The 72,089-nt window shown below is 42.7% G+C and overlaps 1 protein-coding gene across 1 annotated transcript; it reads left to right on the top strand.

Moving 5' to 3' along the window:
• Window positions 1-32,015: 32,015 nt before the first annotated feature.
• Window positions 32,016-68,052, top strand: fndc7b (fibronectin type III domain containing 7b). The gene is made up of 31 exons (XM_072438049.1): window positions 32,016-32,262; window positions 33,161-33,427; window positions 34,898-35,167; window positions 35,987-36,244; window positions 37,728-37,988; window positions 39,440-39,703; window positions 40,505-40,768; window positions 41,344-41,604; window positions 41,823-42,083; window positions 42,695-42,961; window positions 44,069-44,329; window positions 45,674-45,931; window positions 47,036-47,296; window positions 47,379-47,428; window positions 48,534-48,744; window positions 49,539-49,799; window positions 50,440-50,703; window positions 51,451-51,711; window positions 53,444-53,698; window positions 54,143-54,403; window positions 55,158-55,415; window positions 56,273-56,536; window positions 57,644-57,904; window positions 58,795-59,058; window positions 59,756-60,016; window positions 61,232-61,486; window positions 62,054-62,314; window positions 63,401-63,688; window positions 65,426-65,653; window positions 66,586-66,636; window positions 67,535-68,052. Exons 1-31 carry the CDS (start codon window positions 32,016-32,018, stop codon window positions 67,810-67,812), a joined length of 7,632 nt encoding a protein of 2,543 aa, XP_072294150.1. The 3' UTR covers window positions 67,813-68,052.
• The last annotated feature ends 4,037 nt before the right edge of the window (window positions 68,053-72,089 follow it).

Here is a 72,089-nt window from a genome sequence, read left to right as displayed (position 1 = left end):
AACTTGGCGATTAAAATCTAGGTCAGCCATTCTCTCTCGGGTGTTGCTTTCAGACATTTACAATATGATCCTCGGGGAAAGAAGGCGCGATGCCCTCACAACCTACTTAATGTTGTCACGAAAGCACTTTGTATGAACCGGAGAGGAAAAACACGGCTTTTGTGGTTCAGACCATGGGAATTATTGCTGCGTTTGAGGAGACATTACAGTAAATCTCATGTCGCTGTTGTTGTCTTGCTGTCTCAATAGATCTCACACAATCTGCACGTACACACATCAAACTAATACTTCTGACGGGTGTGTACAGAAGGAAGGGTGGATTTATGAAGACTGATTTATTCAAGTTTTAGTATCGATACAGTGATGTGTATCGTGGTACTAATTCAACAGTAATTCTCATGTCAATCTCCAAGTATCGGGACACGTATCGTATCAAGCACGGAGTATCGGTACACGTATCGTATCAATCTCCGGGTATCGGGACGTGTATCGTATCAAGCTCTGAGTATCAGAACGTATAGCGTGTCAAGCTCTGAGTATCGGAACGCGTATCGCTTCAAGCTCTGAGTATTGGGATGCGTATCGTATCAACTTACGAATATTGTGGCGCGTATCGTGACAAGCTCCCAGTATCGGGACGTGTATCAAGTTAAATTACGAGTATCGGGCGCGTATCGTGTCAAGCTCTGAGTATTGGGACACGTACTGTATCAAGCTCCGAGTATTCGAGCCAAATAAAGGTTTAAATGGTAACTTTAATGTTTCTAGATAGATAAGTAGTATTTAGAATGTATAGAAATAGGAAATAGTTTATTATTTTTGTGAGAGTTTGATTTAATAATGTGTTTTAGAGTTTGTATAGTCCAGAAAACGATGATAAAATATGACTTTGATTACTTTTTAGAATCGATTGCTCTTTCAAACCAGCATCTAGTTTCAATCATAGTTTATTTATTGTTAGTTTTTTGTTAAGTTTAATTGCTTCTTGTTTTTTGCTGACCTTTGCGTGTCGCGCAGCGCTAAACCCGGTCAGCCAAGTGAACGTGAACTACGCCTGCGCCACCAACTCGGCCATCGTGATGTGGATGCCGGTGAACGGAGCCGACATGTACAAGGCCAAGGCCGTGACAGAAGGGGGCGCTCCGCTGAGCTGCAACGGGACGGCTCTCAGCTGCAACATCAACGGCGTGCTCTGCGGCAAGTCCTACGAAGTGCATGTCACGCCCATCTCGGAAAACTGCGAGAACCAGGTCAACTCCACCTTCACCACGTTCCAGTCGGGTAAGAAGAACGTTATTCTATCGAACGTTTGAGAGATAAACCCCGGAACAAACACCGCGACAAACACCACGACAAACACCACAACAAACACCACGACAAACACCGCGACAAACACTGCAACAAAGACCGCGACAAACACCACAACAAACACCGCGACAAACACAGCGACAAACACCGTGATAAACACAGCTATAAACACCGCGACAAACACCTCGACAAACACCACAACAAACACCACGACAAACACCACGACAAACACCACAACAAACACCACAACAAACACCACGACAAACACCACGACAAACACCACAACAAACACCATGACAAACACCGCGACAAACACTGCAACAAAGACCGCGACAAACACCACAACAAACACCGCGACAAACACCACAACAAACACCGCAACAAACACCGCGACAAACACCGTGATAAACACAGCGATAAACACAGCGACAAACACAGCGACAAACACCGCAACAAACACCTTGACAAACACCGCAACAAACCCCACGACAAACACCGCAACAAACACCGTGACAAACACCACAACAAACACCGCAACAAACACCGCGACAAACACCGTGATAAACACAGCGATAAACACAGCGACAAACACCGCGACAAACACCGCAACAAACACCTCGACAAACACCGCAACAAACACCACGACAAACACAGCAACAAACTCCAGGACAAACATCGCGACAAATACCGGGACAAACAGCAACAAACACCACGACAAACACCACGACAAACACAGCGACAAACACCGCAACAAACACCTCGACAAACACCGCAACAAACACCACGACAAACACCGCAACAAACACCTCGACAAACACCGCAACAAACACCACGACAAACACCCTGACAAACACAGCGACAAACTCCAGGATAAACATCGCGACAAATACCGGGACAAACAGCAACAAACACCACGACAAACACAGCGACAAACACAGCGACAAACACCGCAACAAACACCACGACAGACACCGCGACAAACACCGCAACAAACACCGCAGCAAACACCACGACAGACACCACGACAAACACCACGACAAACACCGCAACAAACACCACGACAGACACCGCGACAAACACCGCGACAAACACCGCAACAAACACCGCAGAAAACACCACGACAGACACCGCGACAAACACCGCAACAAACACCGCAGCAAACACCACGACAGACACCACGACAGACACCACGACAAACACCGCAACAAACACCACGACAGACACCGCGACAAACACCGCAACAAACACCACGACAGACACCGCGACAAACACCGCAACAAACACCGCAAAAAACACCACGACAAACACCGCAACAAACATCGCGACAAACACCTCAACAAACACCACAACAAACACCACGACAGACACCACGACAGACACCACGACAAACACCGCAACAAACACCACGACAGACACCGCGACAAACACCGCAACAAACACCGCAAAAAACACCACGACAAACACCGCAACAAACATCGCGACAAACACCTCAACAAACACCACAACAAACACCACAACAAACAGCGACAAACACCACGTCAAACACCGCGACAAACACCACAACAAACTCCACGACAAACACCGCAACAAACACAGCGACAAACACCTCGACAAACACCGCAACAAACACCGCAACAAACACCTCGACAAACACCGCAACAAACACCTCGACAAACACCACAACAAACACCACGACAAACACAGCCACAAACTCCACGACAAACACCACGACAAACACCGCGACAAACACCACAACAAACAGCGACAAACACCTCGACAAACACCGCAACAAACACCTCGACAAACACCACAACAAACACCACGACAAACACAGCCACAAACTCCACGACAAACACCACGACAAACACCGCGACAAACACCACAACAAACAGCGACAAACACCTCGACAAACACCGCAACAAACACCACAACAAACACCACGTTAAACACAGCCACAAACTCCACGACAAACACCGCGACAAACATTGCGACAAACACCGCAACAAACACCGCGACAAACACCACAACAAACAGCGACAAACACCGCAACAAACACTGCAACAAACACCACAACAAATGCCATAACAAACTCCATGACAAACACCACAACAAACACCGCAACAAATACCACGACAAACACCACGACAAACACCACAACAAACACCACGACAAACACCACAACAAACACCACAATAAACACCGCAACAAATACCATGACAAAACCATAACAAACACCACAACAAACACCGCAAAAAACACCACGACAAACACCACAACAAACTCCATGATAAACACCACAAACACCGCAACAAATACCATGACAAAAACCATAACAAACACCGCAACAAACACCACAAAAAAAACATAACAAACACCACAACAAACACCGCAACAAACACCACGACAAACACCACAAGAAACACCACGACAAACACCGCAACAAATACCACGACAAACAACATAACAAATACCACAACAAACACCGCGACAAACACCACAAATGTCTTATGTGTTTTTTGGACTTGCTCTTGTGTTGAATAGTCGCTCAATTGTGGGCTCTGGTTCAATAGCGAGTAGTGCTTCTAATGAGAGTCCAGGAAGTTTGACCCGGACGTGTGTGGCACACACCGGGCGAAACGAAACACAGGCATAACAATCGAGGGGAAAATGCCTCCTACGTTTGCGTACATTCGATTGTAGTGACTTTGTGTGACTGTCACTGGGGAATATGCTGCGCTCCATGTTGACACACATTCCCCTAGCAGGACACGTATGACACACGTTTAAAGAGCTGTCCATAAAATGATGGTGCTTAATGTTATGAAATGTAGCTTAAATTTTGCCGAAATGTGCAATCCGCTTTAATTGTTTGCTTGTTATAGACCAAAACATCTATTAATCCGAGTGTCAAAGTCAGAAATGCACCGCTTACATTGTCTGTAAAGTGTTTTTATTGAACAAATTAGCATGTAAACGTGAAGAATTGCGCCCTCGTGTCAAAGGTTGGGCCCGTTGTTTCTCAGTTGGAACATCAGGCACCTTTAAACACGGGAGGCGCTCGTGTTTTTTGTTCGTTTACCTCTCGAACGTGTGAAGGTTAGAGCTATGGGTTTAGACACAGCGTCAGGCCCAAGAAAAGAGTGGGCGCATGAGCCAACTCAAGAAACGTACAATCTGCTTTAGTTTTCTGAACAAATTATGATGTAAAATGTCTCAAACTCATTTCACCCACAGGACACACAGTTTTTATTCAGGTCATTAATGCAGCTTTATATTTACAATTATGAAGCTTAACATTCCAGTTTAACGTTTTAAAGAAAAACAGTACAACAAGGAAATTATCAAGATTTGTTTTCCCACTTGAATGTATGGGTTTATAAAGAGGCTCAAAGCGCACGGCATGATGGGTATTTCCCCCCGAACCAAAACAACCAAACTTTGGTTGTTCCCGTTTATATTACAGTGCGTTCATAATCTCGTGGTAAAGCAGAGATCTTCCTTCCGCTTGATACTTTTGGTGAACCAAATTCCACATGGATCGGATTTTCCATCTGATAATGCGAACCAAGCAAAATCGACGCATCGGAACGCGTTTGGTTTAATATTCGCCGTCTGAATGCCAGAGAAAAACACCAAACCCATTAAAATAGCGACAGACGAGGCCCCACCCTGAGATGGACAGGTAATCCTTTCATCTCACGTGTCGCTCCTTTCTCCGGCGACGGGGATCTGTGCCACCGAACTCCACCCTCGGGAACACAATGTGCAGAAAAGGTGACGCCGCTCGTGATTTAATGTCGGGCGTTCGTTACGTGTCAGGGTTACAGTCACATAACACAGAATACAGGAAAGTGGTGGAATAAGGTTTTTGTAGTTAAAGTGGATAAACGGGCTGCAGGATTTGGGCCGCAGTTATTTGGGTGGGTTCTTTTGCAAACTACAAATGCCCTGCCGTATTCTGTAAAAGAGCTGCCAACCCTGTACTTTAGACCTCTACAAACACGCCCCGAAATGTATATGATTCTTCATATTTCAGTCTTCTCTCAAATGTTAATAACGTGTTTAAACTGTTAACTTTGGTAAGAATCCGTCTATTAAAACATCAATCTAATTACAATCAAAATACTTGTCTTTTCTCCACGTTTTCCTCAATTTTAGCATTACAAATTACAGCGGAGAGATTCGTTTGTGGTTAAGTTTAGTCATTAATTCATTCATTCATTTTCTACCGCTTTTTCCCGTTAGGGGTCGCGGGTGACTGGAGCCTATCCCAGTGCCTTTGGGCCTTAAGCGGGGTACACACTGGACAGTGGCCAACTCGTCACAAAATAATAAAAACTACTTGAATCATCAAATGAAAAAAAAGGGACGTCACGATATCACATTTTATTGTTACGATTGACGTGAAAAGCGACATGTTCTGAATTTATTCACGGTTATCAACACCTGGATTAAAACGACCGTGAAATCCTTATTTTTCTTTCATTCACGTCGTTTAACAAAACAACATTCCTCTTGTGTATGAAACTAAACCTTCTGAATGATAAAATAAATCCTAAACACGTTCCATTTAGCTTTCCTTTTTAAAAATCTAGAAAAATCCTGATTATGAGTTGTTTTTGTCGGTTCTTATGATTATTTTCTGACCTAACTGACCCCATTTATTTATGAACCAAATAATCTTGACATACCTAAACTCAACCCATTTTCTTGTTTTGTTCCGTGGGTTTCTTCTCAGTCGGTGGTCTTCTGGGAACAGCTGTTTTTCGCCGTTTCCCGTTAGTTTAGTTCACACGTCCTTTGAAAACTGGGTCTCCTTTTGAGCGTTTGCATTGTGCCGTGTCCTTTCAGCCGGGAGAAAAAGTGCTGAAACTGAAACCCTTTTTACAGTGAAAAGTAATCTCACCATCAGGGCGTTTTAACCTCATAAGGGATTTGAGATGCTCTTGATCTTTGAAGTTCACGGCCTGTTTGCAGCACGTTGAGTTTCTGCCCGTGCGATCCGCTTGACTTTACACTTACTCGCCGCGTCACTGTTCTTACTTTTGTGTATGTGTGTTTTTTTTCCCCAGCTCCTTGTCCACCACAGAACCTGAGCTTGTGGCGGGACTGTAGCAGTGAAGTCATCCTGTTTTCCTGGGGCAAAACAAACAATGCACAAACCTATAAGGCCAAATCAATCGACTCCAAGGTAAAAAGAACAACATGCTGTGTTTTTTTTGGTCAATTTTTTTGGTTTCCCACAGTAGCAATTAAGATAAGATAAGATAAGAAGAGCTTTATTTGTCCCACAATGGGGAAATTCCAGTGTTAGAGATAACTTAGAAATAACTCTTATAATCTTACACTCTTATAATAATACACTCTTATTTACAGCTGTTAAATGAACAGGAAATATTGCACCAGGGATGACTTGACATTACGTCACAGTATTGCACATGAGTATAACAGTATTGCACATGATTATGAGCTGAATAAGGAGGTGGTTCAGTCCATAAAGTCCTGCTCTAGTCCTCTGTTCTGTGCATTGTTGTCCGTGATGAGTCTGATGATGGCAGAGTCGTCAGAGCACTTCTGCTGGAGAGAGCGGTGCAGGAGATGACGGCGTCCTCCACTCCAACGCCAGGCTGTTATAGGCTGGTACAAACTGCAGCGGGTCCATGGCTGAGCTCACGGTGGAGCGGAGGTGGTCCAGGACCAGCCGCTCCAGTGTCTTCATCAGGTGGGACGTGAGAGCCACTGGCCTGAAGCTGTTGAGGTCTTTGGGGCGCGGTGTCTTGGGCACAGGTACCAGACAGGAGGTCTTCTAGACCTGTGGTACCACCCTCAGCTTCAGGCTCATGTTGAAGACATGCTCCATAACTCCACACAGTTCATCTGCAGGACTTAAGGAGCCTGGGGCTGATGCCGTCAGGTCCTGCTGCCTTCCTCACTTTAATCCTCTTCATCTCCTTCATCTCCTCACCTGTGCTGCTGTGACAGTCAGTGGTTGTCAGGGGGACTGTGTGCTGGGGGGACGGATGAGAACAGGTGGAGTGGTGAGCTGATGGGCCGGAGCAGAGGTGAACAACGACTATTCTAATACGAGGTGTACAAACTGAAATGATAAACATTTTAGTGTAAGACAGACTCAAAAGTAAATGTTAAAGTTTCAGTATGATGAAAAAGGACACTCGTAATACCAGAGACATAATACAAAATGCTGCGCTGTTGTTGCAAGAAAAAATTGAATAAAGTAGACCTAACCTCAAATCTACAAGGGAACATTTATAATCAAAGTTCAGTTTTGGTCTGGTGACTCGGCCCAGTTTGGCATGTGTCCATTTTATTGAGAGGATAAAATGTTTTTAATTCTTTTTTTGTGTTTTTTTTTTTGCAGGGAGTTGTCAAAGAGTGTTTAACTCAAAATAACTCCTGTTATTTCACACACGCGCGATGTGGCCGCGACTATACCTTCTCTGTCTTCTCCACGAGTGGGACCTGCGACAGTGCGCCGAGCCACACGGTGGAAATCAGCACAGGTACAGCACGAGCATGGACCTGAGCACCACACATCCCGCACGCCCCTCGTCTCCGCATACACGTCCCACATGTCCCACACGCCCCTCGTCTCCGCATACACGTCCCACACGTCCCACACATCCCACACGCCCCTCTTCTCAGCCTGTCCAGAGCAGAGACTCGCCTGTACTTTCCTCAAGCAATAAGAAAACACACTTGTGCATTGGCTACAGAACTAATACCCACACAAACTCCTTGTTATAAACACCTTTAATCTTATTGAGTTGAATCGGGAAGTGAAACTGCAGGGCACATCAGAATTTTGTGGTAGAATATGCCTTTCAACGGTCAAAAACACAGACATTTGACCTTGTTTATGGTAAATACCTCTAATCTAGCTCATTTCTGAACCCATTCACAAGCAGTCAAGGCAAGTTTATTTGTTGAACACATTTTGCACACAAGGCACTTCAAAATACTTCACACAACAGGAAGACATCAAGACATGACAGAAATCACAAAACCTTCATTTCTATTCATTCAATTTAACAGTTTTGCTGACATGAATCATACATTTTGTCCGTGCTTAGTGATCTAAAGGAAAGGAAAACTAGATCTATTGGCCCACACTGGCCCACACTCCAGACACTCTTTCCCATATTTATTTGACGTTAACAGCGTGACATGCGTCTCCGAGATGGGCACATCGCTTTTAGATTGATTCTTTCCCATGTTTGAGCATCCCTAGACGTCAACGCACTATCTGCCTCTGCACACGTCTGTGCTGAGCGTATGTATCTTTTATCACAACTCTCTCCTCAACGCCTCCACCTTATGTGTGGTGCTTTTGTCTCTTTAACGACGGACCCTCGGACTTGGATTTTCTGTGCAGATATTTATTTTCAAACAAAGGACTGTCTTGTCCCCGCCCTCCGCCGTAAACCCAGCCTACTATTTAAAGCTAATTCCCTGTTTCGTTTGTCACGTTTGCAGCTCCTTGTATTCCCCATAACGTGAAGACCATTGCCAACTGCAACTCGAACGCTCTGGTGAGCAAGTGGGACTCGGCGGATGGAGCTCTGAACTACACTGTGGAGGCGTACGGGAACCAGGAGAACAGCTACTACAACTGCACCTCCAGCTCCAACAGCTGCTCCTTCGGGAACATGAACTGCGGAGAGGCGCTCACCATCTACATCACCTCCCACAACGAACACTGCTCCAGTCCCAGGAGGCTGGCCCCGGTGGCACAGATGGGTATGGCAGGGGTCGCCATTGTGTCCCCCCCCTCAATTTACACAGTTTGTAGCATTATTCAAGCGGTTGAATAATAATTAAAGTGCCTGGTTGTCATGTTTGGTGGTAAATATTTGTCATCGTTTTACCACAAGTCAAGTTCTGAATCTGTGTCACCAATAAGCTTAAGACAGTTTAGACAAAACAAAGGTGTTATCAGGTATTATTAATCGTCACATCATAACTAATGTGTAATTTATACGGATTTTGGCCCTTGTTTACATTATGGTTGCTAGGTAACACTATCATTGTCACAAAAATGGTTAAAATTGGAAAAAAATAGTAACATCTCAAATGGAATCATATATATGGTGATCACATGCAATGGTATTTATGTATTTATTTATTTATTTATTTATTTGTCTATGGGAGTTTTATTTTATTTATTTATAGGAGATCTACTACTGAAAGTGTTTTTCAAACTTCCTATAAGTGATCTGTTCTTCTGTATCTACCTCTGTATCTACCTGCGTTGCACCAATGAAATTTCCCCATGTGGGACAATAAAGGAATATCTTATCTTATCTTATAGTTCACCCTGGAGAGACTCAGACACAAAAGCAGAAAAGATGTTTTAGTGAACTTTATTGCAAAGTTTATTTGGCGCTCAGACCCCGGTGGAAGGCGTAGCGATCATGGGCACTCCATGATCTGATTGAATTAGATACCTTCCCCCCGGAGCCTGGAGACTGGTGGTGGTAGATGTGGAGAGAAGGTAGAGAGAATAATAGATGCAGAGGAGGAGCAGGGGAGGTGGTGGGTCGCAGTACGGTTTGAAGCGACTGAGCCATCAGCCTGAGCACTTAAATGCCACCGCCTGGGCGCTGATTGGAGCGGGGAGGAGTGACTGAGAGCGTTGATTGGGGATGAGGAGCAGGTGTAGGGGCCATGACGCGGACGTCCCCCGTCCTTTTACCATCCTTCTTGGCCGGGAAAAACTGCATAACCTCTTTGGGATAAGCGCAGAAACCTGGGAGAGTCCATGGTGAAGTGAGGGATCTGACTATCTCAGACGGACAGGCGGGCGCCCGCTTGAGTGCGATGATGGCGCTGGGGAGAGGGGTCTTTCCGTGGAGGCCGACGCAGATTTAGGTTAGGTCTTCCAGGTGAACTTACGCAGGCTTCATTTGTCTACATTTTCGTGAAATTAAAATAGTTACATTAAAAATAGTCAAGATTCATATCCCGACTTCAAGTCACTGTAGCTCATGTAGAAATGATTGTATTTTTCGCTGAATGCTTCACCCCTCTCGTTCCCCGCTCCTCCGTAGTGCCGTGTGCTCCTGAGAACGTCAGCGCTTCCACGGACTGCGAGGCCAACTCCATCAACGTGACCTGGGGCATGTCCGGAGGCGCCGTCTTTTACATGGCGAAGGCCGTGGACGACGCCGGGAGCGAGTTCCTCTGCAACACTCTGGATCCGACCTGCATCTTCGAGGGCCTGTCCTGCAGCACCAACTACACCATCCACGTCATAGCCTCCAACATAGTGTGCAACAGCTCCTCGAGCGACACCGTCCTCCTCGAAACGGGTACGGCATTTAGTCATTATTAAGGTTGAAATACATACATCATAATGACTCAGAAAGAATGGACATTTAAATACACTGGAAAACAACTATCTTCAATACAATGTGCAAATAAGTGCTTAAATCCAGTAATATTCATCTTAATTTGGGTGTGGCTTTACCATATTATATTTGCCAATGGAACAAGCAAGTTTTTTTCTTAGTTTATATATGTTTTTGCTCATTTCAAGTGAGAAAATGCTTGTATTTTTCTCATTTTAACAAAAAAAAAGACAGGTGATGCTTGTTCCATTGGCAAATATTACTTTCAGTCAAACTATCCTCAAATCAAGATAAATATGGCTTAATTTATGCACTTCTTCACTTATTATGGTATTTAAGCTTGTTCTTTCAGTCAGCATTTTGTTTTACCTTAATCTGGCCATATATTTAATTAAAAAGATTGAAACACAATTTGTTGTTTTTTTGTTACTTTTTCTTATGACTAATATTAGTTCAGATTCAGTCTCCTCTCCTGCACTTTGAACACAAATCACAACGTTTGATAGGCCTGTAACCACAAATTGGAATAATCAATAATCATTAATATCTATACGACCTCAAAAGCACTCTTAATGTGCAGGAAAAAAGCTTAATATTACTGAAAAAAGTGCTGTTCATGCATCATTTATAGGTCTCCAGTCAGTATTTTGCTAATATACTGATAATAAATTGATTAAAAAAATAAAAATGTATATATATATATATATATTATGATTTACTTATTGAAACAGTCCACAGCTGAAAGAACTTGTTATGAATTTACAAATATATAATTTAAAGCCAATCCAATCCACTTTATTTATATAGCACGATTTATACAACCAGAGGTTCCAAAGTGCTTCACAGCAAGGTAAAAGACAGGCAAAAATAAGATATAAAAACAAGCCCATAGTATTTTCTGAGCTCCAAAATCAATGGCCATTTCAAGACGTATTTATTTGAGTTAAAGGTTCACCTAAAAGTATTCTGACACAACAGTTTAATCATAATAATGTCAGCGTTTTGAAGTAGTGTTGTTGATATGAAAAATTTGAATATCAAACTTATTGTTTACAGTAAAATAAAAAAATTATATATGTTTCTGTATTCGAATAAGTGTGAACAGGTGATATTTCTTGATTAATTTGACAAACATTTGACATTTTTCTGACATTTAAACTAATAGGTTTAAAGACACGTTTGAGCACATCTCTGCCGGACTGACATAATATTGCTCCAAATTCGACCCTAAATCGCCACAAACTTTCTCCAAACTTGGCACAAACTCGCTTCAAACTCAAGCGATTTTTCCATAACGCTTGAATTCTCTCATGCCCTGTGATGTGTTTGCCCCCCGCAGTGGCGTGCCCGCCCCGCGACATCGCCTGGAGCCTGGACTGCGCCAACAACGAGGCTCTGGTGTCCTGGGTCGCCGAGCCGAGGATCCGCTCCTTCACCGTCACGGCTCTGGACGAGCTCAACGGGCTGGTCAGCTGCAGCTCCACCTCCAGCAGCTGCAAACTCTCCAACCTGGAGTGTGACCAGGTCTACACCGTCACCGTGGGCAACCATGACAGCATCTGCCCCGTCATCAACTCCGAGCCGGTCTACAAGGAGTCGGGTACGCCGCCGGATAATCGTATTATGTGTTGAGCTCTTCAGGGGCGCAAAAGAACAATAAAATAACAACGTTGAGTACGTTTAAATTAAAATGATCGACTGGTTAAATGCTAATTTGTTCTTGCACGGTATACTAGAGGTCGCAGGTTGCAATATCTTACCCATTTAAAAGTTTTAAATATTGCTAAAGAAATTATTTTAATCAAATACAGTAACTCTTTTCTAAATGAACTTAACACATCTTTTTTTTCCCCAACACAATTTTGATAAACAATACAATAAACAATCTTTAAAGTAGGGTTCTTCACTTAATCTCTTTATAAAGTGTTAATAAGCACCAGTTATTTGTTTACAAGCACTTTATTATCACTTGTTTTTTAAAAGTAGTTTATTAAGTGGCTCATTAATGTTTAGTAAATGCCCTAGAAGAGAATAACTAGTGCTTATTATTGACTTATAAATAGTTTGTAAAGGAACCTTACTTAAAAACAAAAAAGCAAGTGTCAAAGAATAGACACAACAGAACCGAAAGCAGGTCATGAAAAATCAAACATATAGGGATAGATTTCCAAAGCTCCAAAGTCAAAATTACAAATAAAAATATAATTCACGTGTGCTGCAGTTGATCAGTCGAGATGTAAAAATGAGCGCACCAGGGTTCACTTCTGCCTTTGCCTGGATGAAAGTGTGAACCTAAAGCACAAGACCTTTTATTACACAATCAAAATGTCAAAAAAGACTAAACTATTGCAAGAAAACGCTTTTTGCAAATATTATAATCAAATATTATCTTTTATTTTGTCGACGATGTATTTAAAAGTCTCATTTCCAGTGGGAATCGCTGGCTTGTCGACTACTAAACTAATCATTCACAGCTAATTGTTATTGTATCATTTATTGAACAATTAGTCAATTTAGTAATTAACGCAACAGTAGTAATAGGTGTAAGACACAATATTGATAATAATCGTCAAAAACTTCAATAATTCTGCATTTTCGTGTTTCATTTTACTCCCCAACAGCTTTTGTGTGATATTTTTAAAACATTTACATACTTTTAGCACATTTCTGATGTAGTACAAACCATGAATATCATTACAGAAGAATAAAAAAGCTAATTGCTAATAAGTTAAATGATTTAAAGACTTTTGACCATTGAAAACGTTTAATAATCTGTCTTAATCATGGATATCCACTAAACGATCCCAAGCGCTGACCTGTTGCCGTGCGTTTCCGTCGTCCAGTCCCCTGCGGGCCGAACGTGACCGCGGCGGTGGACTGCGAGACCCGTGAGCTGACCGCCGCGTGGGACGCCGTCGTCAACGCCAGCAGCTACAACGTGCAGCTGTCCAACGGCACCGCCACGTGGGATCTGGACGTCACGAGCCCCGCCTACACCTCCGGCGACCTCAAGTGCGGGCAGACGTACACCCTGGACGTCTGCTCGGTCATCGGCAGCTGCGTCAGTCGCCCCACGCAGGTCACGGTCACGCAAGGTAAAAAAAGACCCCAAAAATGAAACGTAAAATCACACGTATGCGGTCACTTTTGGTCGTTTTGAATTGGAATCGTTGAGATTTAAAATTGCGTACATTTATTCTTCTCTTTCTGCTTTTAGTTTGCCGGATTAGACCCAAATTTGAAGACTAGAAAGATAAATATGTACCAGTACTAATAGATGTAAAACAAAATAATATTGATAATAATCGTAATAATTCTGCATTTTACTTCCCAACAGCTTTTGAGTGACATTTGAAATATTTACATACACATTTTAGCACATTTCTGATGGAGTACGAACCATAAATATCATTACAGAAGAATAAAAAAGCCAGTTGCTGATCAGTTTAATGTTCAGGAGCCATTTGGGAAGCATTATATTTCGTTTTTAATTGTTAATCGACAAGAAAATAAAAATGTGTGAAGTTGTTGGCGATCAAATCGTTTCAAATATTCCCAAACTAGCTAAACTAAATGATAAAGAAATATCAATACGCCTCTGTTTTCGTTCATTTCATTCATTCATTTCTCGGCTCCTCGGTTCCAGCTCCGTGTCCCCCGACAAACATAGCCGTCGTGCCGCAGGATCTTTGTCCGCGGACTCAAGTCGACGTCACATGGCAGTCGAGTCTCGGTGCCGTTTCGTACGAGGTCGCAGCCGTGTCAAGCGCGGCGTCGCAGCAGCGGTGCAACACGACCGAGACCACGTGCTTCCTGAACGGACTCGTATGCGGTCAGACCTACAACATCACTGCAACCGCGCGGGGCCAGCAATGCAGCAGCGAAACCAGCGCTCAAACGCAACTGGTGACAGGTAATGGTACTACACCTAGACCTGTCAGAGGGAGGCCAGAGTGTGGGCAGCGAGCGGTCACTTTCTGTTCTGGACCAGTGTGGGCGCCGAGTGGCCACTTTCTCTTCTGGACCAGTGTGGGCAGCGAGTGGCCACTTTCTGTTCTGGACCAGTGTGGGCAACGAGTAATCACATTCTGTTCTGGACAGTGTGGGCAGCGAGCGGTCACTTTCTGTTCTGGACAGTGTGGGCAGCGAGCGGCAACTTTCTGTTCTGGACAGTGTGGGCAACGAGCAATCACATTCTGTTCTGGACAGTGTGGGCAGCGAACGGTCACTCTCTGTTCTGGACAAGTGTGGGCAACGAGCGGTCACATTCTGTTCCGTGGAATTGGATTGTTTTGGAATCGATACGTGCTCAAATGAGTATTGATACTACTCCACGGCGCTCTGAACTTAAAGTTAAAGTTAAAAAGTCTATATTCTTCTTTTATAAATGATAATGTTGACGTTCTTCGCGCTCGCTTTTAGTACCTATTTAGTTCTATCTCCTTGATGAAGGCTTGGCAGAGCTGAAATGTTTTTTTAATTGTTTTAATTTAATTAGCTTGAGACTTTTTAACTTGGTCTTGATCTTAGACAAACAGTAACCTCTATTTGAGCATTTAGCTTACCTTTGATGACACATTTTAAATCAATCTTTATTAAAACAACAAAACATCTGCTTAGTTTTAGTGTTTCTTATGCTTTTAAATGTTTCTATTTGTTCTTAAATGTCTTGTTTTATGATTTTGTTCGGCTTACCCCATCACCTGCTTAAACAAAGGTTAATAAAACACATAAAATAACATGTATATTTCCCTTTTGCAGAGCCGTGCCCTCCCACTGACCTGGAGGTGACGCTGGACTGTGCGTCGAGCTCTGCCGTCCTGTCGTGGAGCAGAAGCTCCAACGCGGCGTCTTACACGGGCAAAGCCGTGAGCTGGTCCGGTGAGTCGGCCTCGGTGACCTGTGACGCCGGCGCCGCCCTCAGCTGCAACCTGACCGCTTTAGAGTGCGGCCAGACGTACAACTTCAGCGTCACGGCCTCAGACGGCGACTGCGAGAGCGCCGAGAGCGAAGCCGTCACGCTTTCCACCGGTGAGACCTTTAAGTCATAATCATGTGTCAACAGTTGAGAAAGAAGTGATAACTTGTAAACTAAAGACAAAGATTAAAGATGAAATGTAAAAGATTGAAAGAAATGAAATGATTTTTAATAGAATCACGTTTTATTCAAAATCTCAATGTTTAGCTTTGGCCTTTTCGTTTTTTAATGAGCAATAGCTTCTGAATACCACTGTTACACTAAAAATCCATTAATTAACATGACTTTTGGTTGCCAATAGTCCGATTTTATTACTTGTTTATCTTTTAACTTGTAAATGTAGCCACTGAATTTAAGATATTTATCTCAATCTTTGTATTTATTATTCACTTGAGTTATTTTTGACTTGTTTCAATACGTTTCTTCTTATTAAAAGCCTTGGCATAAGAACATTTAATTGACAAATTAAATGCCGTATTTTCCGGACTATGTCGAGTATAAGCCAAAGCGCCAGCCAAAAATGCATTATAGAGAAGAAAAAAACATATTTAAGTCGCACGGGAGAATGAAATGCGGTTGCAAGTTTGAAAATAACAAATAATATCACATAAGTCGCTCCAGAGTATAAGTATAAGTATATAAGTAAAAATATAAGTATAAGTCGCACCCCGGCCAAAACCAAATGAAAAAAGGTGCGAATTATAGTCCGGAAAATACGTTATATTTTCTTAACTCAAACTAAATGATCAGTTCCAGGTAATTTAGCCAAAACTCCAATAATCATCCAGATTAAAGTTGAAAGTTACAAAATGCTGATATTACATTTGCAGTTGTGTTTGTGGCTCATTTGTGTCAAACGGTCCACATTTTTGCCTCTGCTCACAGCTCCCTGCACCGTCACCTCTGTCGCCAACGACGTGGACTGCGTCACCAACTCCCTGATCACGTCCTGGGCACCGAGCGACGACGAGCTGACCTACACCGTAAAAGCGCAGCAGGCCGACGGGTCAGCGCTGCTCTGCTCCACCAACGCATCCAGCTGCGTCCTCGCCGACCTACCGTGCGGCACGCAGTACAACGTGAGCGTCGTCGCCATCAGCCCCACGTGCACCGGTCAGAGCAGCGAGCCGCAGCTGGTCAACACAGGTGCGGACGGCGTTTTTTTTTTCTTCATCCACCCTCTATTGCCACGGCGACGCCGCAGTGTCAAACGTTAGCGATCGCTGTGAGAAGAAACGTCGTAGTATTACGTGTAAAGTTAATTATGACATAAGAGCGTATATGGAAAAGCCTTAATTTTGCTTCTCACAATTCATATTTCTTGTTACGATTGTATTAATGCAACATTTAATTTACTTAATCATTCAGAACGTTTGATTTTGTGATCTCAAGTCAATTTGAGTGAAAATGAACTACAGATTCCCATGGTTTTTGTCCATAATTGTATCCGTAATCCTCTCAAGTACTTTAACACTGCTTAATAACTTTCATTTGTACCTGTAAATGACCTCACAAAGCAACAACTACTGCAGATATTACAAATACAGTAGTACTCGGAATCTTACAGCGAAGCTCAGGCTGAATCTGTCGAGCTGGTAATGTAACTGATTCATAACTTCATAGTCTTCTGACCTTAATGCCATTGTGAACATAACATTCCAATGCATTTAATTATTTAACTTAAGGAAAACGTCAATTTAGTGAACTTTTAGGACTCTTCTTTAGAGCTAGAGCTGCTTTATCGTGAGCTTCTTGGTAACAGCCAGTTGTAGTATTATATTCAGTGTGTAATGTTCATATTGTTTTTCCAACTTTCTAAATATTTCTCCTCAACAATGTCTGTAAACGGACACATATTACGCTAAATTAATGTTTTTGAGCCCTTAACCATGTCAGAGTCACACCCAGAGTCGTTTTTAGCTTCATTCACGCTCGTTTCATTCATCCTCTTTGGAAAGCATTCTCCCTCTGATCCTCACAAGTCCGTTCCGAATAGTTTAGTTTTGTGACGTCAAATGCATCATTCTGAGCATTTCCGCCCGTCAGATCGTCGTCATTGCAACTGCGAGCTCGCATTAGCACGGGGGAGAAAGCTAGGTTTTTTCATCTCCCTGCGGCAATTCCCCCCGTCGCCAGTAGATGGAGAGCTAACGCAATTCTGACGAGGGAACGCCTTGCAGATATGAAGTAATAAAGTGATAATTTTAAGTTCTGAAACGTAGCAGAGGTTCTCAAAGGCAGGTTTGGAAGCCAACAACGACACAAGCAATACGTGAAATGCATGAAACGTGTCCTTTAAGTGGCCACGCCTCTGTTTTTTCAGCTCCCTGCGTCCCGACCAACATCGCGGCACAAATCCAGTGCGCCGACAACAGCCTGCACTCGTCCTGGGACCTGGCAGCCGGGGCCAGCTCTTACGTGGCTCAGCTGACCGGGCCTGGAGGGTTCTCGGACGACTGCCGCTCCAGCACCATCGGGTTCTGCTCCTTCCACGGCCTGACGTGCGCCCAGACGTACACTCTGACCGTGCTCGCAGGAAACGACCAGTGCAACAGCTCGTCCACGCTCTCCGTCAAGTCAGGTGGGTTTAACGTCGAGTTTTATGTTTTTTTATCCCTGGTTCGTTGTTTTATTGCAGCTTACGGTTGGCTGTGTGAATACCGTATTTTCCGGATCGCACCAGCCAAAAATGCATAATAGAGAAGAAAAAAATACGTATAAGTCGCACTGAAGTATAAGTTGCATTTTTTGGGGAAATGTATTTGCTAAAATCCAAGACCAAGAGCAGACATTTCATCTGGAAATGCAATTTAAAATAATAACAGATGAGAGAACATGGTGAATAGGTGTACGTATGCTAATGCTAACACCTTTAGCTACATGACGCACAGACAGAACTGTGGTAAGTGTCTGGTATGTTAACGTAACATATTAACAGTTATTCAGATAACTATAGCATAAAGAACATGCTAACAAGTTTACCAAAGCATCAGTATTACCCCAAATCACTAAATCCACTGAATTCTTCTTCCTCTGTGTCACTTCTAAACAACTCCACAAACTCCAGAGGTAGAGGAAGTGCTGATTCTTCTTCTGTGTCGCTTAGAGCCTAGAGCGCCCTCTTGTGGTTGTCAGTGTGAAAATAACAATATCACATATAAGTCGTTCTGGAGTATAAGTCTCAGCCCGGCCAAAACCACGACTTATAGTCCGGATAATACGGTATACTATATATTCGGTAGACAAATATATTAGAGGAATAGTAAACACTTTTGAACTGCATTGTAAAATAAAGTGTTCCTGCAATAATAAAACACATTAGTAGTTCATTAATGTCAATAAATTGTCATAAACATATCATTATTCTACCCACTGCAGTCTTCATTTTAGGATAATAAAGAAAAAATGCAAAGAAATGTGTGCATAAAACACGATGATTATGTTCTAACTTTCTAATTTCCCGTTGGCCCTTTCCTCAGCTCCTTGTCTCCCGACCAACGTGGCCTCTTCCCTGGACTGCGAGTCGGGCGTGGCCACCGTGGACTGGACCGCGAGCGCAGGGGTGAACACTTACACCGTGTTGGCGCAGGCGAACGACCACCAGGACCAGTGTGTCGCCACCAGCCCGTCTTGCCAGCTCCACAACCTGCGCTGTGGGAACGAGTACGCCGTGATCATCCTGGCCGGGGACGACGCTTGCAACAGCTCCATACTCACCGCGGTCACCATAACAACAGGTGTGGATATGAATATGTTGCTTCATTTTGTTGACACATTTGATACAAAAAAAATATTTTTACTCTATAGTTATTTAACAATTGTTTCAATAAACTAGATCTTACTGACAATGTCCATACAAATGAAAATCTTGCTGAAATTTTTGGGCTTAGAATGAATAAATCATTTTATAAAGCTGATCCACAAGGATAATTTACAATTTATTAAAGTGAAAGTTTGTTAAAGATTTCTGTTGTTTGGTCATTTATTTACAGCAGCTCATATCCTGTTGTTGTGTCAGTGGCATAACGTGCTCTTTAATATTATTCATAATATAAACATCAGCGTAATATATTGAACTAAATCAGAAACATTTTAATGTACAAAATGTCATGAAACTATGACCACCCTGTTGTGTTCCAGCTCCGTGCGCCCCGGTGATGCTGGACGCCTCCTTGAGCTGTGCCACAAACGTGGCGTTGGTGCCGTGGGTGATGGACACGGATGCCACGTCGGTCACAGTCCACGCCACGTCCCGGCTGGGACACGCCACGTCCTGCAACTCCACAGACGACAGCAGCTGCGCGCTCAGCGACCTGCAGTGCGGCAACACCTACAACGTCACGGCGGTGGCTCAGGGAGTGCAGTGCGCCAGTGAAGCCAGCGCGCCCTTCGACATCATCACAGGTGGACCACTGCACTACTGACCTGTACAAAGAGCGATACTGGAGATACTACTACTACTACTCGGGGTGGGACGAGACGAGACACGAGATTGGCTCCACAAAAACGAGACGAGACAAGATTCTTTACATTAGAATGACTCGGTTGTGCGGTTCCCAATCTAACATAGATGTCCTGGATGCCATGCTCTCATTCGCTGCGGATCATGCGCCGTGTCAGTACACTTAAACGCCAAAGTACTCAGCAGTCAACCAAAAGTCAGGTTTCTTATTATTACACATATTTTAGATTTGGTATAAACAACCACTATCTTTGGCTTGTGTTCAATAGACTTGGTTTGTTTTTAATGTGAAATAGTACGATTTTTAAAGTTTCACCATATCATACACATACAACAGTTGCCCTCATGTGGCCGCTAACGTGTACTGCACTTAGACGTTTGCGGCCTGAAGTCAATGGGAACAATATTTTCTATCACTTTGTTTTATTTTGTTATTGTAGACACATTAGTACTTATGTAAGTGTTTGTTTTGTGGACTTAAGTGGGTTTTCACTTTTATTCTCTGCTATCTAAGCCAAACCAATCTCTGACACAGCGGCCATTTTGTATTTTGCTCTTGTTGCTCCCGACGACCCTTTATTCTATTTCAAAATAAGGCCTTACAGTTTTCGATTTATTTTCTATAATATTTTTGCTCTCATTCCAGAACTAGAGCTTTTTTGAACAGCGTTTTCTCCAAACGTTAACCAACTTTCTCCAGTCTAAATGTGTACACTAAATGTATACACTTATGTATGCACATTCATGTATACACATTCATGTATACACATTCATGTATACACATTTATGTATACACATTTATGTATGCACATTCATGTATACACATTTATGTATACACATTTATGTATGCACATTCATGTATACACGTTCATGTATACACATTTATGTATGCACATTTATGTATGCACATTTATGTATACACATTTATGTATACACATTCATGTGTACACATTTATGTATGCACATTTATGTATACACTTATGTATGCACATTTATGTATACACTTATGTATGCACATTTATGTGTACACATTTATGTGTACACATTTATGTATACACATTTATGTATGCACATTTATGTATACACATTTATGTATGCACATTTATGTATGCACATTAATGTATGCACATAAAGAACATTGTCCACATGTCTGCACTGATCTCGTCTCTTCCCTGAGACATACTACGCCTAAAGTGCCATTTAAATCTGACGCTTCCTTTTCTCCTCTAGCGCCTTGTACCCCACAAAATGTGGACATCACAAACTCCTGTGACACTGGCATTGCCATCGTGAGCTGGGATGAGACCCTGGGCAGGAAGTCTTTCCACGTCACGGCAACATCGCCAACAGACGTGAAAACCTGCAGCACCAGCACCACCATACATTGCGACATCAGCTCCATGGTCTGTGGACAGACGTATAACTTTAGTGTGTTTGCCGTCGCTGACCACTGCAACAGCAGCGTGCCCGCATTCCTGCAGATGCAGACCGGTATGAAGCCTTAATCTCATGTTTTACAGTGGATTATATTCTGTACACCGTCTTAGCCTTGTATTCCTTCATATAACACAGAGCAATACTATTAACTTATGTTTGTTCCCCTCAGCTCCATGTGCTCCACAGAATGTGACTGCCTCTCTGCTGTGTGACAACAACACTGCCTCAGTCAGTTGGGCCGCCAGCACCGGGGCAGTGTCCTACACAGTTACGGCTTTGGGTCGAAGCAACCAAGTCAAAGAGTGCTCCAGCAACGGCACCACCTGTGACATACCCCACATGGAGTGTGGCGAGACCTACAGGATCACAGTCACGCCCTTTTCAGAGGACTGCCAAGGCTATGAGAGTCAGGCCATCAGCTACCTGGCAGGTAAATAGACCCTGAGAGTGAGCCTAAAGGTCAAACAATACAAAATGACAGGGTCAAACAATGGAGAGAAACATAGAGCTTTTGCACAGTCTGACATGGGACCTGCAGTTCCACGTTTTACAAAGGATCTGGGGACTTGAGCTGCAGTTTTGGTAACCTTTTTATATATATTGGCCGATATTTACCCTCTTTGGCGTTTCATTTCATTTTTGTACGTGGAAAATTATGAAAATTGGCCCTACATATTAATAACTTCAGATCTTATTGGCCATCTGCCCCTCTGGCCTCTAAAATATTGGTACGGGCCATGAAAAACCCACATCGGTCAATCTCAAACTTAAGATTCTGTGAAAATGTTCCTACAACTTGTTCTGAACGCAGTTATATTATTATTGGACTTATTATTGGACTTATGAACCTGCTGTTGTCCCCTCCAGGCCCCTGTCCTCCCACTCAGTTTTCAGTGACCCGACAGTGCAATGGAAACGTGGTCGTGTTGAACTGGACGGCGGTGCCAAACGCAGAATACTACGAGGCCACCGGCGTGGACCTGGTGACTCTACACACCCACAACTGCAGCTCCAGCAGCACCACCTGCTCCATCCAAGACCTCCACTGCGGGGAGACCGTCGCCATCTCTGTGCTCACCAGGGAACGAGGCTGCTTCAGCGAACCCAACCAGCCGTTCATGTTCGAAGCAGGTTTGTACTTCTACAGTCCACTCTTTGACGATACAAATGTACGTACAGTATGTTTTGAGTATAATAGAAAGTCTTTATATATATATGCAGTGTTTTAATCCACTTTGTATTAAACTGTAGACCAGTGGTTCTCAATCTGTGGTACACGGATCTCTCTGCAGTTCGAATATTTGCTGAAGATAAAGTCGATTTAATCTGCATTTTTGTCTTCTTTTGAGTTTGGCCTGGTTTAAAACTGGTAAAGCAATTCTGTAGTCCTTTTAGACCTCTCTTTTAGCCATAGTTGAGACCTAGAATAGTCCTGTTTTAGACCCGGTTTAGTACTTTTCTTAGGTGGTACTTGGTGCGAAAGGTTTGAGAGCCACCGCTGCAGACCCTTGAAAAGTTTGTGAAAAAACGAGGCTCCTGATCGAGGCAAAAGTGACGTTGAATTTAAATGGAGGAACTGGGATTAACCTCAGAATATAACAAAATATGAAACATTGAGGTGGTTTTGGCAAATGAAGACCACTCGGCACTGATGTCCTAACCTTGTTTAGATACATATTTTTGTCAATATTCTGTAATAGGAGACACTGAGCAGTTTTGACCCTTGATCCTTTATAACAGAAAAGCAATTTAACTGACATTTCTACCCAAGAAATTAAAAGTGATGTTGTTTTTAAGATTGAAAACCACTAATACTCAGATCTGATGCTAGCTGACCGTTGAAAATGTGTTATGATTTACTTGACCGTTGCATTTTAAAGCGTTCAATCGTTCTATTCATTAATACAACTTCCATCTGGTCCGTAACCCTTAGAAACCGCTCTGTTGACCACGTGTTCTCATCTCCCCGTTTTCAGTCATTTGCCCTCCGGCGAACCTGCAAGCGGTGACCACCTGCAGCAACAACGACATCACGGTCAGCTGGGACACGAGCCCGAAGACCGGCGTGACCTACTACGTCGACGCCACCCAGTTCGGAAGCGGGTCGTCCCAGCGCTACACCACCGCCACGACGTCGAGCGTGATCACGGGGCTGCAGTGCGGAGAGCTCTACACCCTGCAGGCGTCCGCCCAGTACCAGGAGTGCACCAGCACGCCCAGCTGGACCATCAATGCGCAAACAGGTTCGCGCCCGCTTCTCTCTGTTGGTCGGCAGATTTTGACCCGCTCCAAGTCAGCCTTTGGAACATTTTACGGACCCGTGCTTGAGCTGTGGTTTGCATTTTCAGTCAAATGTGAATCACATTTATTTCTGTAGAGAACTAGGGGAAAAGTCTTTCTGCTAAAATGACACATGAAGCTTCTTAGATGAGTGTTAACAAGATGAATCCTGTTTTGAAACCCGACACAAATCTTCTGCTTTTGCTTCTTCTTCTGTTTTTTAAGTCGTTTTGAGCATTCTGCTGTCAAATCACAATCATTGCAACTGTGCGGCTACATTAGCGTGTCGGAGGAAAGCTAGCATTTGTTTCTGTCTCCTTGTAATACCCTGTGCAGCCAGTAGATGGAGCCCAAAAGTCAGTTCCTAGTGTGGGGAAAAGCTAGACTGACATGTAAATAATTATTTTCAAACACATTTTTTGTTCTAAAAGATGAGACACCAAAGTAAAGGTACAAGCGCATGTTTAATGGCCAATAACAACACAAATAATGCATCATATTTGTCCTTTAAACCAGACTCACATGATCTGTTTGTGTCCGTCCTAACAAGTGTCCTTTTCCCTGACCAGCCCCCTGTCCTCCCACCGATCTGGCCGCCACCACGGACTGCGGCACCGGCACCGGGACGCTGACCTGGACGCAGAGTGTCCGCGCGACTCACTACACGGCCACGTTCAGCGGGAGCCACGGCAACGTGAGCAGCTGCACCACCAACTCCACCACCTGCACGGTGGAGCTGGACTGTGGGACGACGTACACGGTCTCGCTCGTCGCCTCCAGTGCCATGTGCGACAGCAGCGCCGCCGCCAGTCTGCAGTTCAACTCAGGTAAACGCACCGGACGACATCGCCAGCGTTAACGCGGAAAATGTACCGTATTTTCCGAAGTATAAGTCGCACCGGAAGTATGCAATGCAGTTGCAAGTGCGAAAATAACAAGTGATATCACATATAAGTCGCTCCGGAGTATAAGTATATAGTCGCACCCCGGCCAAAACTATGAAAAAAGGTGCAACTTCCGGAAAATACGGTATTTAGAAAACCTAAAACCTGCACATAAATGTATTTTGTTACGTATTTCTTTACATGGTCTATTCAGAGTACTTTACTGTGAATAATTTCATCATGTTGTATCATATTACAGTGCAAAAAAAATGTAGGTTTTGTATTTTCAAAAGAAGTAAAAAGCACAAATTCTGTGCAGTTTGAGGCTTAAATTACATGGTCAAGTACAAAAATGTATTCCTTTTGATTTTAGGAAATGAACTATATTGCAAGATTAATAGTACCAGAGAAAAGTTACTCAGTATTAGCATTCTGAATACTTAAAAAATAACAGATACAAAACAACAATAAAAAAAAACAACGATGGGGTCGTGGCGTTTGCTTTTCTCTGGGCCTAAGTGTCGTGAGAAGGTCTAATATAATAAATGACAAATGTAGTAATTATTCATTGTCATCTCTATTAAACGTATCACAGAGGCAGTGTATTGTTCATTCAAAACGACATGAAAGTGCATGAACTGTACAGCGAGACGGAGCGGCGCCATGGTAACGCATCATGCAATCGTCTGACAGAATCGTCTTCTGTCTTATCACTCGCCTTTCACACATAAAGCACCAGATTACTAATTGTTTTGAATATTTATGCATGACATAAATCTTAACTGTTTTATCAAATCAAAAAGCGGTCACAGTTGTTTAACAGGTATGGACAGAAATTAAGTGTAAGAGAGATTTATATTCACTGCAGAATAAAGTTATTGTCTATCAAAGTCAATGATGAACATTCATTTTAATCTATGGTTAATAAACTATGAGTGACAGATGTGAAATAATAATAAAAAATCAATCCAAAGATGCAAAAATAATCTGGTCAGAAATAATAATCATTAGACTTTTCACACCCCTTTTACGCTATAATGTCATGCCAAATAAAGCTCACGAGTTTGAATGAAAAACAAAAAGTACAGTAGATTGGAATATTTCAGTTATTGATATGCACAAAGATAATATAAAAGTATGAAAAACACAACATTTGTCCTGAACATCTCATTCACGTCGTCCTTTCTCCTGCTCTCCGCTCTTCTTTAGCTCCTTGTCTTCCTAAAAACGTGTCGGCGACGTTGGACTGCGAGGCCAACTCCTTCGCCGTGACGTGGAGCGGCGAGCCCCAGGACGGGCCCTTCACCGCCCTGGCCATCGGCAGCGACGGCTCGCGGGTGTCGTGCAACAGCCCGTCCGCCCAGTGCGCCATCGTCGGCCTGAAGTGCGGCGTCCTGTATGGCATCGTCGTGACAACGTCCAACGTGGACTGCGGGGTTATAAATGAATCCAACTACAAAGTGCAGTCGGGTGAGTGCGAGCGCCTTCACGCTGCTTTTACATCTTTAATAAAGGTTTATGAATAAATAAATGGTGAAGAAGAAGGTTTTTTTGGCAGATTTACATGAACTGTGCGGCTACATTAGTGTGTCGGAGCAGAGCTAGCGTTTCTGTCAACTTGTTATTCCCTCTGCAGCCAGTAGATGGAACCCAAAAGTCAGTTCTTAGCATGGGAAAAGCTAAACTGACATGTAAATAATTGTTTATTTTCAACACATTTTTTGTTCTAAAATATGAGAAGTAAAGGTACAAGATTATGTTTAACGGCTCATAACAATACAAACAACGCCTCATAGATTTGTTTCAGCCGATTCATTAGCCAATATTTGTCCTGCCATTTTGTTAATTGTCTGATTTTCTAACTTTCTGTTGGTTATTTTGTGAAGACTTTGTGACTTTTTGGATTCTACAAACATAAGTTGAATTGAATTGTGATTAACAACAGATATTTGCTCATGTCAATGTCAATATTTTAAAAATATATGGCGAGACCCACAAATTAACTGTTCTCATTTGTGGGGGAAAAGGGTTTTATCTGGGACATTTTTGCCTTTATTATTTTTTGACAACAATTGCAAAAGACCCAGGGCGAGGGGAACTGTAGGGAAAACGTAACCTGAATTTATCAAAACGGATCCACACCTGTGACTACACCCTTTTTTATGATCATTTTATAATCATGCAGCCACCTATTTGCTTAAATGCTGTTTATTTTACTAGCACTAATAAAATGTTATTTTGTATTTATAATGTTACCATGCAGTCTTTTCAAAAGCACGGTGATCACGCAAATCGCTAAATGACAATGTGGTTAGCCACATTGTCATTTAGCATGTTTTAATATTCATGTTCTCTTTAAATCCTGTTGTTATAAAATATTTGACGTATGTGTTATTGTTTTATGGTTAAACCCGATCTGACCGCCGTCTTTCCCCCTCCAGCTCCTTGTAAACCAACAGCCGTGTCGGTGGACTTGGACTGCAACACCAACAACGCCGTGGTGGGCTGGGCAGGAACCGGCCCCGACCAGGAGCAGAAAGTGATCGCTCGGGACGTCCGCGGCAACACCATCAGCTGCATCTCCAACACGTCCCACTGCTCGTTCACCGGCCTCAGCTGCGGCCTCAGCTACAACATCAGCGTGGTGGGAACGTCCAGCACCTGCACCAGCGCGCCGTCGTATGGCCCCATGCTCCACACAGGTAACGCCCCGCTTCACAGGGGTAACGTCCCGCTTCACAGGGGTAACGTCCCGCTTCACACGGGTAACGCCCCGCTTCACACGGGTAACGCCCCGCTTCACACGGGTAACGCCCCGCTTCACAAGGGTAACGCCCCGCTTCACACGGGTAACGCCCCGCTTCACAAGGGTAATGCCCCGCTTCACACGGGTAACGCCCCGCTTCACACGGGTAACGCCCCGCTTCACACGGGTAACGCCCCGCTTCACACGGGTAAAGCCCCGCTTCACACGGGTAACCCCCTGTTGCACACGGGTAACGCCCTGCATAACCCCCTGCTAAGGCTGTGTGGTACTCAGAGCACATGTGCAGAGCTCTAAAAGAAGCTGCTGTCCGCTCTGGTTCTTAAAGCTCATGTTAGCTTTGAACGGGCCTCTGAACACGCCCACAGACTGAGCAGCAGCAGGAGAAGAAGAACCAAGCTTCCTGCAGTACTGCTCAGCGCCCTGTAGAGGTCACTAAAGGACACCAGACTTCAGTCAAGCTTCAGCAGCAGAAGTGAGGGGAATACAGTCTTATTTGGATATATTTTAGAACAAATTATATATGGTGACACACGGTAATTTTCATTGGCCAATCACTGATTGCCCTGATTGCCCTGACCACTGCCTCTCATGTATCTAGCAGTGTTTAGAGCTTTTTAAAATCCATAACTTTTTAATTTCAGGGTCTTTTGACTCAGATTAAAGACTGGATTAGAGTTTACAGCCTGTCCTGTTAGAATAAAGAATCTATCCATTACACAATATCTGCGGAGGGGTATCGGAGCTATTGGCCAATACCAATATTACACGTCACATGAATATTGGCCGATACCGATACTGGCACCACTTATTATGAATAAAATGTGAAATAACAATCTACGTCTTTAATAGTTTGTCATTATAAACTTTGGGGCAAAAAGCGCAGTACAAAACGACAATGGCTTTTATTCCTCGTCTTTCTCTCCTACAGCTCCATGCTTGCCCACCCAGGTAAAGACCGCATACGACTGTCAAGCCGATATCACCATAGTGACGTGGGACACGGCCAGCGGAGCCACGTCGTACACGGTCAACGCCAACGGGAGTCTGGGCTACGACGCCACCTGTCAAAACACCGACAACAACTGTGACTTTGCCAGCTTGGCGTGTGGACAGGAGTACAACATCACGGTGCAGGCGGCGAACAGCGAATGCATCAGCGCCGTGAGCGAGGCCGTCGTCAGCACCTCAGGTAACCACACCACTCTGCGTCACGTTATGTACACTATAGGGCAGAGGTGGGCACTTTCTGAATGGTTTTTGCTTTGACCTGGTGATGAAATTCAGACATTTTATGGAAATCTGTCAGAAATTTGCTCAAACGTGTCTGTTAATGTCTTGGTTGAGGTTGAAATATCGTACAAAAAGTGAATTGACAGTAAAAGTACCGACAAAAGTGCAGAAATGTGACTATATCTGCTTGTTTGAGAGATTGTATTAGTTAATCAGCTCTTTTCCAGCCTTTTAAACAGATTCCTATGTTATTTTCTATATGATTCAAAAAGAGCTACTTCAAAATCATTTTTTCCCAAGTAGAGTGCAAAGTAGTAAAAGATAGGAAAGTAAAAATATTAAATAAATAAAAAGTATGTAAATGCACATAATCTGTAAAAGCTCTGGTATACTACCCACTTCTGGATATATCTCCAGCATCTATTACATATATAAATCCTAATTCAGCCTGTTCTGGTTACGTTAAGTTCTATTACGCTCTTATTTTGACACAGTTTGACTAGAAAATGAAGGTATGTATATTTTAGTTTGAGTATAACTGAACTTTATGTGTCAAAAACAATAATACAGTATATTACGCCTGCTATTGCACTATCAGTAATAATAATAATACATAAGACTTGTGTAATAAAGTTGACAGTAACGGTCTCTAATTTGAGTAAAAGTTGTAGTTTCTCTTAAATCGACAAGAGACAGAAGCTTTATGTTGACAATATTAAAGGAGTTGAACATTTGTGTTTCTTTAGCTTCTCTAAAGTTTGCGTCCATCCTTTTCAAATATCCGATTTTGTGCATTATTTTAACGTTTTTGCCCTTCCAATTAAACCCTGAGATACTAAACAAAGTCTTATTCTCATATTGCGGCGTCCTAATCCGTCTGTGCTTTTTGCCAGGTCCTTGTCCTCACAGCGACGTGGGCACAAGCCTGGACTGTGCCGCGAACATCGTGGCCGTGTCGTGGACGCCGGGCAGAGGGATCTTCTATTACAACGCCACGGCCTCCGCCCTGGACACGGTCGGCACGCAGTCATGCTCCACAAACGCCTCGTCCTGTAACATCAGCACTCTGCTCTGCGGCGAGCGCTACAGCGTCAGCGTGACCGGGCAGGGACTCACCTGCCCCAGCCCCGCCCAGCAGTTCCAAATCGTCCAAGCAGGTCAGGAAAAACACACTGATTACGGGCACGTTTGGAGGTGGACGGGTTAGCAGCACGCACACAAATTAAAACAAACCGTATTTTATAGGTCGTATATACAGGTATAGTATAGGTCGTATGATAGAGAAGAAAAAAACATTTTTTAGTTGCACTGGAGTATGAAATGCGGTTGCAAGTGTGAAAATAACAAATAATATCACATATAAGTCGCTCCAGAGTATAAGTAACAAACACACACACACACACACACAAATAAAAACATCATTCATGGAAGAGACTGCAACTGACAATTTAAGCAAATTTAAAGATTTTTTTTAAATTTAATATTTTTTTCAGACAATTTCAACCAGTTAATAATACGTGTTGTTGTGAAGAAATATTGTGATTATTGACACTTCAACCAAACAACAGGGAAATCCTTAACCTTCCAATATCATCAAAATAAATGAAATGCATCTCCTTAAGTTTTTTTTATTTATTGTCACATTTTCTTCTTTCTTCGTCACGATGAGAGACATTCAATCACAGACAAAAACATTTAACGTTGCCAAATATAAAGAAAGAGCCAGGGTTTCTCAGGAGAGTTGTCCTGAAACGTCGCAAGGCTGGTTTTCCGCTCTGAGACATCAGGGGGCGACGACGGGCACTTTGAACGCCCCGATAAGACATATTTAAACTTCGCTCAAAAAGATGAAAATGTTACTTAGTTCTGCTTTAACAGGAGAGGTGGTTTGTACCGGGTCGTAGCTCATGTGCCACTTTCCACCTGTCGTCCCAGGGCAGGCTGATGCTATAGTTCATTATAGCAAATTCCAGGAATGGTACTATAACTTTGACTGAAAAAAGGTTATAGCTATATATATTCCGTATATTCAGCTCGCTTCCTTCAGCTGTTCAAACGCCCCTCTGTTCCCCAGCCCCCTGCCCGCCGACCCTCCTGAGCGTGGACTCGTCCTGCGACTCGAACGACATCGCGGTGAACTGGGCGACGTCGAAGGGCGCCGTGACGTACAGGGCGGCGGCCGAGAACAGCGAGGGCACGATCTGGACCTGCGAGTCCGGCGACGCCAGATGCGAAATCCTCGGCCTGCCGTGTGGTCAGACGTTCAGCGTGTATGTGGCCGGAGTCGATGGGAAGTGTGTGGGAGCCAGAAGCAACATGCAGGTCCACCAAACGGGTAAAAGGGCTTTTTCTGCCATTGTTTATATCGCACTGTATCGACTTAAACGAATAAGTAATTAATTAATGATTGAGCTATAACTTTGGGCGCTCAACATTTATCGCATGCACGTCTTTTATTTGGGTTATTTGATTGTAAAATGACAAGATTTTAGCTGTAGAAAGTTCAATTAGAAACATCTATGATTAATTATTTACAATCTAAGCGCTACAGTGTTTCACTCTGCCTTTTATTTGTTGTAAAGGGTTTATTAGAATTATCGGGCTGTACGATTTTGAGTCAATGGCCTAAAGTACTTGCAATATTATTTTCTATTGTGACATTTTTCTGTAGTTATGTCGCGCCTCAAAATGTGTTATCGTGACATGCAGTAAATGTTAGATGGACCTGTATTTTTAGAGGCTCAATATTTAATTGCTATTTCTTTGCACATGTGAGGCCGTTTTTGTTACTTTTTTGTGCCGTTCAGAGTCGAATTAATAACTTTGACGACTCATTAAGTGTTTCATTCTGCCGTGTTTTTATTGCAAATCTTGTTTTTACTGATTGATTTATTCTTAATTTAGCGTTAAACTGAAATCTTATCAAAGCAAAATTTGTGCAATCTAATCTAAGTCTAATATAACTATAATTTGGTACCATACTGTACAGCCTTAATTAGTCACAATTATCACTATATCGACAATTAGGAATCAGTATTTATCATATGTACTTTTTGTTGTTGTTTGTTTTTTAGCGGTCAAATAATTAACCAACAAACGCTTGAAATAGATAAATATCCACACATTTTTACTCTTTATACATTACCGGTATGTTCCGTTCCGTACTCTTGCGCCTCATTCTTTTAAGAGTTTTAAAGAGTTTAACCGTTACCGTCGTCGCTATCGTCACGTGTCGTTTTAACCTTTGTCTTTTCTCGTTTTCGCCGCAGCTCCGTGCGTGCCTCAGAACATCACGGCCAACATGGACTGTCCCGCCAAATCGCTCAACGTCAGCTGGGCCATTGAGGGTTACATGTCGAGAGCGATTGAGTTTTATTTATTTGATGATAATGGGACCTTAATCTTTTGCATTGACATTGGATGTGCCGCGCGTGACGGTAAATGCATGGTGCCAGAGGAAACGTGTGGCATGAACTACAACATGAAACTCAAAGCCGTCGGGGACAAATGCAACAGTTCCCGCAGCGCCGCTCATCCATTCAGTACAGGTGAGTTTTTGACTGCTCTAAGTCCAGGATAATGGCCCGTTTGTGGAGAGAATGAGGCTGAACGTGGCCAACACTGATTTACAAGGCGTTTTGTCGGATAAGAAGTGCAAGGAAGCGACTGCCGGGGAGAAAACACTTTATCCGTTCATAAACATAGTTGCAAACTATCCCAGACAGTTGTTTATCCGTCATAGTTCGACGTCAGTGTTTGCAAACAACAAAATGGATCATAAAATTAAACAAATAAGTGAAATAAATCCGCTTATAACCTCTTTTTGCCACCTTTTTTGATTTTTGCCATGAACTTACTTGACTCTTTTATTTTATTTTTTTACTTTTAAATGAATACAAAGACGTGCAGAACTATCAATTTATAAAAACAATTTTTAATATTTTTTTTTAATTAGTGCATAATCGCTGAAGCCTAACTTTATTTCCCTCCGTCAAAAATGTAAAAAAAAAAGTATCAGCTCATTTTTTAGCCTCTTTATTAGTGGTCAAATGTATTATTATTAGTGGTCAATTATATTATTATTATTATTATTAGTGGTCAAATGTATTATTATTAGTGTCTAAATGTATTATTATTAGTGTTTAAATGTGTTTTTAGTGGTCAAATGTATTATTAGTGTTTAAATGTATTATTATTAGTGTTTAAATGTATTATTAGTGTTTACATGTATTATTATTAGTGTTCAAATGTATTATTAGTGTTTACATGTATTATTATTAGTGTTTAAATGTATTATTATTAGTGTTCAAATGTATTATTAGTGTTTACATGTATTATTATTAGTGTTTAAATGTATTATTATTTGTGTTTAAATGTATTTTTAGTGTTCAAATGTATTATTATTAGTGGTATTATAATAAAAATCCTCCGTGCGCCCTTGTCCAGCTCCTTGCTCACTGTCGACCTCTGACCTGGCCGTGGATGTGGCCTGCGACTCGGGGCGGGCGTCGGTGTCGTGGGCCAACGGAGCGCCGGGCGTCTTGTACTCGGTGTCCGCGGTCGGCGACGACGGAGCGATGCACGAATGCAACGGCTCGAGCGGCGACTGTGACCTGGGCCTTCTGCCGTGCGGGTCGGAGTACAACGCCACCGTCACGCCGTCCCGGGACGGGTGTGTGGGCATCAGCACCGCTCCAATAGCATTCAGAACAGGCAAGGAACCGTTCCATCGTCAAAAACGTTCACGCTCGTTTGACGAATCGTGGTTTGTAAGATTCCCCAATTTGAGTCGAAATGAAGTGTGCGAATGCTCAGATGTCTTTTACTTTAGCAACCGGTATGTGGACAAACTACATCTAACTACTACAAACTACATCCATACTATATTTATTTATCTTTTATATATCGACTGGTTTTAATGTATTAGATAGTTTGCTTAGTGACTAGTCCAGGTGTGAGATGTTACATGTTTTTATAAAAGATTAATGCCATGAAACTCTCTTAACAAACGCTATTTAACTCAAATATTTAGCAAACTAAAGCTACGACTTAACAGATTTTAGGTTATTTTTGGGTTTTCAATATCAACAAGCTAACGGCTAGCATGATTGACGCAAAATTCTGCAAACTATTCAAATTTCGGAGCCTCACAACAACAAAAATCAACCCGACTTATTTTATTTCTGACGTCAAATCGCGTTCATTTTGACTGAGGTATAAATATTTCTGCTATTGATTGAACTTTGTTTTTCGGACGTTCAATCCTTTTACAAACTTGCACAAACACCACACACAAACTAACTGAACTAAACAGGGACTAAATCAGGAAATGGACCAGAAAAAACCCGGTCTAGAAAAGGACCGGACCAGGGACGTGATCATGCTTATGTCCTTATGTTACTGTATGTTTGGTTGCAGTAGATCCAAATTTAGACTTCTGGTAAACCGGGACTTAAAGGCAAGGCAAGTTTATTTGTAGAGCACAATTCATACGCAAGGCAATTCAAAGTGCTTCACATGACCGAAAAAAAATGCATTAGAATCACAAAACCTTCATTTCTATTCATTCAATTTAACAAGTTTTGCTGACATGAATCATAAATGTTGTCCGTGCCTAGTGATCCGCCACTCCAGACACTCTTTCCCATATTTATTTGACATTATCAGCGTAATGGGCGTCTCAGGGACGGACACATCGCTTTTAGATTGATTCTTTCCCATGTTTGACCGTCCCTAGACGTCAGCGCGCTATCTGCCTCTACCTTTATACCCATAACTAAAGCTGTGCTCAGACCAGGACTAAACAAGGACTAGAACAAGGGCAAATACAATCCACATTGGGCTAAAACAGGCTAAATTTAAGATCAAATAAGGACATGTTTGAATCTTCACACTTGTACTTGTTTGGTCTTCGTTTGAGCCCAGTTTTGATCCTTTTTTAGTCCTGGATTAGCGCAGATCAAGTCCCAGTTTAGTTTTGATCCTTTTTTACTTCTGGATTAGCGTAGATCTAGTCCCGGTTTAGTTTTGATACTTTTTTACTTCTGGATTAGCGCAGATCTAGTCCCGGTTTAGTCCCAATTCTTTTGTTTCTTCTTCTCTAGATCTTATATATTGTGCTTTAGTAGATGTTTTATGCACATGGAACAAACTGTCGATGCTCATCTCGCATCTCTCCTTCAGTCCCGTGCGTGCCTCAGCTGAAGGCCGTGGAAATCGACTGCCTGACGAACTCGGTCTGGGTCATGGGCTCGGAGTCGGCTGGGGCGGAGGACTACGTCATCACGGCCACGGACGACGCCGGCGGGGTCCAGACCTTCGAGTGCAACTCCACGTCGGAAGACCTGTGCTTCCTGCCCACGCTGGCCTGCAGCAAGAACTTCACCTTCACCATCCAGGCCCGGAATGGCGACTGCTCCAGCGCGCCCAGTAACGCCCGGACGATTGAAACAGGTACGGCACCCGGAGGCTTTGGTCACTCGCTGCGGACCGATAATCAATAATCGAGATCTCACGAGCTCAAACTTAACGCTCACGAATCCTCCTTGTAAGTCAGTGTGTAGGTAATGTGTTATTAAGGGTGGGCAATGCTGACAAAAACTGCATACCTGGCATTTTTTTAGTATCTCGATCGCAATAATCTATGTTTTTCACTCACAAAAAACTTCTAAAACGTGTCTTTAAATGTGTGCGTATCAGACAGATTGTAAAATGATTCACAAACGTGCAGAAATATCACTTTTAAGGCTTGTATGAAAGATTACAACACATGTTTTATTGTGTGTTTTTAATTTATTGTTGTTGGTTTTTATTTGCTGCAGAGTTTTTATTATTATAAACATTGTGCTTGATCTTCAGATTTGGCACATGTTCAGAACAATGTAGTGTTGTCATATGACTCTAATTTACAATTTGATTTTGATACTTAGGATAAAACGTGACACTTGATACTGATTTTCATATAATTTGTGGTAGAACTGAATCATACAATACAAGAGAATGTAATTTCCACCACAAAATAACAGCCGTTTCCCAAATATTACCATTATCGTCTCAAACTAGTTCTGATAAACATTCAGATCGCACTAAAACAATTCATAAAAGATTAAATTATGTCATATTCATGTGATTTTTAATAGCAATACCTGGTCAAATTAGTATTTAGTTTTGATTCCAGTTATAGCATTGAGTTAGTGTCTGGGTGTCGGTCGGTTTGATGGTGATGTTTGTTCATTTGTCGGACCCTCACCCCCCTCCGCTCTGCTCCCATAGGCCCGTGCTCCCCGCAGGGCGTCATCAGTCATGTCGACTGCGAGGCCAACCTGGTCTCCATCTCGTGGGACACCGTTCCTGGAGCCGTGTCCTACACCGCCACGCTGGAGGACTTTAACGGGGGGACGGACTGCTGCACCTCGGCCAACAACAGCTGCGACATCAGCGACCTGCCGTGCGGTCAGATGTACTTCCTGCTGGTGACCGCGGAGGGACGGACCTGCAACAGCTCTGAAACCAGAGGGATGGCCCGGACAGGTGCTAGTTCTTAGTTCTTAGCCTTTAGTATTATTTATGATTACAGACTGAATGAGCTACGAAGCGTTGTCCAACTTTTTACTTCTTCAGTCCCATAGATGTGATCGCTGTCCATTAAAAGGACATAATATCATGGAAAGTTTCCCTTATAAAGTATGATAAGAATTGACATTTGTGGATCCTAAGTTTGCATTGTAGCGTCTCTCCGAGAGTAATAAGCAGAGTGCATTTTGCACTGAATACTTTTTTACGTTTACTTCATTTGAGAGCAGGTTCTGTATTTTCTACTCCACCACATTTTGAAAAGGACAGAAAAATTAAAAGACTTTTTCCCCTCCTTTTTTGTGGTGTTGTGTTTTAGCACATTTGCGGTCCCATCCTGCCTAAAGGTTTTGAGTTTAAGTCCTGGCCTTAAGCCTCCCACCTTATTTCGTTCTACCTTTATTCTTTACCTATCCTGAATTCTCTTTGGTCCTGCCCAGCTCTGTATTTAAAAAAATAAATAATTTAAAATTTATTTTATTTTATATTCCTTCTGTCTTTCTTTCCATAGGTCTGTTTTTGTTGTTTTATGGTAAAAATAAAAAAAATAAATAGTAAAAAAAGACACTTTACACTTTAATGCTGATCAAAAATGTGCGTGACGTACTTAAAGGTGCCATAACATGCTTTTTTCACATTTCGTAGTCTATCCTAAGTGTATAATTGATAATAATAAGGGTTGTACAACACCCTTAACATAATAGTTAAGAAATATCACCCAGACCTTGGACCCCCTCATCAACCCGGAAATGCAGACGGCTTGGTTTGATATTCGCCCCCACCCTTGCGAAGAGCGATCTGGCTCTCCCGCCCACCCGTGACGTAGCCCCACAGCTGTCTGCGCCGCCCCGCCCCGCCCCGTGCGAGTGAGAAACGATAGAACTTCAGATCAACACTACTTTGAGACTACATAAATCTGGTGTTTATTCTACAGCGTGCGCAGAACACATATATCTATATCTATATATATCTATATCTATATCTATATCTATATCTATATCTATATCTATATCTATATCTATATCTATATCTATATATATATATATATATATATATATATATATATATATATATATATATATCTGTGGGGGTGAGGGGGGATGGTGACGCGTGCCTGTGGGTATGACGCGGTATTGCCCCACCGCCCGTCAGTTTGGAGATTCGAGGAAAGGAGATAGTCTGTAATATAGCTAAATACTGCGGGAATCAATCAAAAAAACACTCTGGGTACATATATGAAGCACAAATAGCAATGTAAGAAGGTTAAAAGATCTGAAAAGTCGATTTTGCATGTTATGGGACCTTCAAGTGTATTTTTACATGCGCTACTTTTATTTGAGTCAGTCGTTGTTTCTGTACTTTTTCTGACGCAACAAACCGCAGTACTTCTTTCACCATTTCAAATATAAGCGCATTCTCACCGTCTCTTCGTTCTTTTTAGTGCCCTGCGTCCCGGAAAACCTGGACTACACTCTGAGCTGCACCAGCAACTTGGCGTCGATGTCGTGGAACCACAGCCTGGGCGGTCAGCTGTACAGAGTGACCGCGGTGAGCCAGGATGACCACGTGGACCGGTGCTCCAGCCACGAGAACCACTGCGAGCTGGCCAACCTGGAGTGCGGCAAAACCTACAGCGTCGCCGTCACCGCGGAGGACATGGACTGCAACAGCAAAGCCAGCAACAACGTTTCCATCAAGACCGGTACGTGAGCGTCAGGGTTGTCTTTGCACTTCACTGGCCTCTGTTGTTATTCCTATTTTACTTTTATGACCAAATAAAGGCTGAAATATGTGGACTTGAGGCTTCAAAATAGAGCGTTTTTGTAAAGATATTGAATTATTGTAGAGTTGTTTATCCATTTTTCAACATTAAGAATGTATGACTGTTTCACTGTTTTTGTTTTAAAAGTTCTTTTGTCACATGTTTTACAGTTTGCATCCAGATAATGATGACATTTAACATTTAAGAACGATTATTACGTTTACCGTATTTTCTGGACTATAAGTCGCACCTTTTTTCATAGTTTGGGCCGGGCTGCGACTTATATTTATATTTATACTTATACTCCGGAGCGACTTATATGTGATATTATTTGTTATTTTCACACTTGCAACAGCATTTCATACTCCAGTGCAACACATATATGTTTTTTTCTTCTCTATTATGCATTTTTTGGCTGGTGCGATTTATAGTCCAGAAAATACGATAATTGTTGGAGCCCTGGAACGCAACTTACAACATGATTAAGTTAAACTGTCCAGGGAAATTACAGCAAGAATAAAATATGACCTTTTGAAGTATAAAGATCAACCGTTTGAAAGGATCTCACAAAATCTCCTTTTTGTGTTGAAATTATTGTGAGAAGAAACATCTTATTTCATGAGAGTGAGATTTGTCTGACGGACCAGCATTCCTCCAGCCTGTGACCAGCTTTATGAAATCAGACTTTCTTACTGATAAAGTAAAGTACTGTATTTTCCGGACTATAAGCCAAAAAATGCATAATAGTGAAGAAAAAAAGTATGAAATGCGGTTGCAAGTGTGAAAATAACAAATAATATCACATATAAGTCGCTCCGGAGTATAAGTATATAAGTATGAATATAATACAAGTTGCACTCTGGCCAAAACTCTGAAAAAAGGTGTGACTTATAGTCCGGAAAATACGGTAAGTGTGACATAAGAGCCAGATGAATTTAGGTTTACTTGTTTGGATTGAAATAAAAAAAGTTGCTGATAAAATGGGGTGAATAGAGAATAATTTTAACATTACTCTTCCCCTCACATGCTTAAAGGAGACATTCTGTGCATAATTTACTTTAAAAAGCTTTACAAACCCTGTTATAATTGCTTTTCCTTCTTATTTACAGACTCAAAGTTGTATTTAGAGTGATTGGTGCCTGTTTGAGCCATCTTATTTATGCTTTTCACCAACCTCCAATACTTTGTTCACCATTTTCTCTCTTAATCTGTGACACTCGCAGGATTCAACAGTGTCCAAAATACAGAACAATGATCCCGAGTTGTCATAGATTATAACTATACAGCAGACAAAAGCAGAATATGTCTTGGGCGTCCTCACAGTCGTTCCTGCTCGTCTTGTAAACCAGCAGCAAACACACTTTTAACACCAGTTCTTTCCTGTCCCGCAGCGCCGTGCACGCCGCAGGACCTCTCCTCGGTGGTCAGCTGCGGCAACAGTACGATGCTGGTGTCCTGGGCCGACAGCGAGGGCGCCGACTCGTACCTGGCCACGGTGGAGGACAGTTACGGCCAGGTCACCAGCTGCCAGGCCACGACGGAGGGCCAGTGCAGCGTCGGGACCCTGGGCTGCGGCCTCATCTACCACGTGTCCCTGGTGGCCTCGGACGGGCACTGCGACAGCCTGTCCACCGCCGTCGTCGACACGCCATCGGGTACGAAACGCGCGGCCAGCTTTTCGCTTTGGTTTTGACGTTGGCGGTGCTGTGCCTGAACGTAACTCTGTCGCGTCCTGAACGTTCACCGCGGCGGGTTTTCTCAGCGCTTTCCACAACTTTCAGAGGCCGGGGCGAGTTTTGCCGTCGCGGTGCAGCTCACATCAACAATAAAACGCTGTATAATTAGATGCAGACAGCACACAGCAGCCTCCTTTTGACCCGAATCGACGCTTTTACAATAATATCTGTGCCCGGGCAAAACTGATTTTACTACAGAATTTACAAAAAATAACTTCTTAAACGTTTTGGAGAGGGTAGGGTTTCCCAGCAATAGCAAGATCACGGGAACAGCTATTTGTACAGGAAACTAGTGATGAACAACATTTTAGTACATTTTGTGAGTAGAAACATCACAATTAAAAAAAAACAAAAAATTGTTTAATTTGCATCCAATTATCTTTACTTTATTATTTAAGCAGTTGAATTGATTAAAGCTTTCTGAAGGAAACATAAATGTGACAAAAACAGCCTGTATGTTGTTTTTTTCCATTATAGAGACTTATTTTTGCCTTTGTTTTTTATTTTCTAGACCTGTATAATCACACGTACTTTGATAAACCGATTAGTCTTGACATAATTAATTAAAACTTTCTGAAGGAGTGAAGTAAAGTTAACAGTGTTTTTTTTTTCCCAGTATAGAGACTTAGTAGTAGTATTTTTGTTGTATTTTCTAGACTTGTATAATCACACATACATCTTGTCATTAGTCTTGACATCCCTGACCTTTTTCCATTCCAGTCCCATGCGTTCCTAATAATATCAAGGCGGAATTCGACTGCTTCCTGAATTCGGCGCTGGTGTCCTGGTACCCGAGCGACGGGGCAATCCTCTACGTCGTCACGGGAACGTCGGTCTCCGGGCACGTCATTACCTGCAGCACGGCCGCCACGACGCACTGCGAGCTGGAAGACCTGGAGTGCGGCGACAGCTACACCGTCCAAGTGTTAGCCGTGGGAGAGTCGTGCAACGCCACGGGTCAAATGAACGGAACGATGGGAACCGGTAAGAAACGCCGACGCCCACACGTTATGTTGGATAAACGCTCTAAATCTTTGAATAGATGGAAGTGTATGCGATAGTTTCAGGTGGAAATATTTAGATTATTGCATTTCCAATATTTCCACAAAGTAAGAGAGTTTTACAGAACAGGAATATAAGCATTTAAGTCACAAAACAAAGAAATAGAATGTAAATAATCAGTAAAGAACTATGACATGTTTTGTAAGTCGCTGTGATGGTTAAATAAGTATTTTCGGGGTATTTGAAGTGTCCGTTGTCGCCCCCTGCTGTCTCTGAGTGGAAAACCAGCCTTGTAAGACAACTCTTCTGAGAAACCCTGGCCCTTTTCTATATTTATATGTGAAATTGTCTTGTGTGTAATTACACTCTTATTATGATAAAGATGACCAAAATAAAGCTATTGGGTCTACTTTATGACAATGTATTTTCACACGGGAGCAGGAGGGGGAGCTCTATCGCCAGAGTTACTCAGTTCTGTTTAAATAATCAAAATAGATTTCTGAAACTATGAAAAATGAAGTCCCAGGCTGCTGACGCACATGTCTTGTGTGCTCCAGGTCCATGTGTCCCGGAGATCCTCAGCACAGACTACAGCCTGTCCATAGGCCAGGCTCTGTGGGCTCGGGATCCTGGAGCAGAGCGCTACACGGTGGAGGCCGTGACAGACCAGGGCTTAGTGTCCGACTGTGCGACCAACGATACGTACTGCGCCCTCTACAACATGGAGTGCAGTCAGACTTACACTTTCACTTTGACGGCTTACAACGACCAATGCCCCAGTGGCATCGCCGCCAACCAGACCAATTCCATGACAACAGGTAATGAATGAGATGTGATTTTGACCTTATCTTGCACCTGATTTTCAAATGTATTTAAATATATTTAGTTTATTTAGTTGACACATCATTAAAATTTCAATAACACTGCAAATAATGCGTCATAATTGTCTTTTAAAGAAAGTTACCATCAAGGAAAGTAAAAGAAAAACCTTTTACGTGATTCACTTTTATTGAACATTTCCTTGATCCTCCCTCAGAGCCTTGCCCACCCAAGAACATTCAAGTCGACGTTCAGCTTCCAACAAATTTGGCGGTAGTGCAATGGGAGCCCAGTGTGGGCGCCGTGTCCTACGTGGCCACTCTCTCCGGACGGAACGGTGAAACGCTGCAGTGCCAAACAGTGGAGACGTTCTGTGAAGTAGACGCCCTGGAGTGCGGTGTCATTTACTACGCCCAAGTCATCGCAGTCGGAGCGACAATGAACAGCACCGAATCGGAGACCATACAAGTTGAAGCGGGTACGTTTGTAACACTTGCTTGGAGGTTTTTGTGGAGAGGAAGAAATGAGACCAGATTTGGTTTTGTTTTTTGTCAATATCACTGGGAAAGTCTAGTACATTGCAGAAACTGAAAGGAAATAAAAGAATGGAATTAAGTAAGAAAAATCTACAAATCATTTAGTCCTGGTCTAGATAACTCTGATATAGTGTTTCATTCATGTGTTACTCCACAAAGCACCATCTGTCATTTGTTGTACATCCTCAACTATCTATTAACATTTATTTACATTTTAAAACGTGTAGATTATGTTCATAGGATTAAAAGAAACCAGTTTCCAAAGTTTCTTGATTGAAAAGTGTTCCAAGCTGTGGGAGCAGCATGACTGAACATTTGAACAGCTGTAGGGCTTTGATATTGTGCTGAGGTTTATTTAAAGTCATATTTAGGAAGTTCAAGACCCTTATTGAAATTACCCCATTGTGGAGTGATTAAGGGTTCTCTTATCTTATTGTTAAAAGCCATATTCGTAGTTTTTTAAATAATAAAATATCAAATTGCTTAAAAAACTACATTTGTGATGACGTTTTTGCCACATCGTCCAGCCCTAAATACTTGTCTTTCCTTCCAGGTCCTTGCCCAGTTGAAAACGTGACCGTACTTGTTGACTATTACAACAGCAGTGCCGTGATCGCTTGGGAACCGGCCTTGGGAGCTACTTCCTATGAAATGATCGCAGTGGCAACGAGCGGCCACCAGGTGTCCTGTGGGGGGAGTGAGTTTGACACCAAGTGTGAGGTGGTGGATCTGGAGTGTGGACAAACCTACAGCATCACAGCCGTGTCCATCAACCATCAGGGCAGTGTGAAGACGGAGACTGGAGTTACCTTCCAAACACGTGAGTCAAACTACAAACAGACCGTCCGTACAACTCTCCACAGGCTTCAGGCAAAGGTTCCCACAATGGTTCCCACTATAGTCCCCACAATGGTCTCCACTATGGTCCCCACAATGGTCCCCACAATGGTTCCCACTATAGTCCCCACAATGGTCTCCACTATGGTCCCCACTATGGTCCCCACAATGGTCCCCACTATGGTCCCCACTATTCTCCTCACAATGGTCCCCACGATGGTCTCCACTATGGTCCCCACTATGGTCGCCCCCACAATGGTCTCCACTATGGTCCCCACAATGGTCTCCACTATGGTCCCCACAATGGTCTCCACTATGGTCCCCACAATGGTCTCCACTATGGCCCCCACTATGGTCCCCACTATGGTCGTCCCCACAATGGTCTCCACTATGGTCCCCATAATGGTCCCCACTATGGTCCCCACAATGGTCTCCACTATGGTCCCCACTATGGTCCCCACAATGGTCCCCACAATGGTCCCCACTATGGTCGCCCCCACAATGGTCTCCACTATGGTCCCCACAATGGTCCCCACTATGGTCCCCACAATGGTCTCCACTATGGTCCTTCAAAATCCTTCAAATCAGGAAGCAATAATTTACCTGAAACCCATGAATCTGCTTTGTAGCCATAAATGTTACTCAAGTGACGTTACTTTAAAATAATAATACTCAATTACTAGTTATTATAATATTCCAAGAAATTACTCAAGGATGTATTTTGGGAAACTACCAGGGGTAAGTCCTAAGTACGTCCCAAGTACGTCCCAAGTAAGTTCCAAGTGAGTCCCAAGTAAGTCCCAAGTATGTCCCAAGTACGTCCCAATTAAGTCCCAAGTACGTCCCAAGTAAGTTCCAAGTATGTCCCAAGTACGTCCCAAGTACATCCCAAGTAAGTCCCAATTAAGTCCCAAGTACGTCCCAAGTAAGTTCCAAGTATGTCCCAAGTATGTCCCAAGTACGTCCCAAGTACGTCCCAAGTAAGTCCCAATTAAGTCTCAAGTACGTCCCAAGTCTGTGGCCGACAAGTCTAAATTTCTCCATGCGCAGTTACCAATATGCTCAAACGTTCTCCTTTGGTCTTCCACAGGACCCTGTAAACCTGAGAACGTGGGCGTTGACTTCCAGTGCGCCACATGGACGGCCACATTGTTCTGGGCTGACGAAGACGGGGTCGTGCTGTACTTGGGCACCGCTGTGTCCAGCTCTGGGGTCAAGACGGTCTGCAACACTTCAGCCTCACCCTGCCTTTTCACCAACCTTGACTGTGGAGAAACCTACGACTTTTATGTTGAAGCAAGCAACGATGTGGCCATCAGCGAACCCAGTGAGACCGTGAGCACGGGGACAGGTGACTATCTACGCTTTTAAGATGAAAGTATGCAGCAGCTACTTGTTTGATTTGACATATAGGCTGCATTCTAGAAAGTATGTCATGATTTCAAATGGAGAGAAGGTCTTGCATAGCTTAAACTGGTTTAGAGGTTTACTGATCGTTTACTGATATTATTTGTTAAGGAATTGGCACCACAAACTTACCACATAAAAAAAAGAAATCACATTTAGAGGGTTGAATAATGATAAAATTAATTCGCCATAGTTTATTTGTGCTGAATTGGGCTGCAACTAACAATTATTTTAATAGTCATCTCGTCAAACATACAGCGAGACATTTTAAAGTGATACATGGTGGCTGAATGTTTTTAAATAGAGAAAATGTAAGAATAAAGTGTATTATTAGTGGAAATATTTGAAATTGTTTAGTCAACAACGCCTCTGTCTTTGTTATAAAAGGTCGTTTAGCATGAGTCTTTTTAGTGCAGATAACGATTGTGTTCATCAAAACATAATTTTTTTTTTGTAGTCGACAAGTTACAATAAGACCACAGTATAAAGGGTTGAAGACTTAACATTTTGTGCAAGTTTTTGTCTCATGTGAAGCGTCATTGCATATAAAACACAAACCAGGAAAAAACATCAGTATTTTGGCTCTTGACTTTGTAGTTTGTTGCGATGTCCCCTGAATCCCTCTTGACTTTGTAGTTCGTTGCGATGTCCCCTGAACCCGGCCCCGGCTCTTGACTTTGTAGTTTGTTGCAATGTCCCCTAAACCTGACCCTTGACTTTGTAGTTTGTTGCGATGTCCCCTGAACCCGACCCCGGCTCTTGACTTTGTTGCGATGTCCCCTGAACCCGACCCCAGCTCTTGACTTTGTAGTTTGTTGCGATGTCCCCTGAACCCGACCGGCTCTTGACTTTGTTGCGATGTCCCCTGAACCCGACCCCAGCTCTTGACTTTGTAGTTTGTTGCGATGTCCCCTGAATCCCTCTTGACTTTGTAGTTTGTTGCGATGTCCCCTGAACCCGACCCCGGCTCTTGACTTTGTTGCGATGTCCCCTGAACCCGACCCCAGCTCTTGACTTTGTAGTTTGTTGCGATGTCCCCTGAACCCGACCGGCTCTTGACTTTGTTGCGATGTCCCCTGAACCCGACCCCAGCTCTTGACTTTGTAGTTTGTTGCGATGTCCCCTGAATCCCTCTTGACTTTGTAGTTTGTTGTGACGTCCCCTGAACCCGACCGGCTCTTGACTTTGTTGTGACGTCCCCTGAACCCGACCCCGGCTCTTGACTTTGTAGTTTGTTGCGATGTCCGCTGAACCCGCCCTTGACACACTCTGCGGTTGCTTCTGCCAGGGCCCTGCACGGCGAGCGACCTGGCCGCACAAAGCTCGTGCTACGACCCCATGGTGGAGCTGAGCTGGTCGGACACGGCGGGGGCGGAGCTGTACACCGTGGACGTCGCCGGGAACTTGGGATACGTCACGTCTCTGCAAACGACCAACACGACGGTGGAGGTGGAGCTGCCATGTGGACAGATCTACACCGTCACCGTGCGAGCCTCCGACGAGTCGTGCCCCGGCACCGTCAGCCAGTCTGTGCAGTACCAGAGTGGTAAGAACGGGGATGAAGGACGGTTTAAAGATGGGGAACATTATACACAAAGAACAAAACGTATCAAATATTAAGGTTTGTTTTTTTTCCTGTATGGAAATCGTTTGCAAGTACCGTATTTTCCGGACTATAAGTCGCACCAGAGTATAAGTCGCACCAGCCAAAAAATGCTTAATAGAGAAGAAAAAAACATTTATAAGTTGCACTGGAGTATGAAATGCGGTTGCAAGTGTGAAAATAACAAATAATATCACATATAAGTCGCTCCGGAGTATAAGTATATAAGTATAAATATAAGTATTAGTCGCACCCCGGCCAAAACTATGAAAAAAGTCTGGAAAATACGGTATTATACTGTAATATTATTGTTTTCACATAAAAATGTATTACTGCTTGAAATATATATTATTGATATTATTATGCACAAACTAATGTCTTAATAAGCATCAATAGAGTTTGTTAAATATTAAGTAATATCCATTCATGCGATGCCCAAACTAAAAACGTGTAATATTTTTTAAAGGAACAATGAGGGTGAAGCAAATGACACAAACACACATTCAACTTTACGAGCTTTTTCATCATTGTCACTTTGTAGAAACTTGAGGATTTCCCCTAAGATGTAAGCATTGAAAATCTGGAAAAAATTGAAAATCAAATCTGGAATTGCTCAGTTTTATCCTAATTTGTGGTTATTCATTATTAGTTAATTGTTAATTCATTTTATTTGGCCATGTTTTCATCTTAAAGCAAACTGAAGTTATTATTTAGATGAAAAACCCTTATATTCATATTTCATTAAAAAAATTTAAAAATAAAAAAACTGTCCTTGTTAGTTTACAATCTCAGTTATGAAATTTGTTGTTCAAAATATTTTCTATTTTTATTACCATGTGGTTTTGTACTTCTGCTGCTAAAGGTAAAAAATGTTCAGAAAAAGGCCAAATTTGTTCTATATTTAATTGGATTTGGACTGGATTCAGCATTGGTACTTGTTTACATCCACGTATCTCGTTCTGATTCTCGTTCTAGTATCTTTTAGCGTCCGTGTTATTGTTTTGTTTTGGTCGTCCCGACTAAGCAGCTCCTCGTGTCTCTCCTCAGGCCCGTGTGTGCCCCGGGACGTCAAGAGCTACACCGCCTGCGAGAACAACATCGGCGCGGTGAGCTGGGCCCCGGCCGACGGCGCCGACTTCTACCTCGCCTTCGCGGTCGGGGAGAGCGGCTCGACGAACAACTGCACCACCAACGAGACCTCCTGCACCTGGGACGACCTGCAGTGCGGCGACGTCTACGAGGTGGTCGTCATGGCCTTTAACGAGGAGTGCGAGAGCCTGGAGAGCAACACCACCTACATAAGGATGGGTGCGCACACGTTTACCCGCTCGAAACCAACATTTATTTTCATTTATTTTCATTTAACGGATCATTTCTCTCTCTCTCTCAGCCTCTTGCATACCGCAGAACGTAGTGGCGACTTTCAATTGCTCCATGAAGGTAGGTTTTTTATGTTTTAAAAATGTGTTAAAGAGCTTGGAACGGTGTCAAAACGCTAATCAGTACCGTATTTTCTGGAGTATAAGTCGCACCAGCCAAAAAATGCATAATAGAAAAGAAAAAAACGTATATAAGTCGCACTCGAGTATGAAATGTGGTTGCAAGTGTGAAATATAACAAATAATATTACGTATAAGTCACTCCAGAGTTTAAGTATATACGTATAAATATATCTACCAAAACTATGGAAAAAAGGTGCAACTTATAGTCCGGAAAATACGGTATTGAATAATGATGTGAAACCAGTGGACTGTAAGTGTTGTGAGTGGAGTCTGGGTAACCAGACCAGTCCCTATTTACCCGGGACAGTCCCAGCTTTGAGCCCTGTGTCCCATGTCCCGACAGAGGTATCCAAAACCGTTGATTTGTCCCGGTTTTGTGCAAGACCTATTTTAGTTTAGTTTAGTCTTTATTTGTCAGGGACCACGTACAAAAATCATTCATCTTCAAAAGAAAAGATGATCTGCACCAGATTTAGCCACTGCTACTTTCAATCTACAGTCCCTGGGCAGGTGAGTACACAACAACAGTAATAAAAGTAGACATTTCCTTACAATTACAGCACGTTACATTTCATTATTAACATTAGCTCAGTAAAATACAAGAAAAATTACAGAATTGGTTCAGACAGATAAAAAATACAGTTAAAATCTAACATGGTGGAGGTCGAAGTGTCACAGTTGTCACAGTTTTTGACCACATTCAGACTCGCCAACAGTAAATGGGGAATATATTGTTGGTTCTTAGGTCAAAATATAGAAAATATGGCTGTAGAATAACCAAAACACACAGAAAAGCACTCATTTCCACCGATTGAAGACTGTCAATCAGTGGAAATATACTGCAGTGTACTTAATTACCAGCGCTTTTTACTGTTTATCATCACCCACATGGCAACCCGGGTGTGTGTCCCAGTTTTGAGTTTTTAAACTCTGCTCACCCTAAGTTTTGGTCAGATACACGGTCAGATACTCGTTCATTCAGTGGTGCCACCTGCACACGTAAAGCGTCCCCCCCTCTACAACATGCTCTCGATACTTCTAAGGTGGGCAGCCTCTCCTGGGACGCCGTGAGCACAGCGGACTTCTACATCGCCACAGCGCAGAGCGACAGCGGGCACACCATCCAGCAAAGCACCAACGACACGTGGGCGTACTTCTCCGAGTTCTCGTGCGGCGTCGACTACTTCCTGTCTGTGCAGTCTGTGGACGCGCACTGCACCAGCGTGCCCAGTCCCGCCGCCAAGCTTCAGTCAGGTAAAAGTCGCCTCGTACGGCTGCAAGAGGCACACGTCAAGTTAGGTTTCAATCTTGATGAGAATAGTTTAATAAAGCGTCAGGAATGTGCGAAGATGAGTGTTTGAATGTCTGGGTTGAGGTCCGAGTGTCGGTCAAAACGTGAAAGGACGAAAACGATTAAGAAGTGCAGAAATATCATTTTAGACTTTTATGACGCTTTTAGCTGTCTTTTTTTTATTGAGGTTTTTAATTACAGATCACAACCTCGATATCCCCCCCAAAAAAATGTCAACTTGTTATGCTAATTTTTGTTTATCTCCCACTGCAAATTTTTATGCTTTGAAAAATATATTAGTCAATAACCCTTGATTAAAATGATGTAAAAGAGAAAAATCGGAACTTTTAAACTAATCAAAGAGTCAGATACGTATCAGATTTTGTTTGTAAAGGTCTAAACTTCAGGCTTAGCTGCGGTTTTCTTTTCCATTACTTAAATAATTGCTAATTGAGCAGCCCTGATTGTGATAATAATGTATCTTTTCATTAAAATGGAAAATAAATAGACGTTTTCATGCAGATTATTTATTATTTCCTGCATTTTTCCATCTACCACTAAAAATATCTGTAATTTATAAATACTAGACAGATTTGTTAAGACCAAGTGAATTTTGCTGGCTATAAACGTTTCCTGATTGTTAATGACATTCTTTGGAACATTTGAGACAAAGCAATAACACAACAAATAACGTGTAACCAACTTTTTCACTGGCTTCCTTTCTAAAGCAAATCTATCTTCTGTGTTTCATTTCCAGAGCCCTGTCCTCCCACTGGGGTCAGCAGCTACATGAACTGCATCGCCAACATCGCCGTGGTTTCCTGGAACAGCTCAGTGGGCGGAGAGTACTACGCGGCCACCGTGACGTCAGAGGAGGGCAACACCCAGACCTGCTGGTCCGACCAGGAGCAGTGCGGCATCCCGAACCTGCGCTGCGGGCAGTCCTACTCCGTCAGTGTGGTGGCCTCCAACCAAGCCTGTAACTCGGACCCCAGCCCTGAGAGCCAGCTCATGTCAGGTGAGGGTTCTGCAAGGGTTCTGCCTCAACTGGTGCCAGACTCGGAACCAGGCAGAGAACCAGGCAGAGAACCAGAGACAGAACCAAAGACAGAGACAGAGATAGAACCAGGCACAGAACCAGACTCTGAACCAGACACAGAGACAGAACCCGAGACAGAACCAGGCACAGAACCAGACTCTGAACCAGACACAGAGACAGAACCCGAGACAGAACCAGGCAGAGAACCAGAGACAGAACCAGAGACAGAACCAGGCACAGAACGAGACTCTGAACCAGACACAGAGACAGAACCTGAGACAGAACCAGAGACAGAACCAAACACAGAACCAGAGACAGAACCAAACACAGAACCAAACACAGAATCAAAGACAGAACCTGACACAGAATCAGAGACAGAACCAGACAGAGAACCAGACTCTGAACCAGACACAGAGACAGAACCTGAGACAGAACCAGGCAGAGAACCAGAGACAGAACCAGAGACACAGAACCAGAGACAGAACCAGACACAGACTCGCACTGTTGTTGTATCAGATTTCTTCTATCTTCCAGTTTATTTGAAAGATGTTCTGTGGAACTTTTGCATTTTGAAACAATGAATGATTTGAAACGTTTTGATTTGGACTGATCTTTGCAGTGCCATGCGTCCCCACTAATGTCCACGTGTCGACGATGGACTGCAGCAAGAACGAGGCCACGGTGACGTGGGACGCCAGCCAGGGGGCGCTCATGTACACAGTGCATGCTGAAAGCGCCAATAACACGTCGTCCTCCTGCGAGACCGACACGTTGTCGTGCATGCTCACAGGCCTGATGTGTGGTCAGGCCTACAGCGTCCAAGTGGTTGCCAGGGACAACATCTGCGCCAGTCTGCCCAGCCCCGCCACACTGTTCGAATCCGGTACTGTGACTGACCCTGCCTATCCTAACTCTGCATAAAACAAGCCAAGTATATATCTTAAAATGTCACACGATGGAGAGAGCGAGATTATTATTTTTATTTTTTTGTTATTATTTATATGCATTATTAATTTTGTATTATTATTTCTATTTACTATCTATTATTATTTATTATTTTATGCATTACATATTTTATTATTATTTATATTTATGTTCTATTATTATTATTTATTATTTTTGCATTATATATTTTATTATTATTTATATTTATTATCCACTATTATTATTTATTATGTTATGCATTATATATTTTATTATTATTTATTTACTTTATTATTATTATCTATTATTATTATTATTATTATTATTATTATTATTGTGTATTATTATTATTTTGCCAAGAAGTATAGCAATAACTATACATAACATATAACTAACATATAAATATGCAGCTCTCCATTAGGACAAAGAAACTGCCATAATAATAAATACTGAACTTTCCTACAAACGATACGATTTTATACATTTTGTAGATTTATGCACTTTATAGTGAATACAGTAAAGTCTTTGTGATTGATCAATGCGACACAGATCATTGAAAGTGTAATTGTTATTTTATGGTTTTAGGGTCAACATGTGGTCTTATTTCAAATGGTCTTTAATGTACATTCTGTCACGGAACTGTAATGTTATTTTAACCACCTGTCTCTCTCTCTCAACGCTCTCTCTCTCTCTCGCTGCCTCTCAGTCCCGTGCGTTCCGGACATGGGCGCCGTGGTGCTGGATTGTGCCACTGACACGTTCATTGCCGACTGGATGTTCTCCGACGGCGCCCTGAGCTACGTAGCCACGGCGCTGTCGTCCGGCGGAGACGTGTCCACCTGCAGCTCCAACAACACCAACTGTGAGCTGGGCGGCCTGCAGTGCGGTCAGACGTACACCGTGACCGTCCAGGCCGAGAACACGCTCTGCAGAAGTCTGCCCAGTAACGGTGTGATGTCAGAGTCAGGTCAGCGCCGCTTCTGTCGTCTTACTTTCACTTTTTGTCATCATACGCCAAATGTACAATTATGACAATGTCTATATTATCTTACAACATACAGCGTCATCATCCTCTAGTCGACACTTCTTAAAACACGCTTGTCTTAAAGTGTCCCCTACAGGTTGGTTGAGTCATTGAACTAAAATGCAGTTAAGATAAATATATTGAAAATTTTGCTTTGATTGGTGTAAAACTATAATCTTTATGTACAACAGGTATAAATACACCAAATAAAGTCAAAATGAGAAAATCCTAAAAACCTGTCTTAAGTTAACAATGTTCAGTTGTTCAAGATATAAACAATAAATCACAAAACTGTGTCCAAACTAAGACTAAAGCCGGACTAGACCAGGACCAGGACCAGGACCGGCTGCAGCGGTGTAAAATAGTCCTGTTATAGACCATGTTTATGTCTGATGATGCTCAGAAAGCCACACATCTTACATTTATATCCACAGAACAAGAAAAAAAAATACTAGAATAATCAGATTACTCAATAATTTGTGCTGATTTCACATGCACAAAATGAAACCGATCGTGGAAAACACAACCGATCCATGGATTATAGAGGAACTGTTCTACTTGGAAGACCGAGCGCAATTGATTGATTGATTCGAATAACTCTACATTTTGTCTTTAATTTTTTTGTCTTTGCCATATTCGTTTTCCCCTTTTTATTTGGACAATTTTCCGTGTCAATGCCACTTGCGCCGAGTGCGAACCATCAGGGAGCAATCCAATTACCGTATTTTCCGGACTATAAGTCGCACCAGCCAAAAAATGCATAATAGAGAATAGAAAAACATATATAAGTCGCATTTTTGGGGGGAATTTATTAGACTAAATCTGAGCAAAAACAGACATTTTATCTTGAAACGCAATTTAAAATAATAACTGAGTAGAGAACATGGTGAATAGGTGTACGTATGCAGTCCTTTAGGATGAAAGATAGGTTTGCCAACGTGATAAAAATATTCAACACAGCGGTTTAGGAAAGACAGGTCGGTGAGTCGGCGAAATAACTGAAAAATTATAGATTTTGAAGTTTTTTCAACAAAATGCAGACGTTTTTTTTTTTCAGTCGGCTAGTTTCATACCGGGTCGGTCGGGTTACGGCAAATAGACATATTATTTTGCTCAGCCTTACCCCAAATCACTAAATCCATTGAATTCTTCTTCCTCTGTGTCACTTCTTGAATTCTTCTTCCTCTGTGTCACTTCTAAACAACTCCACAAACTCCAGAGGCAGAGGAAGTGCAGATTCTTCTTCTGCGTCGCTTAGAGCCTAGAGCGCCCTCTTGTGGTTGTCAGTGTGAAGATTACAAATAATATGGGTTAGGGTTAGGGTTGCTGTTACTGTTTGCTCTCCCCCGTTTACTTTCGTTTCAATAATCTGATAACTACGGAAATCAGACTTTTGGTGTGAACACTGTCATAAACATTATTCACACTTGTTGTAAACATTATTCACACTTGTCGTAAACATTATTCACACTTGTCGTAAACATTATTCACACTTGTCGTAAACATTATTCACACTTGTCGTAAACATTATTCACACTTGTCGTAAACATTATTCACACTTGTCGTAAACATTATTCACACTTGTCGTGAACTGAACATACGGCCGCCGCACAGTTTGACTTTCCGACCGCATCGATCTAAAGCGTGACGTCCGTTCCTCTCGTCGTCTCCGCAGCGCCGTGTCGTCCCCAGGGCTTGACCACGTCCGTCAACTGCTCCACCAACTCCATCGCCGTGCAGTGGCAGCAGACCGCCGGGGTCAGCTACTACGTGGAGGCGCTGGGGCTCGAGGAGGACGAGGCCAGCTGCACCTCCTCGTCCGACCGGTGCGTCCTGGAGGGCCTCCTCTGCGGCTTCACGTACAACGTCAGCGTGGTGGCGTACAATGACCTCTGCAACGTGTCCAGTGACGTCCTGCAGCAGAACTCAGGTGACCGTTCACTTTGGGACATTATTTACAGCAATAGAGTCCCACGTGGCATTTTCGACTATTAATCTGTTCCCGTATTACTTTTATTGAGGTTGTTTTTGAACCTTGGGAACATATTTTAGCATTTACACTGCTTCACCAATCACTTATTTGAAGATATTCTAAATTGAAATGTTCTTTGATGGCCTCATAGGACATTTGGACTTTAATCTTCCCAATAAATTTACATTAACAATGAGTTATTATTGGCTGTTTAGACCTTTTATTTCTAGGGTTTCAGTTTTGGACTTATAGAGAGAATGCTTGCATTGTTTATGATGTGCTTTACAGGTTTGTCGAAGGCTCTGAATATATTTGAAATATTGAATTCTTACACAAATGATAACATGTAATTCTACTCTTGATTGATTTGATATTTAATCTGTTCCGTGTATGTGTTTGTAGTTCCCTGCGTCCCACAGAATGTCCGCGCTGCCTTGGACTGTGAGAGCAAAGACGTGCAGTTGACGTGGGAGAACACTAGGGGCGCCCTCACCTACAGAAGCGTGGCTCAGAGTGTGGGCGGCTTCACTGAGGTCTGTGACAGCAGCGATACGTGGTGCACCTTCAGCCAGCTGCTCTGTGACATGAACTACACCTTCACTGTGGCGGCTTCAGACGGCGCGTGCAGCAGCCACGCCAGCGCGGCGGTCGAGATCTACACGGGTAAAGCGCCAACCTGTGCAGCTTGTTTCAGAGCCCGCGGGCGTGTCCATGGGGGCGTGTCCATGGGCCTTTCACCTCTCCTTTATACAAGAGAGTAGTTATGTCAGTAGTCTTCTAGTCTGCAAACATCCTCTCCAACAGACGATTAGGCAATCAATTATTTATTTATTTGTATTTTTATTAGGTGTTTTATAGTCTGTATAGTCCAGATAAGGATTATGAGTATCAAAATATTATTGTGATATTTTTTATTTTTATAGTTGACTATCAGCTTTGTGACTAATGACCACATGACCTAATGACCTGTATATTTGAGCTTATAACCATTTTATAACGTTGTGCACTCAATCTGTATTCCTGCTCAGAGTGGAGTCCTCTCCACTCTGAGCCTCGGAAAACACTCAGTACAAAGTTTCTGTTTACAGGTAGAACTCAGAGATCTTTTCTGTTTTTAAGCCCATATATCCTTGCCAGATTCGTTCTGTGCATATCTGCCATCAAATCACGCTCATCACAACTGTGTGCTTACGTCAGCATGTCGAGGCAAGATAGCTTTTAGTTTTTTTCCCCTGGTGCCAGTAGATTGAGTGCTAAGTTCTAAAATATGAGATGTCAAAGTAAGAACATGTTTTAAGGCTAAAATTGTAATAATAATATGTGCCCGTTATGGACTCTGCAAAGCCGATTAGCCTTCGTTGTGCCTTTCAACAATTCTATGGGAGTTGTTCATGTTTGTGGGCGTGGCTGTCCACAGGTCCATGTGAGCCTCAGCACGTCATGGCCGACATGTTCTGTAACAATCACACTGGCGTGGTGTCCTGGGAGGAGGGCGATGGCGTGACCTCGTACTCCGTCCAAGGCTACGGCCCGGACGGTCACAGTGTCTCATGCTCCACTGAGGGAACCAGCTGCCAGCTACCCAGCATGCACTGCGGCCAGATGTACAACCTGACAGTCACGGCCATCGACGGGCGCTGCAACAACAGCCAGGCTCATGTCAGTCTAAACTCAGGTACGAGCTCAAAAGGAACATAAATTGCATATTTCATCAGTTACATAATAGTTTGGCCTCAATTAGACTTTGTATTTTTTATGTGGAATCCCCAAAACGTGTCCTGTCTCATTCGTTTCGTGTCCCGTCTCATTCGTTTAGTTTTCTGTCTCATTCGTTTTGTGTCCCGTCTCATTTGTGTCCCGTCTCATTCGTTTTGTGTCCCGTCTCATTTGTGTCCCGTCTCATTCGTTTTGTGTCCCGTCTCATTTGTGTCCCGTCTCATTCGTTTTGTGTCCCGTCTCATTTGTGTCCCGTCTCATTCGTTTTGTGTCCCGTCTCATTTGTGTCCCGTCTCATTCGTTTCGTGTCCCGTCTCATTCGTTTAGTGTCCCGTCTCATTCGTTTAGTGTCCCGTCTCATTCGTTTAGTGTCCCGTCTCATTCGTTTAGTGTCCCGTCTCATTCGTTTAGTGTCCCGTCTCAATTGTTTCGTGTCCCGTCTCATTCGTTTAGTGTCCCGACTCATTCGTTTAGTGTCCCGTCTCATTCGTTTAGTGTCCCGTCTCATTCGTTTTGTGTCCCGTCTCATTTGTGTCCCGTCTCATTCGTTTCGTGTCCCGTCTCATTAGTTTCGTGTCCCGTCTCATTCGTTTTGTGTCCCGTCTCATTTGTTTAGTTTCCTGTCTCATTCGTCTTGTGTCCCGTCTCATTTGTGTCCCGTCTCATTCGTTTCTTGTCCCGTTTAATTCGTTTTGTGTCCCGTCTCATTCGTTTTGTGTCCCGTCTCATTCGTTTCTTGTCCCGTTTAATTCGTTTTGTGTCCCGTCTCATTCGTTTCGTGTCCCGTCTCATTCGTTTCACGTCCCGTCTCTCCAGTCCCGTGCACCCCGACAAACGTGGGCGCCTCGCTGCGGTGCTCCACCAACACGACGGCGGTCACGTGGGAGCGGGCGAGCGGCGCCGACACCTACACGGCCGTGGCGCTCTCGTCCGACGGCAGCCACACGTCGACGTGCGGCAACAACGAGACGCACTGCGACCTGAGCGCCCTGCAGTGCGGCACCGTGTACAACGTGACGGTGATGGGCGAGGACCACGTCTGCTTCGGGGTGAAGAGCGCGCCGGCGAGCGTGCACACGGGTAAACGCACGCACCACTTCCTCCTTTAACACGCACAACTTCCTCCTTAAACACTTTATTTTCATCCAAGAGACACACTTCAGACACTACAGGCAAAACATAATTCAGTTTTTTGTCCGAACCTAAAGATGTTTTATTATTAATTGAGTTTAATCCTCTGGCATCCCTATATGGGACACTGTAACGTCAAACTTAAAGCGCCCCCTACAGGTCGGACGACTCATTGAACTAAAATGCAGTTAAGTTTTATATATTGAAAATGTTGCTAAAGATTATCCAAATTTTTATCACGGAATAGCACATTTATGTTTATAATTTAACTTCCTGTTTGTTATTGATGATATCACACTGGGAATTTACCCAGCAAACACGGAAAAAACTAATCTAATGTCACTTTTTAAAAAATATGATAAACAAAAATATAAGAGAGCAGCTTTATTTTGTTGAATTCATGTTTAGAGCGTCAAAAAGTTGTTTCATTGTGTGAATTCTACATAAGCTTTGACTGGAAGTGTACCTAGTGTGATCATTTTCTACAGATAGATTTTTTTACTTTTCTACACAAATACCTGCTCGATTGGAGTAAACTGTTATTTATGTTTCCAACAGGTAAAAATACACCAAATAAAGTCAAAATTAGAAACTCGTACAAACCTTTCATTGGCACTTTAAGTCACCCACACGCACCACAGTTCACGGTTTTCTACTTAGAAAGATTTTGTTGATATGATAAGTGTTAACTCCAAAAAAAAACTGTCAAATATGTCAATTTCCAGTCAAATAGTTTCCAATAATCGTATAATAATAATAAAATTTCAATAACTGTCATTAGAGCATTGTTGTTGTGGGGAAAATACAAAAAAATAATATATTGAGATTCATAGGGATGACATACACTTCAGTTAAAACTATTGTAGATCAACATTTATATATATTTTAAGATTTTCGTTATTTCTCTCTGTATTTGTGTTCAAACCTTTGAAGGGTTTGTTTGCACGAGTGGGATCCCCGGCTCTACGCTCCTGTAAAATGACACTTCTGCTCCAAACACATCCAAACTAAATCTACATGTGTGTCTTGTTCCTCCCACGTTCCTCGTCCTCTCAGCTCCGTGCACGCCTCAGAACGTGACGGTCACCGAGCAGTGCGCTGCCGCCTCCATGACCGTGTCCTGGGCCGCGAACCCCGACGCCGAGTACTTCCTCGTGAGTGGCATGAGCAGCAGCGGCGCTCCTCTCACCTGCAACGCCACGTCAACCTCGTGCTCCTTCAGCGCTCTTCCCTGCGGACAGAGCTATAACTTCATCGTCATCGCGTTCAGGGACGACTGCCCCAGCGCTCCCAGTGTCCCGGTGACCACCAGCTCGGGTGAGGAACCTGCTCCCACACCAGGATGCACCAATGTATTTCTTTATACTTTGTGTTACAGGTTACTTAGTTTGGTGGGATTGTACAGGTGGTGCGTGGTGATTATAGAACTGTATCAGTCCAGGGACAGTCAGTCAGTTGAAAAAGCTGAATATTACTGGAAGTAGGGCTCGAAAACAAATTGATGCCACAGGAAACAAAACCGAACAAAACAGAAGCACGTTGAGAAAGTTCGGGTCCAAAGTCTGTGCAAGAGAAAACTTTTTCAACCGTTTAAACCTTCATTTAGCAAAATTAAGATGTCATTCATTTATTTTTATCTATCAAGTACCATATTTTCCGGAGTATAAGTCGCAACAGCCAAAAAATGCATAATAGAGAAGAAACAAACATATATAAGTTGCACTGGAGTATGAAATGCAGTTGCAAGTGTGAAAATAACAAATAATATCACATAAGTCGTTCCGGAGTATAAGTATATAAGTATAAATATAAGTATAAGTCGCACCTCGACCAAAACCATGAAAAAAGGTGCAACTTATAGTCCGGAAAATACGGTAATTGTTATTTTACCTCTTCACTTTTTCTGCTGCCCTTTGGCCAACCAAGAAGTAAAATGACCAACTTAACCAAAACTGTCAAACGAGAGAACATTTTTCATACATATTTGTACAGCTAAATGTAAAGTATAATTATGTGAAAGTATCTGCGCTTTATGAGCAGACTAAGCTGTACTTTAAGGATGCGTTCACACACTTTCATTTTAGACTTGTTTCGGTCTTGTTCTTCCTTAGTTTTGGCTTCATTTCCGGTTCAGTCCCGACCTCGAGGCGCTGGATGCGTAAATGAGTCACGTTTTTGGACTAATTTCGTGCTTTTCTCCCCCTCAGCCCCTTGCGTCCCCACGAACATCTACGCGCACCTGGACTGTGTGACGAACGCCGCCTGGATCACGTTCACGGAGTCGGCGGGCGCGACCGGTTACCGCGTCTTCGCCCGGGCCGAGGGCGTGGCGCACAACTCCTCTGGCTCCTCGGCCTCGTCGCCCTGCAGCGTCCCGGACCTGAAGTGCAGCACCGTCTACAACATCCAGCTCACCGCCGAGAACGGGCACTGCGCCAGCACGCCGGGCCCCGACTACAGGCTCGAGACGGGTACGCCGCCACGCTGGAGCTCCGGGTTTCACCTCTGCATTTCATTTACTTAGAATTATACGGTTTTATCTGCGTTCAGGACAGTTCTGAGATATGTAGTTTCAACGTTTTGACCAATTGTGTTGCGGAAATAAATGAGGGGATGGATTTATTTGATACAAGGGAATAAAGGGGAACTTAAAGTGGGTTGAATTGACTTTTTTACCTCTTTTTTCCCCCTAAGTTTGTGTTTTGAAGTGGTCATTTGCAGATATGACCTTATAATTCAAAAAATTTGATATTCATTTGAAATTATAATGTTTTATCTGCAAAACATGCCAAAACAAGAAAGTATGTTCCAGTGGTGGAGAATACTCTTACATTCAGAAGTTAAATTTTAAACATTTTGGCAATTTTCATGTTAATGTTTCAGTTAATGTTGAACTTTTCCATATTATCAGATGTTAATATTCTAGTTTTTTACTTAACAACCTAGCTTTTACTTGCAAAACATATTAAAGTGAGATTAAATAATAAAGATGTAGCTGAAAGTAAGTCTGAAATACCCTTTTTGCGTCTTGTGTAACTGTTGACAATCCAAACCAGTAGAAATGAATCTGTCAATTTAAATATATTTATTCTATGTTCGGATTGGCTCAGGCAGTGAAACATTTGTTCTGTAAAATCTCCTCTTCACGTTCTTGTCTGACCCGTCCAGCCCCGTGCGCTCTGACCGCCATCAACGCCACGACGGAGTGCGACAGCAGCGTCATCACGGTGCAGTGGAAGGTCTCGGAGAACATGCCCTTGTACGTGGCCACGGCCGAGGGGCACGACATGAGCCTGATCTCCTGCAACAGCACCTCCAACTCCTGCCAGCTCCAGGACGCCGCCTGCGGCATGAACTACACCGTCATCGTGTCCACCTCCTCGGACAAGTGCAGCAGCCTCCGGAGCCCGTCGTACCACGTCCAGACACGTACGAGACCAAACGCACGAGACGAAAACACACGAGACCAAACGCACGAGATGAAACGCACGAGACGAAAACGCACGAGACGAAAACGCACGAGACGAAAACACACAAGACCAAACGCACGAGACGAAAACACACAAGACCAAACGCACGAGACGAAAACACACGAGACGAAAACACACGAGACGAAAACACACGAGACCAAACGCAGGAGACGAAAACACACGAGACGAAAATGCACGAGACGAAAACACACGAGACGAAAACACACGAGACGAAAACACACGAGACGAAACGCACGAGATGAGACGCACGAGACGAAAACACACGAGACGAAAACACACGAGACGAAAACACACAAGACCAAACGCACGAGACGAAAACACACGAGACGAAAACACACGAGACGAAAACACACGAGACGAAACGCACGAGATGAAACGCACGAGATGAAACGCACGAGACGAAAACACACGAGACGAAAACACACGAGACGAAAACACACGAGACGAAAACACACGAGACGAAACGCACGAGATGAAACGCACGAGACGAAAACACACGAGACGAAAACACACGAGACGAAACGCACGAGACGAAAACACACGAGACGAAAACACACGAGACGAAACGCACGAGACGAAAACACACGAGACGAAAACACACGAGACGAAAACACACGAGACGAAAACACACGAGACGAAAACACACGAGACGAAAACACACGAGACGAAACGCACGAGACGAAAACACACGAGACGAAAACACACGAGACGAAAACACACGAGACGAAAACACACGAGACGAAACGCACGAGACGAAAACACACGAGACGAAAACACACGAGACGAAAACACACGAGACGAAACGCACGAGACGAAAACACACGAGACGAAACGCACGAGACGAAACGCACGAGACGAAAACACACGAGACGAAAACACACGAGACGAAAACACACGAGACGAAAACACACGAGACGAAAACACACGAGACGAAACGCACGAGATGAAACGCACGAGACGAAAACACACGAGACGAAAACACACGAGACAAAAACACACGAGACGAAAACACACGAGACGAAAACACACGAGACCAAACGCACGAGACGAAACACACGAGACAAATCAAACTAAGGCTGAGAAGGACAAGCTGACACGCTGTAGAGTTTTTTTAATCATTATTAAGATTATGACCCCGATGTCTCCTGCACAGCCCCGTGCGCTCCGCAGAACGTGACGGCGGTGCAGTCGTGCAACGACAGCGGCGTGATCGTCTCCTATGACCTGTCGCCCGTGCCCGCCCGCTACGTGGTCCGAGTGTCGGGAGCGGGCTTCAGCGAGACCCACAATACCACGCTCGACCACTGCACCCTGAGCGGCCTGCCCTGCGGACAACAGTTCCAGGTGGACGTCTACGCCTTTACGGAGAACTGCACCAGCCCCGATACCACTGTGACCTACGAATCCGGTAACAGGCTCGTTTGTGTCTCACTGGCCCGGCATTCCTCATGAGTGTGGGCAGCGCGGTGGCAGAGTGGTTAGAGGGGTGAGGCGGGGTTCAAATCTAAAATCGCACTCAAGTCCTCATTGTTCATGTCTTAAGAGTATGTTCAAACTATATGGTCAGTGTTCCTCAAACGGCCTGGAGGGCTGTAACTGGTCAAGGTCAAGTTCAAGGTCACTATCTCGAGTCATACGCGCCAAAAGTGGGACTGTCCTGGTAAAGTATAAGATAATGTAATAATAAAAGGAAAAGAAAAACACAAAGGATGAATAATGTCTTTGCTCATAAGTTGTGGTTTGACATCTGACCATGTGATTTAAACAGTTTTAAGCGTGGTTTAATTTAATGATTGTATCCAGTCTTCAACACGTTTTGATTGGATCACAGTTTCAATTGTATCATTATAATTAATAATTCATCTCTTTATTACCTAAGATGTGTCAGGTGTGTCATGACATCACACCTTGAGCGACCTTTTTCAACCATTTTCCACGTCCTCGGCTCGACAGTCTGATGTGTGTTTCTCCGCAGGCCCGTGCCCCCCGTCCGGGCTCTCCGTGGTGTACGACTGTGCCAACCTGTCCGCCCATCTGACCTGGGACCCCAGCCAGGGCGCAGGGGAGTTCTTTGCCAGCGCTCAGGCTCCGACCTTGGCGCCGCTGTACTGTTCGAGCGCGGACCTGTCCTGCACCATCGACGGCCTCGTCTGCGGACAGAACTACTCCTTTGGCGTGGAGGCCTCGGACTACGTGTGCAACAGTTCCTCTGCGGCGCCGGTGCACCTGGGATCAGGTGACTTCCATTTACAACGATCCACAGGCTAGAGATGTGTACATTTTACTCACGGTTCATCGTTATTGCTGAAAATGACGCTTGCTAGTTGTATTAAATGTAGTCATTAAATGTCCCGTGTGGAGCAGTGCTTGTCCTTACGCGTCTCATCCCCAAAGCAGCATTAAAGCAGCAGCAGTAGTAACGCCAGTGGATGGAATATGAGTAGAAAGTGTAGCTGTAATTGTTATATACCAAATTTACCGGACTATAAGTCGCACCAGCCAAAAAATGCATAATAGAGAAGAAAAAAAACATATATAAGTCGCACTGGAGTATTAAATGTGGTTGCAAGTGTGAAAATAACAAATAATATCACATATAAGTCGCTCCGGAGTATAAGTATATAAGTATAAATATAAGTATAAGTCGCACCCCGGCCAAAACTATGAAAAAAGACTTATAGTTATAGAAGAAAATACGGTTGTAGTATTCAAAGTAGTAAGGTCGGATTCAGTTATAACTTCAAAAGCAATTCACTTTAATGCTCTTAAAAATAAATTCATTCATAAAAATCTTCAGTAATTGTATTGTTATTGTTTTTTGGAACATTTTTAATCTGCTCCATTAAACAAAGTATAAGTGAAAAAAATGTATCTCCAGAAACAAACGGTAACAGAAGTGATCTCAAAGCAGAACTGAGTCACATTTTCGCCTGATTGAACGTATTTGTAAGCCCCTGCGCTGGTTAATATTTTTTGGCGTGTTGAAAGTGTCCGTTGTCGCCCCCTGCTGTCTCTGAGCGGAAAACCAGCCTTTTACAACTCTCCTGAGAAACCCTGGCTCTTTTTTAAAATGATGCAACGTGAAATATATACTGTCTTATCATGACAAAGACATTTTACTCTATCAGTTCTATTGGCAGTATATACGGTTTTGTACTAATCTTTGTTTTTGGTCGTTGACTATCCTGTACAGTTTAACTATTATGTTTGGGTTATATGTTTGTTATTCTGCTAAAACCAATGAAAATGTGGTAGCAAAAAGCATAGATTGTTTTAGACATGTAATACTCTGGTCTGTGTCCCCCCGACCTCCCCCCCACAGTCCCGTGCGCTCCGACCAACATCCGCGTCCGCATGCAGCTGATGGAGGGCAGTTTCTGGGCCATGATCTGGTGGGACCGCGTGACCTGCCCTGACGTGGAGTACCAGGTGACCATCGGCGGCCACATCAACGACAACCCGCAGACCCAGATGCAGATCACCTCGTACTGGCTGGAGAGGAACTACTTCGAGGTACCCCTGCCCACCAGCACCACCTACAAAATCAACGTGTACGCGCGGAACCTGGGCGGCGTCAGCCAACCGAGCTTCACCAAGACCGGCGTCACGGGTGAGCCGCGCCTCTTTACTTTCTCTTTTAGTTACATAAATACTCATTTTATACTAATAATGTGTAGTTTTTTTTCTATTTTTACTTACATTTTTGCTTACATTACGTTTAAAGTGTGAGGAACAAGCAAACAAAAAAAATATTATTATTTTAGGTAACAATTACTACTTAATTAATTACCTAAGCCTTTAAATAAGTAGCTACTAATCCTGAATTATTCGTAATAAACTATTGAATGAATTAAGTCTTTGTTCACGCTTTATTAGGGCTAATTAAGGTGTAGTTATTATAAAGTGGTGTCAGTTTAAATTACACAATAAAACCAAAGCAACAAACTAAGAGATAAAGAAGTGAATAAAGATTGTATTAATAAAAAATATATATATATATATTTTCTCTGGGCCCCCTAGTGACACCTGGGCCCCTGAGCATGTGTTAAATCGGCTTTTTGCTTGAAACGGCCCTGGTACTATTGGTGGACAATACTGACAAAAATGTATATCACAAATTCAGATTTGTTTTTGTGATATTATAGCAAACAATGACAAAAAAAATAATGTGCTTAAATGTGTCAGTAAACCTCATAATTGAGGTTCAAATAACATGATTGGACTGTAAGATCAACTCTAAAACTTCAGAAATATCATTTTTGAAAGATTTCACAAGTTTCTCTTCTGTGTATTTTTACTCCACTCTTCTTGCAGCTTTTTGTCTATAGTTTATATTATAGACAATAAACTTTATAGTTAATTGTATAGCACAAAACAGCTGCAATATCAGACATTTTGTAATATATCTCCCTTCTATATCTGACTTATCGTATCCTTTCTGAGTCGTGTTTAAACAGTTTGAAATGACGTCATAATGTACATTTATGTCTAAAAGTATGACTAAAAGTTACAAATAAATGTTATAATCAAAGGAAAATAACAACTATGAGGCTGCCCCAAATAAATTGTCTGTTTGCTGTAACCCGAGTCAAAATTTTTCAAGTGGCTCGGTCGGTAGGCAAATTCTTATTGTTTTTACTTTGAAGGCAAAAAAAAATATCCAAATTTTGCCATTTTTTGAGTCGGAGTGACCACCAGGGGTCAGGCTTCAACAGTCAATGACGGAGAACGTCTCTATCAACCCGATCGGGAGACTAAATCTCACGATTTTAAGACATTTCAATCAACCTTTTGTGCGCCGCTATCCTTTAATTTGGTAGCGAAGGCGAGCGGGGGGAACATGCGGGGGACACGGGCGCCGCCATGTTTGTTGTGATGACGCTACTGGGCGTGTGTCAATCCCAGACTGCATTGCGTAAAACACCCTGACAGAGCCTGGCACGTCCTATGGACACTTGAGTGGCGCCGACAGAGACACTGCAACTTGGTTAAGGCAATTTGTCGTCATTAACTCGCGCATGTGGGGGACTGACTATGCAGACGAACAAACGTTGCGCAGTGCGTTATCTTTGCTAAAGGATGAAAGATAGGATAACAAGCGTGATAAAAATATTTGACACGGTAGTTTAGTCCGGTCGGTGAGTCTGTGAAATTATTGAAAAATAAAAGAATTTAAAGTTTTTTCAACAAAATGCTGATAAAAAAATTTCAGTCGGCTAGTTTCACACTGGGTCGGTCGGGTTACGGCAAACAGACATATTATTTTGCTCAGCCTGATGAACATATATTTATTTTTGTTGCACTTGTGTGGGGACTTTGAGGTGATCTTTACACTTCCTCTTTCCAGTGCCGACCCCTCCTCAGAACGTGGAGTACGATCCGATCTCTTCAGAGTTGACCTGGGACGCCTCAGTGCTGGCGAACCTCTACCAAGTGTACGAGGTCACGCCCCTAGGAGATATTGGACTGTGTGAGACCACCACGCTCGCCTGCTCCGCCCCGGGAGTGGATCAAGCTGATCTACGAGTCACTGCCAGTAACGCAGCCGGGACCAGCCTGCCCAGTGCCCCCACAGGTAAGACCCTCACTGGGCCCCCCGCGTGAGGGTCAAGAATCCTCAGAAGTCTCCCACTTTCAATATATCATCAATATATATCAATCATAGATATGTCTTAAATATGAGTAGTTTGTATGTTTCCTAAATATGAGTCGTTTATATGTGTCCTAAATATGAGTAGTTTATATGTGTCCTAAATATGAGTAGTTTATATGTGTCCTAAATATGAGTAGTTTATATGTGTCCTAAATATGAGTAGTTTATATGTGTCCTAAATATGAGTAGTTTATATGTGTCCTAAATATAAGTAGTTTATATGTGTCCTAAATATGACTGGTTTAGTTTATGTTTCCTAAATATGAGTAGTTTATATGTGTCCTAAATATAAGTAGTTTATATGTGTCCTAAATATGACTGGTTTAGTTTATGTGTCCTAAATATGAGTAGTTTATATGTGTCCTAAATATGAGTAGTTTATATGTGTCCTAAATATAAGTAGTTTATACGTGTCCTAAATATGACTGGTTTAGTTTATGTGTCCTAAATATGAGTAGTTTATATGTGTCCTAAATATGACTGGTTTAGCTTATGTGTCCTAAATATGAGTCGTTTATGTGTGTCCTAAATATGAGTCGTTTATGTGTCCTAAATATGAGTCGTTTATGTGTCCTAAATACTAGTCGTTTATACGTGTCCTAAATATGAGTTGTTTATACGTATCCTAAATATGAGTAGTTTATGTGTGTCCTAAATATGAGTCGTTTATGTGTCCTAAATGAGTCGTTTATATGTGTCCTAAATACTAGTCGTTTATATGTGTCCTAAATATGAACGACATGGCTGATGAAAAAGGCTTAATACGTCTCTAAAATTAAAAGATCTTTACCTGTTTATGTGAAAAGTGTAATATTTAATCGTGAGTGACTGAAGTGTAACTCTGTGGTCCACAGTGGCTCGGAGGAGACGAGATCTGAGCGGAGCGATTATGGACATGGATGACGGTAAGAATATGTTTCATCGTTGAGCCAACTTAATGGTTATTCCTTGGATGCAAACATGATGTATCTGTGGTCGAACTGTGGTCACAACAAACACACGGCTGTATTTGCGTGGTCCAGGGCATTCCAGTGGTTCTTAGAAAAGAGCTTCAAACTATAATAAGGGAGTTTTACTGAAGGAATGGCATGTTCATCGCTTTTAGACATATCACAACCCGCATACTCGCTCTTTCTTGCTCTTTTCCTTCTCTTTCCTGCTCTTTTCTGCTCCTTTTCCTTCTCTTTTTCCTGCTCTTTCCCGCTCTTTTTGCTGCTCTTTCCCGTTCTTTTTGCTGCTCTTTTCTGCTCTTTTTCCCGCTCTTTTCTGCTTTTTTCCCCGCTCTTTTCTGCTCTTTTCCCCGCTCTTTTTGCTGCTCTTTCCTGCTCTTTTTGCAGCTCTTTTTCCTGCTCTTTTTGCTGCTCTTTCCAGCTCCTTTTCCTTCTTTTTCCTGCTCTTTCCCGCTCTTTTACCTACGTTTTCCCGCTCTTTCTTGCTCTTTTTCCTGCTCTTTCCTGCTCTTTTTGCTGCTCTTTTTCCTGCTCTTTCCTGCTCTTTTTCCTTGTCTTTTACCTGCTCTTTTCTTCTCTTTCCTGCTCTTTCCTGCTCCTTTTCCTTCTCTTTTTCCTGCTCTTTCCAGCTCTTTTTCCTTCTCTTTTTCCTGCTCTTTCCTGCTTGTTTTCCTGCTTTTTTCTGCTCTCTCCTGCTCTTTTTCCTTGTCTTTTTCCTGCTCTTTCCTGCTCGTTTTCCTGCTCTTTTCTGCTCTCTCCTGCTCATTTTCCTGCTCTTTCCTGCTCATTTTCCTGCTCTTTCCCACTCTCTCCTTGTTGTCCTTGTAGTGATTGTAATGTCTTTTCTGTCCAGCTCTCGTGCCTCCGACCGCGGTGAGCGTGACCCCGTCCGAGACGTCTCTGGCGGTGCAGTGGAGCGCGGTCAGGGGCGCGGCCGAGTACGTCGTGGTCGTCGACGAGAACAAAGGAAACCTCGAGTCTCTGGTGCAAACTACGGCGGAAACGGAGCTCGCCGTCCACGGCCTCCAGCCCGGCACCGTTTACTGCCTCAAGGTGGCAGCAAAGAACATTTCACAGCAGAGCCTCTACACGGAGAACAAGTGCATATCCACCTTAAAGGAAACGGAATGAACTCGCCATCAATATCTGGGCTGAAGCTAAAGGGGGGGATTGTATAAAATAATAATCTATGACGAGTGATCTGTGTGGGAAGATGTCAAATTATTATTATCAAATGTGAGTAGTTTGAAAATCTTTAGAAACAAACGAAGAGGAATCATAGGTGGAAATTTACTGCAGCATGCCACTTTTAGCGCTTTCGCAAAGTATTTCTGAAATTATATTTATCTAAAATTATTATATTTTTGACTCTAGGCTTCAAGATCCTCCGCTGATTGTGCAAGTAGATAATTTATCGAGCGATATTTTAAAACCGTGCAGTATGTTGTGATTGAAGTATGAGAGCTTTGAACAGATCTTTTGTAACAATTCCACAACTTTATTCACTAATAAAAAACGGCTGTGAAACTAAAGGAGTCGCTCTGTGGAAACGTGTGTTCGAGCGCTTACACCAAGACCTTTATCTTTAATAGTCAGACTTTTTGTTTATTGAGTAAATACCTAGTTATTGTCTATACTGTGCACTGCAAGAAAAGGAAATAACTCAAAATAGGGCTGCAACTAACGATTGTTTTATTAGTCATGATTATTTATACTGTAAAGTGAGGTTTACAATGCATCCACAGAATAATGTAAGAAAACAAAAAGATTCTCGGATGAAATGTCTTTACACGTTCTCCTTCCTGCTCTTCTCCGCTCTTTCCCGCTCTTCCCTGCTCTTTTCTGTTCTTTCCTGCTCTTTTTCTAGCTCTTTCCTGCTCCTAATCCTGCTCTTTCCCACTCTTTCTTGCTCTTTCATGCTCTTCTCTGCTCTTTTGCCGCTCTTTCCTGCTCTCTTCTGTTCTTTTTACGGCTCTTTTTCCTGCTCCTTTTCCTGCTCTTTCCCGCTCTTTCCTGCTCTTTCCCGCTCTTTTTCTAGCTCTATCCTGCTCCTATTCCTGCTCTTTCCCACTCTTTCTTGCTCTTTTCTTTTTCCTGCTCTTTCCTGCTCTTTTTCCCGCTCTTTTTCCTTTTTCCTGCTCTTTTTCCTGCTCTTTCCTGCTTATTCCCGCTCTTTTTCCTGCTCTTTCCTGATCTTTTTCCTGCTCCTTTTCCTGTTACTTTTCCTGCTCTTTTTCCCGCCCTTTCCTGCAGCTACATTACATTTGCCTTTCCTGAACCAAAATGCTTCCTTAACCGTATAAAAACCTCACACAACACAACAAAAAGCTCACGCCTCTTGTGTAAATTCAGCGTTCCAATCGTTTTCCATATTTTCCAATCCCGACAATATCTAGTTCCAAACATAAAAGAGCCCCGAACACTAAGTCAACCATCGATCGACCACAGAAAGCGGAGAGGAGCCCACCTGAGCCAGAGCGAGCGTCTCTCCGTCACCTCGAAGCCCCCCCACTTCCTCTGCTGTGGTTTAAGTGAACCACCGTCGCATGGATTTAAATTACAATGTTATGATTCAGCCGTCTATCAACCGCGGTAATTCGCCCACAAAAACGTGACCAAATTGCGCCGTTTAGCGAAGTAAATGTGGCAAATAATGTTCATGCCACAGTCTGGGTCATCGTCCATGTTGTGTGGGCTCCGGACACTCCAGAACGGAGAAGGAAATCGAGTTGTGAATCCGATAGCTCAAAGTGCCCCGTTATTTCAAGGCGTATGAAGTCATATCTCTGTGTTTATCATGCACAAGACACTAAAGCTAGAGATAATTAAAGTTGGGCCTCAAAGTTAGCCTCAAGAATGGGTCGAATGCAGAAGACAAATCAATTGAGTGCTCATTAACTACATATATTTGTTAAAATGATATGACCTGGATTTTGCCATGTTTTGACACGCTCACGACTTGTGGCTTTTCGAGCACTTCCTGTTCATGACTTTCAGCTTCCTGTTACATTCAACTATTTGGGCACTTTCAAAAGATATTCTGTTTGATTTAAAATCGTTAATTGCCACGGCAACGGCCTTAATTCCTCATCATTCTGAAACCCATGGTAGCTTTTCACATCATCACAACATCATACTTTGGTGCCAGTTTCTGTTTTGATATTAGTTACGGTATTGCAACGTTTACCGTCGATTTACCGGTCGCCCGCTTGTCTCCACGGTGATGCTGTGTGACGAGCGGTCAGATCTGTGGAGCGGCGTCACATCTCACGGTAGCGACGAGGTGTTTTTGAGAGATAGAAACAGCCACAGGTGAACATTTAACGCCCCACTGAGGAACATCACAGATAACATCTCCGTGGAGACGAGCAGGGGGCGGATCCTCCACCAGAAAAGTGATGGAGAGCGCCTTTCGTAGTGATAAGCTCATTGGGTGTGTAAAGGTTCCAAGTGAGATGGTTCCAAGTGCACAGGTTCCAAGTGCGGAGGTTCCAAGTGCGGAGGTTCCAAGTGCGGAGGTTCCAAGTGCGAAGGTTCCAAGTGTGAAGGTTCCAAGTGCGAGGGTTCCAAGTGCGAAGGTTCCAAGTGCGAGGGTTCCAAGTGCGAGGGTTCCAAGTGCGAAGGTTCCAAGTGCGAAGGTTCCAAGTGCGAAGGTTCCAAGTGCGAAGGTTCCAAGTGCAGACCCTTATATCTTTTCATTTTTGAATGAAATGCACAAAGTCAAGATTGTGATGCATTTTTGAAAAGCTCCAGATACTTTACTAGTTTAAATCAGAGAAAGACACGATCAGAAACATTACACACGTTCCTAAATTACACACATTCCTAAAAATAGGTTCCTAAATTGTTTGTGCAAAAATGTGACTGAAATGATCAGGGTTAATTGTAAGTTAAAGAAGGATCAGACTTGACTTCATTTAGCATATTCTTGTTTGTTCATTATTGTTGGTGCTTTAACCTCGATCCACATTTGCATACGCTTAATCAGTCCAGAAAATGCAGTCTCGTGGATGAAAAGTAACTTCCCCTCAGTTGACCGCAGCCTTTGAAGTGGTCTGTAGGAGGCGCTCTGTCAGAGAAGCTGGAGGAGGTGTAGCTGCTCCTCCTCTTCAGTTCACGAGCGTCAGAGCAGGAACCTTCAGAGCAGCAGAACATCGCCATGGAGAGGAGCAGAAACAAGCATCTACGCTCCATCTCTGTCGCCGTCGCCGTGGTGATGCTTCTGTCAGGTAAAACTCAGAATGTTTTCCTTCTCTGGCACGTTTATATCGCACAAAAAGTAATTATCTCGATTTATTTTCCTTGTTTGATTGATCAGTTTTTTTTATTTGATTTTCATTTTCTTTATTAAGACATAAATATGGCTTTTAAATCGTTATTACGTGAATATAAACAAGACAGACTTTTAAACTGTGCAATTTAACACAGAAAAAGGTACGATTTCTGAACTCTCACCATTAGAATGACTGGATTAAAATGGAAAAACTCCAAAGTGTTCATCATTAAAACTTTGTCTTGTTTTTTTTAAGTTTTAATTTAAAAAAAAATAAAAAAAAGAATATGGAAAAATTAACTGGGAGATTGCGCCTAACACAGAATTATTTATGTATTTATTTTATAACAAAAGACATTGTGTGCAGTTAAAAATGCATTAAAATATTTAAAAAAAATTAAAAATGAAAAGGAGTAGAAATAAGTTCAATCTTGTGTCAAAATATTACACTTTATTTATTTAGATTATTTGTTCACTTTTATTTTACCCATTAAGATCGAGACCTCTTTTTCACGGGAAAGACACTTAAAATCCACAGTTGCTTATCTGTCATTTTTACTGCAATAATTATTAATAAATACACTAATACAGAATAAATACACTAATACAGAATAAATACACTAATACAGAATAAATACTCTAATACAGAATAAATACTCTAATACAGAATAAATACACTAATACAGAATAAATACACTAATACAGAATAAATACTCTAATACAGAATAAATACACTAATACAGAATAAATACTCTAATACAGAATAAATACACTAATACAGAATAAATACTCTAATACAGAATAAATACTCTAATACAGAATAAATACTCTAATACAGAATAAATACACTAATACAGAATAAATACACTAATACAGAATAAATACACTAATACAGAATAAATACTCTAATACAGAATAAATACACTAATACAAAATAAATACTCTAATACAGAATAAATACTCTAATACAGAATAAATACACTAATACAGAATAAATACACTAATACAGAATAAATACACTAATACAGAATAAATACTCTAATACAGAATAAATACACTAATACAGAATAAATACTCTAATACAGAATAAATACTCTAATACAGAATAAATACTCTAATACAGAATAAATACACT

This window comes from Eucyclogobius newberryi, unplaced genomic scaffold (genome assembly GCF_026437365.1).
Source record: "Eucyclogobius newberryi isolate DKJ021-1_F unplaced genomic scaffold, fEucNew1.0.hap1 SCAF_9, whole genome shotgun sequence".
Classification (NCBI taxonomy): domain Eukaryota; kingdom Metazoa; phylum Chordata; class Actinopteri; order Gobiiformes; family Gobiidae; genus Eucyclogobius; species Eucyclogobius newberryi.
Note: the sequence above shows the minus strand (reverse complement) of the source record. Positions and strands in the feature narration are given on the sequence as shown.

Excerpts from the sequence above, each read along its gene's own strand:
- fndc7b (XM_072438049.1), top strand. The coding sequence starts at position 32,016 with ATGGACTGTCCCGCCAAATCGCTCAACGTCAGCTGGGCCATTGAGGGT. Across the intron at positions 37,989-39,439 it reads CAACGTTTCCATCAAGACCG|CGCCGTGCACGCCGCAGGAC; the intron begins GTACGTGAGCGT and ends CCTGTCCCGCAG. Across the intron at positions 45,932-47,035 it reads GTCTGTGCAGTACCAGAGTG|GCCCGTGTGTGCCCCGGGAC; the intron begins GTAAGAACGGGG and ends GTCTCTCCTCAG.